The sequence below is a fragment of the Plecotus auritus genome (assembly GCF_963455305.1).
Source record: "Plecotus auritus genome assembly, chromosome: 2".
NCBI lineage: Eukaryota > Metazoa > Chordata > Mammalia > Chiroptera > Vespertilionidae > Plecotus > Plecotus auritus.
Genome location: NC_137771.1, coordinates 70,089,111 through 70,158,469, shown reverse-complemented (window position 1 = coordinate 70,158,469; position 69,359 = coordinate 70,089,111). Strand labels below are relative to the sequence as shown.

The 69,359-nt window shown below is 39.9% G+C and overlaps 1 protein-coding gene and 2 pseudogenes across 3 annotated transcripts in view; 2 read left to right on the top strand and 1 right to left on the bottom strand.

Moving 5' to 3' along the window:
- The first annotated feature begins 13,879 nt into the window (after window positions 1-13,879).
- On the top strand, window positions 13,880-27,414 carry LOC308242869 (guanylate-binding protein 6-like; annotated as a pseudogene). Its single transcript has 10 exons — window positions 13,880-14,084; window positions 14,748-14,875; window positions 17,563-17,672; window positions 17,878-18,073; window positions 21,873-22,140; window positions 23,486-23,759; window positions 24,473-24,685; window positions 25,622-25,724; window positions 26,042-26,235; window positions 27,187-27,414. The product of its transcript is annotated as a guanylate-binding protein 6-like (transcript).
- LOC308242873 (ATP synthase subunit epsilon, mitochondrial-like) lies at window positions 15,924-16,079 on the bottom strand (annotated as a pseudogene). Its single transcript has one exon. The product of its transcript is annotated as an ATP synthase subunit epsilon, mitochondrial-like (transcript).
- A 22,847-nt stretch (window positions 27,415-50,261) lies between the features above and the next one.
- Window positions 50,262-69,359, top strand: part of LOC308242859 (guanylate-binding protein 6-like) — a 26,344-nt gene continuing 7,246 nt past the window's right edge. Inside the window, exons 1-5 of the mRNA XM_080657556.1 lie at window positions 50,262-50,492; window positions 57,456-57,659; window positions 58,609-58,736; window positions 60,975-61,084; window positions 61,296-61,492. Coding sequence (XP_080513682.1) covers window positions 57,470-57,659; window positions 58,609-58,736; window positions 60,975-61,084; window positions 61,296-61,492 — 625 coding nt within the window. The 5' untranslated portion in view covers window positions 50,262-50,492; window positions 57,456-57,469. The remainder of the gene's footprint in view (window positions 50,493-57,455; window positions 57,660-58,608; window positions 58,737-60,974; window positions 61,085-61,295; window positions 61,493-69,359) is intronic.

Genomic DNA, 69,359 nt, shown 5'->3' with positions numbered 1-69,359 from the left:
AACCCACAGCTAACATCATACTCAATGGGCAAAAACTAAAACCATTTCCCCTAAGAACAGGAACAAGACAGGGATGCCCACTCTCACCACTCCTGTTTGACATAGTACTGGAAGTATTAGCCACTGCAATTAGACTAGAAGAAGAAATAAAAGGCATCCAAATTGGAAAAGAAGAAGTAAAGCTGTCCTTATTTGCAGATGACATGGTATTGTACATAAAAAACCCGAAAGACTCCATCAAAAAACTAACAGACTTAATAAATGAATTCGGCAATGTAGCAGGATACAAAATTAACACCAAGAAATCTATGGCATTTCTATACACCAACAGTGAACTTACAGAAAGAGAGACTAAAAAAGCAATCCCATTTACCATCACACCAAAAAAATTAAGATACTTAGGAATAATCCTAACCAAGGAGGTAAAAGACCTATATGCGGAAAACTACAGGACACTGAAAAAAGAGATAGAGGAAGATGTAAACAGATGGAAGAACATACCATGTTCATGGATTGGTAGAATCAACATCATTAAAATGTCCATACTACCCAAAGCAATCTATAGATTCAATGCACTCCCCATTAAAATACCAACGGCGTATTTCACAGACCTAGAAAGAACTCTCCAAAAATTCATCTGGAATAAAAAAAGACCCCAAATAGCCACAGCAATCCTGAGAAAGAAGAATAAAGTAGGAGGGATCTCAATACCAGATTTCAAGCTGTATTACAAAGCCACTGTCCTGAAAACAGCCTGGTACTGGCACAAGAACAGACATATAGATCAATGGAACAGAATAGAGAATCCAGATATCGACCCAAACCAATATGCGCATTTAATATTTGACAAAGGAGGCATGAGCATACAATGGAGTCAAGACAGTCTCTTTAATAAATGGTGTTGGGAAAATTGGACAGATACATGCAAAAAAATGAAACTAGATCACCAACTTACACCATACACAAAAATAAACTCAAAATGGTTACAGGACTTAAATATAAGATGGGAAACCATAAAAATACTGGAGGAATCCACAGGCAGCAAAATCTCAGACATATGCCAAAAGAACTTTTTCACTGATACTGCCCCTAGGGCAATGGAAGCCAAAGAGAAAATAAACAAATGGGACTACATCAAAATAAAAAGCTTTTGCACAGCAAAAGAAACCATCAACAAAACAACAAGAAACCCCACTGTATGGGAGAACATATTTGCAAATGTTATCACTGATAAAGGTTTAATCTCCAACATCTACAGGCAGCTTATACAACTTAATAAAAGGAAGATAAATGATCCAATAAAAAAATGGGCAACGGACCTAAATAGAATCTTTTCGAAAGAAGACAGAAGGAAGGCCAAGAGACACATGAAAACATGCTCAAAGTCACTAATTATCCAAGAGTTGCAAATCAAAACGACAATGCGATACCATCTCACACCTGTCAGAATGGCTATCATCAACAAATCAACAAACGACAAGTGTTGGCGAGGATGCGGAGAAAAAGGAACCCTCGTGCCCTGCTGGTGGGAATGCAGACTGGTGCAGCCACTGTGGAGAACAGTGTGGAGTTTCCTCAAAAAACTGAAAATGGAACTCCCATTTGACCCAGTAATCCCACTCCTGGGAATATATCCTAAGAAACTAGAAACACCAATCAGAAAGGATGTATGCACCCCTATGTTCATAGCAGCACAATTTAGCATAGCTAAGATTTGGAAACAGCCTAGGTTCCCGACAGCAGATGACTGGATCATAAAACCATGGTACATCTACACAATGGAATACTATGCTGCCACAAAAAAGAAGGAATTACTACCATTTGTAGGCACCTGGATGGAATTAGAGAACATTATGCTAAGTGAAATAAGCCAGTCAATGAAAGAAAAATACCACATTATAGAGGTGTTCTCTCTTTTCCGCGTCCAGCACGGAAAAGGAACAGGTCCGATTCTGAGTGGAGGAGCTGGGGATTAAGAAATAAAAGAAAGAAAGAGACCAGATAGAAAGATAGAAACAAAACTGGGAGCCAGGTGGGACGCCATCCTCTCTGATGGAGAGGCAGGGACCCCGGAGCCCACGCAGCACATTTATTTTATACCCCCAGATACCAGGAAGTATCACCAAAACTTAGGATCAAAGGAGCTTATTTACATTCTTGAGTAGGTCCTAGTATTCCTGGTGCTTGCCTGGATTTACATATCAAAGCCCACTTCCCGGCACTTGGACAAAGGTAAAAGTCAGTACTGATAACGCCCCCCACCTTCTTGGGGAGGGCATAACCGAGACGTGGCTCTGCCAGTTGCCTCGGGCTCAGCTGACAACAATTTAAAGAAATGCCCATGTGCCTTCCCAGGCAGCCCTCTACATCTCACCCTTTTTTTGTTTTTAAGCTACTATAATAAAAGTAAAATTTAAACATTAAGAATAAAGATCTATTATTAAAACAATTACAAACAATGCCAATGCAAAAGCTAAACTACATACATGTTATCATTTGCAAAACTTGAACGTCAAGAGCAAAAGTCTGGCTATAAAATAATAACAAAACAATGCTAAAGCCAAACAACAATGAGAGAAATCAAAACTACAGACATGTTAACATTTTTTGCTATTAAATGAAAGAAAGTCTTGCTGCTGGTGTATATTCACTCAGAGTCCTCGGACTTTGGCTCCGCAAGGCTTTGCAGAAGACTGGCAGCTAACAGATGCTAGCATAGGCAGGAACATGGTTGAAGAAGTAGCTTCAACTTTTTGCTTTTCCACAATCTGTTGCGCTTTAGTCGTTAACTTCTTCAGATGACCCTCTATTGGCACCTCAGTCCCTTGCATAGCTTTCAGTTTTCTTCTTCTGCTTTGCTGTCATGGGGGCAGTACTTAGTCCTTTTGAGTGAAGGGACACAGGAGCTTGTCTGGGTCCATTGTGGTGACACACGTAACGCTCTGGCACCCAAATTGGATGTGCTGCTCCTTCTGGAAAGATATAAAACACAACCTCTTCCCCACATTATTACTGAATCTAATAAAACTCTTGTCTGGTTTGTGCTTCCTTCCACTTAGCTAACTCAGTGGAGGCTATTGTACAGGAGGCCCGATGGCTTTCGCTGATGGCTTTCGGCTGCTGTACAATCCTCTGCATCACAATTCAAAAATTTTAAAGTATAAAGAGCATGACTGAGTTTGTTTTGAGGTGACACATAACATCCGTCTCCCCCTTTTTGTTTTAGTAATTGCATTTTAAGAGTATGATTGGCTCTTTCCACTATTGAGTGATATTCATTTTGCCAGAATTGATTAGGTTTAAGTCCTGGGGGATTTACCCCTAAAGTTGACACAGAGGGGTGGATAACACACTGAAGCCATTGCTTCTAATAAAACATGGAAATTGTCATTCTCAAATAACATTTTGAAGGCTGAAAATTAAATGAAAAAGTTCCTCTGAATAGTGTGCCTTATAGTAGCTGTTTCAATAATTTTGCCATACTTACCACATAAGCACTATCACTATAGGTTGATGGGCTCCGTAGCAAAATCTGTTAAGGCATAAATAAGAGCTTGTATTTCTACTGAAATATAAGAGGTTTGAAGGACCTTTGCTCCCCTGCTGCAGTAGATCCAGCCTTTCCAGAACTGGATCCATCTGTAAAAAATGGTTAATGCCTGCGGTATAACATCTCTTTTAATGTGGCAGCTAATACCATTCCCTGTGTTAGAAATAAGGCAATCCCCCCAAGTCAGGGGTCCTGGTAGAACACAAAACATCAAACATTTTGACTTCTATGCAGAGGGTATGCACACATGGTCTGGAAGCGCCGCACACCGACTTTTCTTTGCCCTTGGTCCTGGGCAACCTGCAGCAATGTACAGCTGCTGACTACTAGCATGGCAAGGTGTCTTTATTTCTGGACTGTTTTTCCTCTGTTCTTGGGGGCCACTACTTATTCTGTGGCCTGAACAGTCCTATTAGGTCCTCTCTGGGATCTGTTGTTGCAGGAATCCATATGGACTTTTCTGGAAATATACAAACATATTCTCGACTTAAGGTTAATAAAGAAATCTTTTCTATAAATTTTACTTGGGATCCTTTTTATTTTTTTGCCCAAACGATTTTCCTTTGGCCTATTTTGATACCATGTATGTTTTTCATTGGTGTCTTGCTGTTAGCATTACAAATGAAAATGAAAATTTTTTGAAGTAAAAATTTTCTAGATGTAATTTACTTACAGAATATTTTTCCTTACATGCTATTTTTCCACTATCCCCCTTTTTTTTGATTAATGGAGGCTTTTGAAAAAATTTTTTATAAATCTTGGTTAATACTTTAGGAACAGCCTCTTGTACAATTAAATTTTCTTCAATACTGTCAATTTTAATACTTTAACAACAATTTTAGTTTACTCTGTAAAATTTAATGGAAAGGATTATATGCATCCTTGAGAAAGTCCTGAGCACTCCTAGATTTAGGTTAGATTTAGATATAGGGCAGTCACCATTAGCCACTTCTCTGTTGCTTGGGTCTCAATATGAGCTGGGTCTCTAGTATGTAGCTGGATCTCAATCTGAGCTGGGCTGTTACCTGGGTCCCGATCTGAGCTGGGCGTGGGAAGCACGAAGCAGCCATGGGGGCAGGAGACGTCCCTCAGAAGGGGCGAGGATTCAAGCCCCTGCAAGGCTGGGGGGGGTGGTGAGGGTCTGTGCCCCACCTCTGTTGATCCCCAAGTTCTCTCCTGATGGCCCCTCTGCGACTGTGCCTGTCTTAGGTTGTTCCTTCCTTGAGGAATCTTACCCGTCTCTGGCTAACCAGCCATCCTCCGGGGCCAAGCAGGGTGATGTGAGGTTCAGTTCTGTCTCCTTGGTTGTCTATGCCCCCGTGGCCTCCACGCCCAGCACCTGCCTTGGGATCCCCTCGCCTGCTGGCGGGGTCCCGGCACTGATCACATATCTTGGGGGAACCCAGGTTTCTTCTCCAGAGAGGGCCCAGCTCACGCCATTGGGCCTGAGACAGATCCATGGTACCAGCCATCAAGAGGCTTCAACCTCAGCATAAACAGAAAGTTCAGGCAACAGCTGTGGGAGGGTCCCTCTTGGCAAAAAGGCCAGTATAGAATGCTCAAGTGCCTTCCCAGGGAGGCCTTAATTCCTTTCTGGAAGGGATTAAATCCTTTCATGTCCTTTTAAATTGCTGCCTAACATGCAAAGAATTAGTTTGTAAGTTTACTCGGGACAATTGTACAACACGCTGTTGTAAAACATCAAAAATTATAATGACATTGTAGAATAATATCATGTAAGGATATACTTTGCTCTAGGTCATGGCAATTCAATTTCAAACTGGCTGGCAATTTCTTTTTGTATAGACAAGGTCTTACATTTCTGCACCTCTCAAATTTCTCCTTTTTTATTAAGCTGGAATTTTATTTTTTAAGAGTAGCCCCATTAGCTAATTTGCATATACAGAGGGATCATGGGAAGCCTTCAGTAACTTTCTTAGAATACTTAATCAAATTGCTTACAAAGACATTGGCTTATTCCAAAGGAAAGGGTTGGCCCCTATGGCTTCCAAGGAGACCAGCAAGCCATGTGGCCATCATGGCGGCTGTCTAATCTGTTCTTTTAAAAGACAGTCAAATTTATATTGCAGACAAACAAAAATCTCACTAGCTGTTTCTGGTCTTTATTAGAATTGTTTATAAAAATATTGGCTTTTCATTTAGCTGAAAACCTTGATTATAATTTAAAAAGCTAATTTATTTAAGTAATTAAAGTAGGTATCTTCATTTAAAAATAAAGCAAATTTATGTCTGATTCACAAGCCGAAAATGTTGCCCCGCCTCTAGCTTAATTAAGAATGCAGGCGGTTACCAGTCAGGCAGTAAATGGTGGCTTCTAATCTGTTCTTAAATTTTATTTGGATTTAATTACTTATAAAAACATTGGCTTCTTATGTAACTTAATTGATTATAATATAAAAGTTAATTTATAAGTTAACTTAAGTAGGTATCTTTAATTAAAAGCAAAGAAACTTATTCAGTAAAACTTATAGGTCTGATACTTATTGGTCTGATTCAAAAGCATAAACACTGTTCTACCCCAGCCCATTCAAAATGCAGGCTGCTTGGAACTTTTGTCTTTCTTGAAATTTTACTGCTGTTGAAAATTTTGGTTATATTAAGAAATATATTGATTTTGCCCTTCTTAGAGGCGAAAACCTTCATAACATTTAATATATATATATAAAATATATTACTTAATTTTTATTTGATAAAGCTTTCCATGTGATTTCAAGTATATTAGATCGGTTAAATTTAAAAATATTTCTTTGAAGAGAGAACAGACTTTTGAAAAACATTTCAGGGCCCATGAAATGTCCAAAAGTTACTCTCAAAACCTTGAAATATACTTGGAAAGATCAAATATATATATTTATATATATGTTTTAAAGATTATATACCTAAATTATCTTAAAGAATATCAATTAAATCTATACTGAATCACAGAATTAATCCTCTTTTTAAAATCAGATCAATAAGTAACATTTTTTGAATTCCTAATTATCAGAGAAAACAGTATTTTATTTTCTCAAAAACACGTTTTTATATTTTAGGCATTTAATTACCACATTTATATAATTTCTCCCAATTTAATTTCAACCTTGAAATTTTAGAGCTGGCAAATCAAATATTTAGTTCTTTATTTATAACCCTTTATACTTTTAAGAATATATTTCAAAATCCAATAATTAACTTTAAATGGACCATGTTTTTTCTGCCCGGAGCAATTGAGAAGCAAACTTGTAGGTAGGTATTCAAATGTAAAATGTCCTTTAAAGAATGGCTACTGGCGGAAAGCTGATTTCAAAGGAGCCACTTTTTATTTAAGAGTTTGCCACTGCAGGAAAAACTTTTAGGCTACCGAAACAGGTTTTTTGGCCTAGCCACTTGACCCTTCCAGGGAAGGGTGGCTAGCAAACGTGTAGCCATTTAAATGCAAATTATCATTCTTTAAAGATGGCTGCTGGCGGGAACTGGCCTACCTGTTCTTCTGGGGGAAGGGCGTCTACCCCTTCCTCCATTAACAAAGGGCGTTAGCTTTAAAACCTTTTCATGGCGAGAAAAGAGACCTTAAACTTTCAGAGCTTCAAATTTTAGGTAGCAAATTAAATACTTAGCATTTCTCAAATCAATAATACTTTTACATTTTTTTTTTAAGGATTCATTTCAAATAAAATATAAGGCATATTCAATTAATAGATTAACTTCTGTCCTCTAGACTTCATACTAGGCATACTCAGATCAACATTTCAGTATTATATTATTTCAATACATTTATATATAAGTTTCTATCATTTGATTTAGTAAACTTCCAAGTTCTTTTAAGTTTCCAACCGATAGGCCTGGCCCAGCAGCTAACTTTCAAAATGGTCACAGTTTTCCTGCTGGGGAAGTCAAGAAGCAAACCGGTAGCTATTCACATGTAAACTTGCTATCTACTTCCTGCTGGTTACATGCTTCTGGGCGGGAAATTTTAAAAGAGCTACTTTAGATTGCCTTGGGAAGCTAGTCCGTATTTTTTCTCGGTTCACATCCGCCATCTTTCTTAGGCTAAAAACAGTCTCAGGTTTTTATTCTGTACACAGTAAAAGGTTAAGCTCAGCTCAAAAACTCTATCTAAAATGTCCAAATACTGGACAGTTGGGCGCACTGTGTCTTTAAACTGGCCTTTCCCTTTACATGTGCATAGAAATCCCCGATGTATTTATGAATTTGTAGAAGCTTTAAGTCACTAGTTGGAAAAAAAATGGCGAAGATGAGGCCTTTTAAAATGGCCTTCTCGGGGAGTGGCATCCATATCGGATTGCCATGTGTCTCCCTTCCCCCACCTCCTTTCTTTCTTTGGGGGAAAATTCAGTGATGGTCTGGCGTCTACTGTTTTTATTTTATACATTTTTTTCAATTTTTATTTATTTTTATTTTTAAGGAAAGAAAAAGATTTTTTAAGATAAAGAATTATTGGCAGTTGCTGAGAAATTCCTTTAATCCTTTCTACTAATACAAGTAGTTTGAGCCTCTAACAAAATGAAAGGCCGTGGCCACATTCGGCTTAGACATTCTTAAACTCTCCTGTGCTGAATCAAGAATTAAAGTAGGAATAGGAATTTTCTCTGGACCTTCTGTTGAGTATTGGTCACGCAACTGCTTTCTGACCTTTTCCCATGGTTCATCAACAGAACTTAAGAAATCAAGAATCTGACTACACTTAACAGAGCATCTTTGAGCTTTGAGCATAGTTTTAACATTTGAGGATTACCCATATTTTACACCTAGCTAATTCATTTCAATTCACAACAATCCACTCCTCTTCTTACCTTATTCCTTTAATCTGTGGTGCGCACACTTCTAGGAGTGACCCCCTCGCTTCTTGCCTCCGTACTCAGTCCCTGTTCGGGCGCCAAATATAGAGGTGTTCTCTCTTTTCCGCGTCCAGCACGGAAAAGGAACAGGTCCGATTCTGAGTGGAGGAGCTGGGGATTAAGAAATAAAAGAAACAAAGAGACCAGATAGAAAGATAGAAACAAAACTGGGAGCCAGGTGGGACGCCATCCTCTCTGATGGAGAGGCAGGGACCCCGGAGCCCACGCAGCACATTTATTTTATACCCCCAGATACCAGGAAGTATCACCAAAACTTAGGATCAAAGGAGCTTATTTACATTCTTGAGTAGGTCCTAGTATTCCTGGTGCTTGCCTGGATTTACATATCAAAGCCCACTTCCCGGCACTTGGACAAAGGTAAAAGTCAGTACTGATAACGCCCCCCACCTTCTTGGGGAGGGCGTAACCGAGACGTGGCTCTGCCAGTTGCCTCGGGCTCAGCTGACAACAATTTAAAGAAATGCCCATGTGCCTTCCCAGGCAGCCCTCTACACCACATGATCTCACTCATTTGGGGATAATGAAAAACATTATAAACTGATGAACAAAAAGATAGATACAGAGGCAGTAAAACATCAAACAGACTGTCAAATTACAGCAGTAAGGTTAGGGAGAGGTGGGGGAAATAAGAGATCAACTGAAGGACTTATATGCATGTATATAAGAGTAACCAACGGATGCAAACATTGGGGGGTGAGGCATGTATGGGAGTGGGGTGTGGGGGCAATGGTAAGATATGTACACATATAATACCTTAATAAAAAAATATATAAAAAAATAAAAACTGTTTTTTTTCATGTGTTCAGATATGTACAACCATCACCACTCACGTTTAGACCATTTTTATCATCTTGAAAGTGAAACCTAGTACACTTTAGCTTTTATCTCCCTGCTTCCCCCACAGCCCTACCCCAACCCTAAGCAACCAACTTTACTCTCATGTCTATGAATTTGGCTGTTTTGGGCATTTCATATGAATGGAACACTAAAGTACATGATTTTTGTGATGGCTTCCTTCACTTAGCATAATACTTTCAAGGCTCATCCATTAAATGGATTTCCAACATGGCTCTGAGCATGCCTAGTAACCATCAATGTCTCCAACTGCCTGTGCAACATTGTCCATGATCCAGGTCCCAGTTGATTTTTCTACTTTATTCCTAGTGAGCCCGCTACACTGGCTACATTGGACTTGGCTGATATCTAGGACTTACCTCCTACTTTTGTATATTTGCTCATTCCCTTCCTTTGCCTTAAAATATCTTTCCTCCAATCACTCTTTTTTCAAAAGTGAGCCATTCTTTAAGACCCAACAGAAATAAGACTTTTCTGTAAAGCCATCTATAAACCTTCCTAACCCTTCCTAATATAAATAACTATTGCTTTTGTAGACACAAGCACCTTTTTTGTAACATCATTTTTTTTTAACACTGATCACTTCTTGTGAAATGCACCACCATATATTGCAGGAAAACAATAGCATTGCCCAAATTAAAAATCCCACATATAGACAAGTTATAAAGACTGATAAACTAGTATTGCACAATGTAATTACATTACAACTCTGAAAATAAGAAGTCTAGGATATAAATTCATATTAAAAGACAAGCATTCGCATGAGAACATGATTGGTAGTATTATATATCATATATTAAAGGAGGAAATTTCAATTTTCATATTTTTATGTTGCCATATTTTATTCAATGCAACAGCTTTGTTGGGACAAGTTTTTCATTTTAGTAATTTACTTATGATAAATCTATAAATATAAATCTAACATCTAGCTGCTGCTATTTTGTTTTTACTATGTTGTCAAAGAGCCAATTTCAACCAAACATATTGGTGAAAGTGGAATTAACATTTTAAGTCTTTGAAACCAACTTAGAATATTCTAGGCAGAGAAAAACAAGCAATGATAGTAACCCAATATTGTTCCAATAACACAACTCCTACACATATTCATCCAGAAGGCAACAGGTGTAACAAAAGATTACTTTCATTACACAGTTTTGGTCATGGCCTAATGCAGTGAAATCCCTTACAATCACATATATTTTCTTTCTGAATTATTATTCATATGAAAATGCAAATGTGGGGAATGCAACTCAATAGAAGATAAAAGCAGACAATATAGACAATATTTGTGGCACTTGTCAACTTTCAAAAACTTGTTGATGGCTAAGATTTCTTTGTTCATTTTGAATGGTCACTTTTGAGTTTGTATTTTTATATTATTTTATTTTAAGAAACACTCAAAATATAAACCCAGGACCCTTTTAATCCCCCACAGAGGCACCACACACACACACACACACACACACACACACACAGTAACTGAAAGAATATGCTACAAAATACTAACGATTATCTCTTGATTGGAAAAATAGGAGTCTTATGTGCACAGTTATTGATAATGAGGAAGGATAAATTAATAATTAGCTTTTTTAAAAGCCAGAAATGAAAAGGCAGTCTAAGCATAAAATTAAAACAAAAAAATACCCCTGAGGGACAGGCTGCAGACCTGTCAGCCTGCTGTTACTGGCTCACATTCAGCCCTGCAGCTCTGTGTTCATGAGAAGTCAGGAAAAACAAGCCCCTTGAGGAGGAGGTGTCAGCCTGGGATTTCCGAGCTGGGTGTGGGGGAAATGGCATCCACCCTGCATGCCTTAGGGGGAGGGGGAGAGGGGATGAAAACCCAACACTTAACTTTCCATAAAAGGATGTGTTCTTTCTATTTTGGTTCTTATTAACCCATCTCATAACTGCTTGCCTATAACATCCTGCTCAGTTTGCAGCTTCTAAAGAGAACTGTGAAGACCCTGGGGAGCCAGACTCCAGAGGACGGGAGAGGCGAGAATTTATCCGCTTTCTAAAGCTTAGGAGACAGGTAAGTTGGCTCAGAGACTTGGATTTCCACGCACATGTTCATTAAGTAACATCAACAATAACAATGCGTGCTCCAGCGCAGCACACCTGGCACTGGAGGTAAAGGCTCCCCACTGTCAGCCTTGGAGGCAGCTGGCCGATGGTGGGGGCAGAGGAGGGGTGGCCTGTGGGCTATAAGCTGGAGGCAGCTCAGCCCCTCTGTTTGGATGGAAGGCTGCTGCAGGGTGGCAGCGGGCACAGCTTGTTCCTGGGATGCCCTGCTCCCTCTTTGGCACCCTCCCAGGCTGCACAAAGAGCCCTGCCTGGGAGACGGAGGGGTGCATCCTACATCACCCGCTTGAAGGCGCTGAAGTCCTTTCTGTGACTGAGGAACCAAACCTGTCCTTTCCTAAGAAGCGCTGGTTGCAGTCACTTCCTCCATCTTCCCCTCCCCATCTCACACATTTCCCTGATGTCTGTGGGACACTGAAAAAACAGAGGGAAGATGATCCTTAACATACAATTTAAACATTAAAACATTCTTTATTGTATTAACTGTATTTAGTATTCCAAAGATTCTATAAAGTGGTATTTAGATGAAATACTTCATTCTCACATATTTTAATCAACTATTAAAAATATCTATAAGGTCTAAGCTGGGTTTTCATTCTGCAGTTTCCAAATGTTTAATCACTACCAAAAAATTACATCAATTATTGTTTTTAGGTTCAGTTGTTTTGCTGAGTTCTTTGTAAGAATGAAAAAAAAAAAAAAAACAATTCCTCAGCTATTTTTTTTTTAAAAAACTTCTGTAGACTAGCAACAGAAAAGTGGTAGGAGGAGAGGGAGCAAGGAGGAGTGAGAAGGACCTGGGAGCTTGTTCTGGGACACACTGACCTGAGGAGCTGTGGGACAGAAGTGCAAGTTCAACTTTCTTTTGCAAGCAACTTGGTCCTGAGCTTAAACCTCTTACTTTCTGATTCAGAATGGACTGAGGAATGGAGAGGTAGGGACACCTAGCCTGGACTGCAAGGTTCAGCTGCTGGCTTTAGCTTCCCCATTAGGAGCAGTGGTAGCTGTGAGGTGTCCATAACCAGGACAGCAGCAAGTGGAGCGGAAAAGAAGGGTGCATGGAGAGGTAAGAGATTAGGGAATGGAGTGGGGCCATGAGGCAGCTTCTCATGCATGAGCTCAATGTTCCTCATTATAATGTGCATTAGGATACACCTATGGCTTTTAATTCTGATTTCTCCATGAGATTCACCTCCTACACATTTTTTAATATTTTGTTTTTTAATTTAATTATTTTTTATCAAGAGCAGACTTGGCTCAGAGAGCTCTGGCTTGTCTTTGTTTATTGGGTGAAAAAAAAAAAAAAAAAAGGAAAGAAAGAAAGATGACCAGACACAGATGATCTGCATTATGATTGTGGCTTCATTTCCAGCTCCCAGTTATGCATCCTTAAAAGTTGGGTAAGGAGCATGCTGTCCCCTGGACAAGGCTATAATTCACTGCTCAGGCCGAAACTTGCTTAGGCCAACTCTCAGCTCAGCTTCATTCTTGATATGTTCTAAAAATTAGGACAGTCCAGCACAGCACTTCCTGGAATATAAGAAGTACTTTCTCCACCCTAACAAAGTCCTATGTCAGACATGTCCAGAAAATATGCACACCCCCTTGATATTTTCACATGGATATTTTTAACAGGACATGGAGAATGCAGAATTTGTGAGATCTTCTTGATATTCTTTATTGACAGTTTTATTAATATATGCCTTTTATTGATTTATAACATAAATCTATCTTTAAATTTTGATGCACACTTCATTTTGAAAAACAAAATAAATATCACATGACTCAGTTTCTCTAAACAGGGAATAACTGTTAAAATTTGTGGTCAAAAGGATTTTGAAGACTTCTAAAAAAGGAAAAAAATCAAAGGCTGTTTCTCTTCTGGAACCTCAAACTCCTTCAGTCCATTCAGTATCATAAATGGAGCCATAGATATTACATTTTATTGGTCCATCATATGTCAAACCAAATTGTCAGACTAAAACCTCAGATTGTGATGAATACTACTCATCACTAGTTCCATAGCTGTTCTCAACAACTAGGACCACGAGAGAGTGAGATGCATGAAACCTATGAATTCACAATTCTTGGCTCTGTCCCCAGGTTGTCCTAGTCCCAGGTCCTTCCTTAGCATCCACCTCACTATCCTGTTAGCCGCTGGTTAAGCCTTATGTTTGGGGAGAGGATGTTCACATGAGATGGCTTTGCTTCTCAGTGATGACCCTGGCATTGGGTAGAGCCACTTGACTGCATTATAATATGTAACTGCCCAGTGCAGCAATAACATTCAATCTGAGATCCTCACAGCATTGGGTACACTTTGGGACTTGCAGAGATTCACTGCAAGTGTAGAACCAAAAATAGATGAATTTTTCATTGCAGGGCTTGGCCTATGCTTACTGTGTCAGAAATAAAGTAAAACACGCACACTGTCTTAAGATGATGGGTGCTTTGCACAACTTTGCTTCAGAGAATAGAATTGTAAGCTTATTTCTACTGGGATGTTCTTCTAGGTTTGCAGGTTGCCATGGCATCTACACCCAACATGATGGCCCCCATTTGCCTGGTGGAAAACAACAATGAGCATCTGTCAGTGAATCAGGAAGCTCTAGAGATTCTTGGCCAGATTTCTCAGCCAGTGGTGGTCGTGGCCATTGTAGGACTGTATCGTACAGGCAAATCCTACTTGATGAATCGGCTTGCAGGACAGAATCACGGTAAGTGGTGTCTCAGGCAGAAGACAATTCTTTGACTCTAGGTATATCATAGTTTCTTAGTTTTCTTCACTAGTCACTTGAAGAAAGAGCTAAATTCCTTTCAATAAACCAACCTTCTAATTCGCACCACTAAATTATTACCTTAATGTATTCTATCACCATATACTATGTTTTACTCCTGTTAAGGAAAATCTATCCTACTAATGCATAGACTCCTTCTTTTACCTGAGTAAGCACTGGGGTGAAATTGTGCCTCCTCTCTCATAAAATGTTTTGCTTTCTCTGTCAAATAACCCCTCCCATACGCTCTGCCATGTTTTTATCACTTTGACTGGAAAACATATTATCTCAATTTTTTTCTCCCTTCTATCTACTTCTATTCACCTTTAGTGGACCATTCTTTTAAAGTGCCCTTATGATGGTCTTCAGTGACCTTTCTTATATCTGGTTCATTGTGAGCTCTTGCTGGGTATCATTCTCACAGTTAACATTCATCTCCTATTTGAAATAGATGACACACAAAGTAAAGCATTTTTTACAAAATAGAGAAAGCACCATCTTATATTCTGGGGTACTTCCATTCCAAAACATCTGACTGTGTAGCCCCTTGGCTGCTTAGATTATCTGTTGTCACTGTGGGTTGGGTCTCCCCTTCCTTTATAGGTTTCCCTCTGGGCTCTACGGTGCAGTCTCAAACCAAGGGCATCTGGATGTGGTGTGTACCTCACCCCTATAAGCCTGATTGCACTCTGGTCCTTCTAGACACCGAGGGCCTGGGCGATGTGGAAAAGGTAAGGCAGAGAGTCACAGATAAGTTGTTTTCATTCTGGATAGTCTCATAACGAACTCTCTAACTTAAATGCTTGATCTATTTGTGAAATCTAGAAATCCAACTATGTATCAGGCAAATGCTCGCTTGTTTGACTCTTATTTCTAGGTAAGGTGTCATGGTACATTGTGTAAATTTTTTTCTATTTCTAGGCACTCATGAATAATTTGATTCAATTTAGTAAACAATTGCTGAGCACCATATTCCCAGGACTCTAAGTTAGTACTGTAGATACTAGTGACCCATGTAAAAGCCCTGTCCTCAAAGAGTCTGCAGGCCTCTGGTGAAGTTCACCAAGCACTCACCAAGCATTCTGGAAGACCTGAGACACCTCTGAATGACATGGTTCTATAAAAGCATGTGTTTATCTTTCAACAAAATTTAAAATGAGTTTTTGATATTTTAGTTTTTTACTGAAGGGTAAAATGAATGATTTCTCCTTTTCTCCTTTTGTTTGAGACTTATTTGGAAATATTACCTACATTTTTACAACTTTCTATTTCTACTGAAAGATTTAGAAATTTTGTGTTTATTTTGTATATCAAACAGTCTTGCTGTCTAAATAACCTTTTGTTTGTCATAAGTACCACTTCTTATTATAATTATTTTTTTAAAAATTGGGCTTTGGAAGATAAATTAATGAATTAGCATTTCCCTCCAAGAATTCCCATGTATTTTCCACTTTTGCTCTAAGGAACAACTTTAGACAGTGTTTATAATAGAAAGAAAATTCTGTATTATGCCGTTATTTAGACCTGCTGTGTTTTATACAAACAAATTAACCCCTCCTTTAAGGTCCTTCATCTGGTTGCACTAGGCTCACTATCCAGCTTTAACTTCTTCCCCCACCCCCCCAAGGGAAGCAGGCTTCAGTTTATTGGCATTGTCAATCTATCAACAAGACAGGTGTTATTTTCCCTATGCAGTGAGATGGTTTTCAATCTGCCATAACCTGTGCCCACACATCTTCACCTTGAAAATGTAGCATTTCAAGCTTTAGTCAGGGTACATTATTCCTTCTTCACTTTCACAATTTAGACGCTGATGCCGAAGATCTTCTCGGCGCTTGCTTTGAATTCAGTTTTCAGTGCATCCCTCACTGTTTTTGCACTGATGTGGGAGTAGTGGATGTAGCTGAGTCCAGCCTGTCGTCAGTAGGCCACCATGATGCCGCGAGAGGGGGGATAGTTGGACTGAATCACGAGGACACCTCAATGTTGGCTCAGGGCTCAACCCAGCCCAACTTCAACTTCTTGACCTACCCTCTGTTCCAGTCAGATCAAACAACTCTCCTTTTATGAGAAGAGACCTCTGTATGCTGCCATGTCTACTTTTGCTTCTGTGGGTCTTCCCACCTGCAGGATACCTTCATTTATTCAAATTCACACTCTACCAAGTCTTTAATTTTCAGTCAAGATGCTGAGGAAGACTTCATGTTATGTAAACTATTCCAACTTTCATAGCTCTGGTCTTCCATAATGGACTTGTAAATTTTAATTTACTATTTTTTAAAAATTTATCTTTAATATTGAAAGTATTACAGATGTCTCCCTTCCTCTCTCCCATTGATGCTTTCTTCCCATTTCCATCCCCTCTGCAGGACTTCACTATACTATTGTCAGTGTGGATAAGTTGTGCATTCTGGCATACAAGTTCTTTAATTATCTCTTCCCTCGCTCCCTTAATTTACTATTATAGCTACAGGTTCCAATGTATATACATGTAATTATGATGTAAGCCTCCTGCAGTTATTATCCTTGTTATATTCATTGCTTTAGATGTTTGTTATGGCTTTGAAATAGTCACCTTGAAAGTAATATTTGTCATTTTAAGCTGCTTTTTAATTCTAACAACAGTGGAAATATTCAGTAGCTTCCCATAAACATTTCTTGAATATATCCCCAGTTATGTTAACTATGGAATATTTTATATAGTCTATGACCGACAAATATATGTAGAATAAATATGTGCTAACACTGTTCATTGAACCTAATAGCACACCAGGTGCTGCACTAAGTTATTTTATATGTTATTTTATTTCATCTGATTCAATAAAAAGAAAATTCTGTGATGACAGAATCCTTTTATATATGAAAGAATCACAGTCACAAGTAATGTTATTGTAATTGCTAAAGCTCATAGGCATATACTAGTGACCTGTCGTGCGAAATTGCCTGAGACCCGGGACCCCTTCTCTCTTTCACTCCTGGGCCATGGAACCACCCTGAGTCCTGGAGTGCTGCCCCGATACCCCACCTCTGGGCCCCGCTCAGCGTCCGCTGGGCCTCACCCTTGTGGCACATGCGGTGGACTCTGGAAACCCTGGCAGAAGCCATGCACAGCAGATGCCAAGACCCCTGTGCCCCTGTGGGGCCACAGGAACCCCGGTGGAAGCCGTGCAAAGCGGCCGCCAGCCCCGCCCCTGCTGCCTCACCCCCACTATGCGTGCTGCCATCTTGTGATGGTGGTACAGTGTGAGGGTCAATTTGCATATCACCTCTTTATTATATAGGATATGCTGGTCTTCAAACTTACTTATTTGCATGGTGAGTACATTACCTGAAATAAAAGGAAGGACTGTTAGACTTAGTGTCTGAATGAATTTCTATAGGATAAACCCCTGAATGTCTTGCCCTACTGTACTTCCAGGGCGACCCTAAGAATGACTCGTGGATCTTTGCCCTGGCCGTGCTTCTGTGTAGCAGCTTCATCTACAGCAGCCTGGGCACCATCAACCACCAGGCCCTGGAGCAGCTGCAGTATCCTTCCAGGAACTCAACCTCCATGTGTCATGGAGGCTATGGGAATGGAGATCCAGTCAGTTTCTCCTTCCCTCTTACTTAGTTGCCTTTGGTAGACCAAAAGGAACCAGAGTGAAAGAGAGTGTTAACAATACTCTTTCTTTTAATGAGAGAAATGTGGGAATTGTGGGTAGAAAGTTTATTTTCCTTAGCCAGGTCCTAGGTACGTGACAGAGCTGACAGAACTCATCAGGGCAAAGTCCTCCCCCACACCAGATGGAGTAGAAGATTCAGCAGAGTTTGTGAGTTTCTTTCCAGACTTATCTGGACCGTACGGGATTTCACCCTGGAGCTGAAGTTAAATGGCCACCCTATCACAGCAGATGAGTACCTGGAGAATGCCTTGAAGCTGATTCCAGGTAACAGAGCATGGCTGGGCGGTGGATGGTGCAATACAGGGTGGGAGGTACTAAACATCATGTCTGGAGTTGCATTTGTACTTGAGACTAGAAGTCTGCAGAAATGGTGCCTGGGAATGGCTTGAAAAGCTCTATGGACTGGAGTTTAAGTTCACATAAGAAAAGTAGGGCCTAAAGTAGAGTAAAACTATTCATAACCCATTTGTTCTTTACACATTGTAACTGAGAACCCAACTGTAACTTTAAAACAGCAGTGCTAAAACCTTCTAAAGAGCAGACACTTACGTTTATTATTTTAGCTCCTGCTTTTCTGTGTTGAGGAAAACAGCTGATCAAATACTTGTTTGGCATAAAATTACAATGAAAAGCCTATCTAATGAAAAAATATTTTTCATGTAATTAGACATGATTCTTCTGAAAGGGATATCTAACTTTCTAATGTCTTTATACATATGTTATCTGTAAATATTACTTTATGTTCTAATAAACTGAAAGAAGAATATTTTGTCTTTTCAATCTAATCATTTGGGATATTTTTGATAATTATCATAATATAATTTTAATTTCTATATCAGATTTTTATTTTTAAAACAATTTTATTTTTCAAGTAAAGTTTACACTCAATATCATTTTGTATTATTTTCTGGTGTATATCATAGTGGTTAGGTATCACATACTTTACAAAGTGATTGCCCCTATATTTCAAGTACCACCTGGCATTATGCATAATTATTACAATATTATTAAATATATTCCCTATGCTGTATTTTACATTGCCCTGACTATTTTGTAACTACCAACTTGTATTTGTACTTCAACTTTTTCACCCAGCGGTCCAACACCACTCCCCCCACCACACCCCCAACAGCTATTGTTTTTTTCTCTGTATCTGTTAGTCTGTTTCAATTTTGTTCTTTAGAATCCACATATAAGTTAAATCAAATGATATTTGTCTTTCTCTGTCTAACTTATTTCACTGAGAATAGTATTCTCTAGATTCATCCATGCTGTCTCAAATGGTATGATTTCATTCTTTTTTTATGACCAAGTAGTATTCCATTGTGTATATGTACCACCTCTTGTTTATCTACTTGTCTATTGTTGAGCACTTGGGTTAATTCCATATCTTGGATATCCTATATAATATCCTATATAATAAAGATGTAATATGCAAATTGACCATCACTCCAACACACACGATGGCCGCCTCCATGTGGTCAAAGATGGGTACCCCCATGTGGACACAAGATGGCTGCTACAAGATGGTCAGCAGGGGAAGGCAGTTGAGGGCGATCAGGCCATCAGGGAAGGGCAGTTGGGAGGGACCAGGCCTGCAAGGGAGGGCAGTTGGGGGTGACTGGGCTGGCAGAGGAGGGCAGTTGGGATCGACCAGTCCTGCAGGAGAGGACAGTAGGGGAGGACCAGGCCTGCAGGGGAGGGCAGTTAGGGGTGACTGGGCTGGCAGAGGAGGGCAGTTGGGATCGACCAGTCCTGCAGGAGAGGACAGTAGGGGAGGACCAGGCCTGCAGGTGAGGGCAGTTGAGGGGGACCAGGCCTGCAAGGGAGGGCAGTTGGGGCGATCAGGCCTGAAGGGAGGGCAGTTGGAGGTGACCAGGCCAGCAGGGGAGGGCAGTTAGGGACAATCAGGCTAGCAAGGGAGCAGTTAGGTGTCAATCAGGCTGGCAGGGGAGTGGTTAGGGGGTGATCAGGCTGGCAGGCAGAAGTGGTTAGGGGCAATAAAGCAGGCAAGAAGGCGAGTGGTTGGGAGCCAGCAGTCCTGGATTGTGAGAGGGATGACCTTGAGGGGTCCCAGATTGGAGAGGGTGCAGGCTGGGCTGAGGGACACACAACCCCCATGCACGAATTTTGTGCACCGGGCCACTAGTCATAAATAATGCTGTGTTGAATATAGGAGTCATATAGTCTTTTGAATTAGTGTTTTGGACTTCTTTGGATACATAACCTGAAGTGAAGTCACTGGGTCATAAGGCAGTTCTATTTTCAATTTTTTTGAGAAGCCTCCATATTCTTTCCCATAGTAGCTGTACTAATCTGCATTCCCATCAACAGTGCACAATGGTTCCCTTTTTCCCACATCCTCACCAACCCTTATTGCTTGTTGATTTATTAATGAGAGCCATTCAGACAGTCATGAGGTGATATCTCATTGTGGTTTTAACTTGCATTTCTCTGATAATTAGCAATGTTGAACATCTTTTCATATGTGTATTGGCCTTCATGTCTGAGATTTTACTATGTTTTATTCTAGTAGTTTTATGGTTTTGAGTCTTACATTTAAGTCTTTAATCTATTTTGAGCTTACTCTTGTATATGGTGTAAGAAGGTGGTGTAGTTTCACTTCTTTTGCACATATTTGTCCAATTTCCCAACACCATACACCGACTAGGCTGCCTTTACCCCATTGTATGTTGTTTTGCCTCCTTTGTCATCTATTAATTGATCATATTTACATGGGTTTATTTCTGGGAACTCTGTTGTGTTCAATTGATCCATATGTCTGTTTTTATTCCAGCACTATGCTGCTTAGATTACCACAGTATTGTATTATAGTTTGGTATCAGGTAGCATAATACTTCCAACTTTGTTCTTTCTCAGTATTTCTGTGGCTATTCGGGGTCTTTTATGCTTTCATATAAGTTTTTGGATTATTTTTTGTGGTGTTGTGAAAACACTTTTGGTATTTTGACAGGGATTGTGTTGACTCCATAGATTCCTTTGGGCATTATTTTAATTATGTTAATTCTATCTGTATCATAGTTTCTTTCCCCCCAATTTCTATGTATTTACCCTTGCTATAATTTCAAAATAATAAAAATATTTGAATGGGTTACATTTACATGGGCATGAAGGTATCTGATGAACCCTTGAAAGAAATACCACTTCTGATTTATACACTCTTGATTTCATGTTTCTATTTATGGTTTCTCAAAACAATGAGAAATGGGCTACACAGAGCAGCAAAGCTATCAAATAAAATATAGTTGTTTACCTTAAAGAGTTTTGAGATTAATGGTGATATCTTAAAATTACGTTTTAGCTACATTTACTCTTCACTCTTCAGAGGTTTTTATTTATTTATTTTTAAAATATATTTTATTGATTTTTTACAGAGAGGGAGAGGGATAGTTAGAAACATCAATGAGAGAAACATCGATCAGCTGCTTCCTGCACACCCGCTACTGGAGATGTGCCCACAACCAAGGTACATGCCCTTGACCAGAATTGAACCTGGGACCCTTTAGTCCACAGGCCGACACTCTATCCACTGAGCCAAACTGGTTAGGGCGAGGTTTTTAAAAGCTAATACTGTACACATTATTTTTGCATCTGAACAGTTTACCTTAAATAATCTGGTGTTATTTCTAACATTGCTTCATTCAGTTTTATTTGAACTTTTCATTTTGATCCACAGCTTCATTTCCCCATGGGATCAAGTAGATCATAAACTTACATTTGACCTGTGTTTCTGTTGTTCTTTCAGTAGCTAATTTAGACAATATGGACAATACTCTACCATTTTTAGGTCCTATTACAGCAACAGGTTATTGTTATTGTTTTTTAACCAGGTTTGTTCTCTTCCAATTTTTTTCCCCAGAGTTGTATCATTGGTAAACTTGATGTTAAAGAAGCATTTGGATATCTATGCTAAAGGAGCTGTAAACACAAGTTATACAGATAGAATAGGGCAAAGATACAAAAATTCCTGTCATAAAAATCTTTAGGTCCCTTCAGACTGTTCCTACAGTAATACCTGTTTTTATTTGTTTTAATCTTTCAGGCCTGAATCCCAAAGCTCAAATATCTAATCTCCCTAGAGAGTGCATCCAGCATTTCTTTCCAAAACGAAAGTGTTTTGTCTTTGACCGGCCAATAAATGACAAAGAACTCCTAGCCAATATTGAGAAGGTTGCAGACAACCAACTGGATCCTAACTTCAAGGAACAAACACAGAATTTCTGTTCTTACATCCTCACCCAGGTGAGGACCAAGACCCTCAGGGAGTCAATCACGGTCACTGGGAAACTTGAGTCTCCATTTCACATTTTGTGGGGCCTCATATTTGTTGAATATATTATAGGATGTGTTCTCTAGGATTTGTGTTTGATTCTACATAGAATTATGGGTCTACAGCTATTCATACTCCACGAAGACACATGTATACTTATCACACTTTTGGGTGTTTATAAATTCCTCTTCAAAATTACAACCATTGACAGCAAAATCTGTAGCATCCATACATATAAAAAGTGTTCTACTAATAATGAATCATTAACTGGGTATAAAAACAGAATACACTACTTCCTAAATTGAAGTTCTTTATAATGATTTGCAAGGAGAATACAAAAGATATTTTGGGAGTTTAGAGCAACTTACTAATGACTATTAGCCCATAAAGCTCTGAAAATTTACTGGCGCTGCATAATTAGGAAAAAAATAGAATCACATTTACCTTACCTCATCTGTCTACCTATGTAAATAATTTGCTTCTAAGATTTTTAATGGGAAATTATGTTTTCCAGATACCCTTTAGTATGTTTGATAAAGGAACATATTGAATTATGTTAGCCTTGTGGTCTAAAGAAACATAAAAATTAAGACTCAATGGAACAGTAGTGTTACTGGAGGAAATATGTTCTTCTGTGGTGTTGTGTGAAAGGAATTGCAGGGACCCTCCTGTAGGAGGAGTTTTAAGCAATAATGGCAAGATTTATTAAAGTGAAAGCAAAGTACACCCTCAGGGAGACAGAGAGCGGTCAGGCTAGAGGGCAGCTCCTGCCCTGAGGTATTTGTTAAGCTTCCCCATATATTTTTGGGTTTGGGAAAGAGCAGGCTGTCTTTAAAACTATCCAGTCTCTTTCCTGTATTCTTCAGGGCTTGTGCCCTTCCCCTATGCAATCTTTCCTGCAGATTTTCCCAGTTTTGCGCTCTCCCCCATTTATGGTCCGAATTTTGGATCCTATTGCACATGCTTCATAGTTCTGCTTGGTCATTTGGCTCCTATTGTGCAGGTACTTGGTAAAGAAATTCCCTCTGCGCCATTTTCTCCCATCCTGGTTAATTGGGTGGACTCCCCAGCGTGACTGTAAGGCTGTTTTTTTCCTACTTAATCAGGCTTTATCAGATGTCTGATTCCATTTGCTCTCTGGTCTCCTGTTAATATCTAGCTAACTGCATAGTCCAACAATAATAGAAGGAAGTAGTGTGTTTGTGTGTATGTGTATGTGTGTGTGTGTGTGTGTGTGTGTGTGCGCGCGCACGCGCATGCATGAGTGTTTCTGTGTGAGAGACAAAAAGACAGAGAGATTTAGAAATGTAGAGTCTGAATCATAGATCCCGTTGAGTGATAAATTGATATTTATCCCTTAAATTTCCTGGCTTACTAGGGCTAAGGACTCTGGTGGTGACTTATGTGGATGCCATCAACAGCGGAGCAGTGCCTTGTTTGGAGAATGCGGTTACAACTCTGGCCCAGCTTGAGAACTCAGGGGCTGTGCAGAAGGCAGCGGACCACTACAGCGAGCAGATGGCCCAGAGAGTGAGCTTCCCCACAGACACGCTGAAGGAGCTGTTGGACCAGCATGCAGCCTGTGAGAAGGAAGCCATTGCAATCTTCATGGAGCACTCCTTCAAGGATGACAACCAAGTGTTCCTGAAGAATCTTGTGGTAATATGTCTTAGTATTTATTTATACTTTGTGACTCTTCCCTTGAAAAATGAAGCCTAGAAGAGCTTTTTCTGACCCTAGTCTTCTTCTCTTACTCATGGATTTCGAGGGATACAGTTTAAAAACATTGCATACAGTTTAAAAACATTGCATTTTCGTTGCTCCCTCATCAAACTACCAAACCTCAAATTTTTTTATCCAAAAATTTCTAGGATCTCTGATGCATAATTAGCATAGACATCTTTCTGAACTGAATACTTGTATTGAATTCAAACCTGCCCTGAACACCCAAAAGTCATTCCTTGGCTAGTCACTCTCTTGAGGACACTCTCTCATTCCCATGAACCAAATTTTTCTTAACAGACCCTCATACCAGGCTGTTTTCAACTCCTATGGCTCCTTGTTGTATCATTGTGTCATTGAAGATGGAATTAACAAAAGTTACAGCTGCAGGCAGCCATAGAGCTAAGGTAATTCAACACCAACATTTTTGATGAAGGATCTGAGACCCAAGGTGGTTAGAAGCTTTTTCCTGCCTCACATGGAATTTTCAGGGTTGTGAGTAAAGGAAACATAGTAATTCCTGTTTTATTCCATGTCCTTCTCCAACAGAATGCTTTCTCATGAGGACCACAGCCAGACTACCAGATTCTTTGGATTTTTTCTTCTTTGTTCCTTTCTCCTGGTGACACCCCTCTATACTTCCCTTTCAGGAAATCATAAAGGATAAGCAGGATGGGTTCTTGCTGCAGAATGAAGATGCATCTGTTAAATACTGTCAGGAAAAACTTGAGCAGCTTTCCATGTCCCTAATGGAAGATATTTCAGCAGGCATTTTCTCTGTTCCTGGTGGTCACAAGCTCTACATGGAAACAAAGGAAAGGATTGAACGGGACTACTGGCAAGTGCCCAGGAAAGGAGTGAAGGTGAGGAATAAGGGGAGCATAGGGATCCTACAGATTAAAGTCAAGAGGGTCTCCTGGAAGTCAGAGAGCACAGCACCAGTTGTGGGTAATATCAGAACGTGGGGATATCAAGACTGTTTTAGCATTTAAGGTTATTTCATCTTTTTCTCCTGAAAAGAGTCATAATATCCATTATCGGAAATAAATATGGATTTCTGAAATCCATGAAAGAGAGAAGAGAAATAATCATTTTTCCATCCAACAAAATGACATTCAGTGTGTCAAAGGCAAACAATTTACAAGTTAAAATAAGAGTCTTTGTATTCAAGGCTGACAAAAGAGAAAAGGAAGTCAAACACGTACACAATTGCATATAGCGTTAAAATAATTATGAACCTGAGATAGTTGGCTACATAGGTGATAGTAACAAGTAATATTAAAATAATAATGATAATAATGCAATTAATATTTATTGAATTCTTATTGTTAAGACATAATATTGAGTTCTTTCCCGAGAATTTTAATTTTATCCTTCACGTTGCATTAAGAGGCATCTATACATTTTGTGAACATTTCACACATCTGAACTGAGAGGCAGAGATGGGTTAAAATGGCTTGCTTAAAGGTACAGCCAGCAAGTGGCAGAGGAGAACAGCAACACTAATTGGAGACATTTCTCCCTGGAAGGCAAATATACAAAAGCACCAGAGACAGTGGTTTTGCAGCACTGAACATGGTTCTCACTGTATGGAACACAGAGTGAAGAGAAGAAAGTAACACTGGGAGAGAGACTGTAGGGGGTATGAAGAGCCCCTGTTGCTCTAAGGAGCTTGGAAACTGTGTGGAGACATGATGCAGTTTTAATCAGGAAGGAAAAATTACATGGACATACTTCATTTTACAGCACTATTCTTCCCAGTGAAAATCAAAGTTCATTGTTCCTTCTTGTCTCCTCAGGCAAATGAGGTTCTCCAGAGGTTCCTGCAATCTCAGGCAGCAATAGAGAATTCCATCCTGCAGGCAGACAAAGCGCTCACAGATGGGGAAAAGGCCATGGCAGGTAAGGGGCAGGGCTGGGCTCACAATGGGTGGTAGGTACCTGCAGTGTCCTTTGACAGTTGTGAGAACAAAACCTCCTGAAACAAGGAGCTTTCTGTCCTTCTGTGGGACATACTCTCTAACTCTGAAAACACCAGGGCACCTCAGCCAGCCAGGGCCTTTCCCATCACACTCTGAAATGTGCTCTTGATGGTGTGACAAGGGAGCAATTCAGATTCTTCCACCTCCCCTTCCAGTTTGGTTTGTTCTCAGAGCTCAGGAGGGTAGAGATTAGTCCTCACTTAATTTTCCTCCCTCTCTCAAACCTCCCTGGGGCAGTGGAGCGGGCCAAGAAGGAGGCAGCTGAGAAGGAACAGGAGCTGATGAGACAGAAACTTCAGGAGCAGCAGCAGCAGATGGAGGCACAGAAGAGGAGTCTTGAGGAAAATATATTGCAACTGAAGGAGAAGCTGGAGAGGGAAAGAGAGAATATACTAAGAGAGCAGAATATGATGTTGGAGCATAAATTGAAGGTAAGTCCTGCCGTGGCCTCAGTAGTGCTCCGTGGTCATTGTCCTGGTACGTAGGGTGGGATGGAGAAGGTTACAGCAAGACCATCGAGGCAACACCAATGCCATTTACTACTTGTGATTTGCTAAAACCTTGAATCTTCCCCTTGTTCCCTTTCTTTGTAAAAAATATCTTTGAAATCTATTCTGTGCATACACTCTGGAGTGGTCAGGACAAGCATCTCATCTCTGAATACTTAGACAATATAAATTGGTTCTGAGGTGTGATTTTGGGTTATTTTAAAATGACTTATTTTGTCTGAATAAACAGCTATTTGAAACATGTATTTATTATGACCACCAACTGGTTTGCTTTACCAAGATCATTGCCTATTATCAGGAACCCTGCTACCACCCAAAGACTCTAAGGTAGATCTATGCTGAAAATAAGCTATCATAAATGTCCAGATTAAAAATACAGGGATATGACAGCTTCAAACTTGCTGCACTGTTCCCAGGTATGGCGAATCTAACCAAGTTATCATATGGCAAAGGAAGAATTCCTGATTGGCTAGCTATACGAGTTTATAATAAGTTTCTAGTGCAATGTATAATTTCCCATTATTTCTACATTTGGTTGGCCATACTATTCCAAGTGGAACTGAGAATTGGTACCAGCAAGCCAAGGTTACTTCTCAACTGATATTGTGATTGGCACACATTACATTTGTCCTCAGGCAGGCTTAGCATCCTAGCAAAACCCTATGGATATGTGAATATTTGTATGACTGTAAACTATGCTTTCTTTCAATGTTTAGGTCCAAGATAGGATCATTTCTTACTGCAAAATTATTCTTGATTGTGTAAGATAGAATAATTTAAGAGTGAAAGGAAAGAGTTATTAAATAGAAAATGAAATTCTTGAAAAACGTGGGAATTTAAGAAGTTTTACTTCCCTTCTCACTTCTTTTTAAGATTCAAGAAGATCTGCTTAGAGATGGATTTAGAAAGAAATCTGAAGAGATGAATGCAGAGATCAATCATTTGAAAAATACGATTGATACTACTCAAAATGATAATACTCCCTGGATTGCAAGAACCATAGATAGAATTGGCACTGAGCTCTCTTCGATATTGTGTGCTCCTGGTAAACTTATTGGTAATATTGTGAGAGGCCTTGGCTCACTGTTTAAAAAGAAATAATTCTCCTTTGAAAGAAATGATAGAATGTGGATATATGCTATGGCTTATTTTTAGTGTGTATTCTTTTCAATTTCATTCATCCAAGTCTTAAACAAAAAAAGGTGCCTACTAAAGAATATCAATGCCTAGTCCTCATTAGATAGAATGAATGCTCCTATGCTTTGATATAGCAGATTTACTTTATGAAATAAGCATGTTTAAATAAATATACTTACAAACAACTCATTGACTTATCACTTTAAATGACAAAATATTGGAAACTACAAAAATATTCATTTATATAAATTGTTAATATAATTAAACATGTGCACATGCTGGAATATTATGCAGCCAGTAAATAGAGAATTTAGTTCTATTTTTATAAATATACAACAATGTTGAAAATACATTGTAAAGTGAAAAAAGGAGGTACACAAGAAGTATATAATGTGTTTACTGGAAAAAAATGTAATTACTGCATGCATTCATATATATGTTTACACACTGAATAATTATGGGAATCCTCAAAGAAGTATTATCAGTTTCAACTTGGGAGAAGTGGGTAGGATCAAGGTAAACAACCCACATGCTTTTCATTATATACTCTTTCTTTCTTTTTTTTTTTTTTAAATATATTTTATTGATTTTTTACAGAGAGGAAGAGAGAGGGATAGAGAGTTAGAAACATCGATGAGAGAGAGACATCGATCAGCTGCCTCCTGCACACCCCCTACTGGGGATGTGCCCGCAACCCAAGTACATACCCTTGGCCAGAATCGAACCTGGGACCCTTCAGTCCGCAGGCCGACGCTCTATCCACTGAGCCAAACCGGTTAGGGCTATATACTCTTTCTTTTGCATCCTGTAAAAAAATCCTACATAATAAAGAGGTAATATGCAAATTGACCATCACACCATCACACAAGATGGCCACCTCCATGTGGTCACAAGATGGCCACCACAAGATGGCCGGTAGGGGAAGACAGTTGTGGGGATTAGGCCAGCAGGGGAGGGCAGTTAGGGGCAAACGGCCTACAGAGAAGGGCATTTGGGAGTGACCAGGCCTGCAGGGGCAGGCAGTTGGGGGCAACCAGGCCTGCAGGTAAGGGCAATTGTGGGCGACTGGGCCCACAGGGGAGGGCAGTTGGGGCGACCAGGCCAGCAGGGGAGGGCAGTTGGGGCAGATCGGGCTGGCAGTAAGCAGTTAGGTGTCGTTAGGGCTGGCAGGGGAGTGGTTAGGGGGTGATCAGGGTGGCAGGCAGAAGTGGTTAGGGGCAATCAGGCAGTCAGGCAGGAGAGAGGTTGGGAGCCAGCAGTCCTGGATTATGAGAGGGATGTCTGACTGTCAGTTTAAGCCCAAACCGGCAGGGATCGGGCCTAAACCGGCATTGGACATCCCTCAATGGGTCCCAGATTCGAGAGGGTGCAGGCTGAGCTGAGGGACACCCCCACCCCAGTGCATGAATTTCGTGCACCGGGCCTCTATTCATAAATAAATAAATAAATAAATAAATAAATAAATAACAAAGAAAATGTAATGTGTAGCACTAATAATGACAATAATAACAAGAAAATGTAAAAATGGCTATTAGATAATGAAAGTTCTCACTCCTTCTAGAAATGACACCAGCCTGCAAAATTAGGGGTTTCATCTTAAGTCAAAGTATAGAAGTATAAAATTTGCATCCTCATCTGGTCTCCTTATAGGCCTGGTTCTCAATCCATTGTATTTGCTTCAAAACTAAGACATACACTTGCCTGTCTCACTTGGAAATCTCAGCTAGAGTAACTTCTAGTTCCTGTCCTGAATTATACTTCTAAGGTGTTAGAAGCAAATTACCAAACATAAGAACATGCACTGGTGAGAGAGATCCTGTCATCCTTAAAAGTGCAGTGGTAGCCTCTATGCTCTAATCAAGGGCCAAAGAGACATGTGCCACTTCAGAACTGGATGGCCTGCTGGTGTTGGGGATGATAAACCCTGTCACATGGAGGCCAGGTTTTGGCACGTAAATGCCATCAGTATCATGGTTTGCCTTAGCTCAGGCTGCTATATAAAGTTACCGTATATTGAGTGTCTTAGAAAGCAAATATTTCTTTCTTCTAGTTCTGGAGGCTGCTAGTTCCAGATCAGTGTGCCAGCATTGGGAGTTCTTGGTCTGAATTCTCTTCTTGATTTGCAGAGGGCTGCTTTCTTGTGTCTTCACATGGTGGAAAGGGTTGGGAGGAGCTCTCATGATCTTTATAATTAGGGTAGTCAAACAAGAGTGCAAGAGAGAGAGTGTAAGTTAGTGAAATATAATTATCAACCTAGATGTATGTGGGAAAAAATAACTTTCAAAAATAGGTACAAAATTTATATTTGGGAGAGAGTTTTTCTTGAAAAAGTCTGAAAATGTTCTAAATATTTTACTTTAGGCCAGTGGTCGGCAAACTCATTAGTCAACAGAGCCAAATATCAACAGTACAACGATTGAAATTTCTTTTGAGAGCCAAATTTTTTAAACTTAAACCATATAGGTAGGTACATTGTTATTAACTTAATTAGGGTACTCCTAAGCTGGCCTTTGCTAAAAACTCAAGGGGCCAAAGAGCCGCATGTGGCTCGTGAGCCGCAGTTTGCTGACCACTGCTTTAGGCAAAAATAAAGATAGCCTAAATATAATGTCTGCACTATAAAAGTGAATGTGATCCAAAACTGTAATAGATATGTGAAACAATAAATATTGACTGTGTAAAAAATCATAATAATGTACTCTGGGATTAGAAAAGAGCAGATAAAATCAACATAAAATAATTCACAAAGAGTCTAGACATAGATGAAGTATTATAAGGTCCTTGTATTATTTTCAGGACACAAATGCAAGTAATTTTGGGTTTCATGATTTAAATCTAAATATTGCCATTTATAATGTAACTAGAGGACCTGTGCATGAAAATTCATGCACTGAAGTGGAGTCCCTCAGCCCAGCCTGTCCCTCACAGTCCAAGAGCCTTCAAGGGTGGGAGGTGACCCGGTGATCAGGGGAAGGCGATGCCCCATCACCCCTCTGCTGCTGCCACTGCTGGCAGTGCAAGTCTTGGCTGGCCCTGGTTACCTGAGCCTTGGGCAGCCCTGGATAGCCGCCATCTGAGGCGTGCCTGCACCTCGGGCCAGCCCTGGGCAGCTGGGGAGCTGAGGGGACTGAGTGTCTCAGGAAGCAGGACTGAGGCAGAATGGGCACCACCATCTTGTGGCTGTGGCCACTGCCGTCTTTAAGGGTGTGGTAGTCAATTAGCATATTCCATCCTTATTGGCTGTGGGTGCCGCCATCTTTGAGGGCGGGACAGTCAATTAGCATATTCCCTCATTGGCTGTGGGCGCCACCATCTTTGCAATGGTGTGAGGTCAATTACCATATTCCCTCTTTATTAGATAGGATCAGTTAAAGATCAGAGAAAGTTTTCAATTTCTATACTAGGAGACTTAAAAATGATTTTCATACATCTCAGTAAGTAAAAAAAAAAAAAAAAACAGGTAAAATTTCAAGTAAAGTTAGAAAATATTTTGAAAACATAATGATCAACTTAGCCTAATGTATGAATGTAGAACCCTACACCCAACAATAGTAGAATATGCTTTTCTGTAAAGCACACTAAGAAACATCACATGAATTTTACCTGTCCAAACCATAAAGCAGGATTAGTAGTCTTATGTCAGATTCTCTAAAAGCAGAGCCTTGGTGATGGGTTTGTGTTCATGTGATTTATTGAGGTCGTGCTTTCAACAGAAGGGGTCTAAGGGAGGCAGGAGAGGGCAAGAAAATAGAAACGAATAGAGTCTATGATTGCAGGCAAAAAATGGCTTCAAGCTGATCCACTGGGATCTCTGTAGCACTAATAGTATGAGAGTTTGTCCCTCCTTGAAGCAAAGTGCTAGACATTTGTACTCCATCAGGCATTGGGTGGGGTTATCTATCTTGAGCAAAGAAGCTACCATGGTGCTAAGGGAAATTTTCCAAAGGAAAGAATAGCTGTGGGCTTTTTAGCAACAAACAGCCACAGCAATAGAAGGATGGATGCAGAGCCTTGTAAGATGATCAAACTGAGGCACTAATAGCAAACAGCACCCGTATAAAGATTAATATTTGCATATCTACCCTGTGCCAAGGTCTATGTATGACACACTTACCACCACTGATGGGGTCCCCTGTCATCCAGTCAGCCAATTACTTAGATCTAGAATCCCTTAGCACAAACTTATTTTTCAGACCTCTGTGGGTACAATCTACTGCTGGTTGAATTCCCTAGAAAGCAAGTTCTGTGACTGAAATTTGTAAGTAAAATTTTTACTAGGGAACACTACTGTGTTGAGCACTTATGAAAAGATGTGAAAGGAAATGGGACTGGGAAGGAAGGGAAGTTTAGCTAGAGTCTTAACTTCAATGGTGAACTCTGATCTTCAGTAGGTTTCTTTCCCCAGTTTTTAAAAGATCAGTCATGGAATGGTGAACACCCTAAGAAGAGTCAAGACTTTGGGCAAGGTGACTATTTAGTGTAGGGAGTGTCTATAGCAGCCGTGGGCAAACTACGGCCTGCGGGCAGGATTCGGCCCGTTCGGCTGTTCTATCCGGCCCGCGGATCCAAAAGAGCGGAGGGTTCTCTTGCTCTCCCCTCCACTCCTTTACTTTAAATTTATATTAGTTTACACAAACACTCCATCCATGCTTTTGTTCCAGCCCTCCGGTCCAGTTTAAGAACCCATTGTGGCCCTCGAGTCAAAAAATTTGCCCACCCCTGGTCTATAGTGTCAAGCCTCTGACTGACCTGTGGGAAGTCCACAAATAAATCCCAGCTTGGAGGGCAGAGCCCTCTTAGTATAGTTAAATTTAAACTTATAGTCCTTCCTAGTTCGTTCCTAGGTAGCTAATGGGCTGTGGGAGGTGCAACAAGTGTTGCCAAAACAAGCTGAAACTCATAAGAACATTGTAACCATGTTCACCACTTCCTTGTTTTGCTTTGACTGTAAAATAAAGCCTTGGCTTGCAGGCTGGATCTTTTCTATGCCCTCATCCAGGCATGGGAGATCCACCAAGCCCCAGCTGTATTCTCTTGTCTATCTTATTTAATCCTTCACTGCCCCTGCTCAGGTCCACCCTTGGCTGTGAGGGCATGGCACCTGTGGCACCCATCGTGGGGCCTGAGTAAGGAGAAACTGCAATTGAAAGGTGAAAGGGCGCTACAGTGAAGCACGTGCAGAAAGCAAAAAGTAAGTTAAGGAGTGCAGTTTAGTCATAGCTAGGTGTAAAACATGGGAAATTCAGGATCTCAGGAAAGAGATCTCTAAAACAATGCAAATTCTTACATATTTTAAGGTGTCAAAAGGTACTCTCTTAAATCAGGGTCAAGGAAAACGAGTACCCTTGTCATCTTTAACTATGTGAGTTCTTGTTCGAACTGCATTATTCCCACTTTGTATTGAGGATCAAAAGTCTGTAAAATTACCATATGACACCTTGGGACAGGCAGATTTTAGCAAAAATAACTTTAGACACCAGTCAATACTATGGTTTGCAGAATATGATAAGATCTGTGAACAACAGGCTGAGATCTAGGTTACATTCTGGCTGTAAGTCCCAGGAAATATAAAAAACATCTGAAAGATCCATGAAAATAACTCTGATTTATTAAGTCTTTTCTATGTGTTATGGGCACTTGTCTGTTGATTGTTGTTTTATCTGTCTTCATTGTTTGGTTTAATTTGTTTATTGTTAGTCTATTAATCATGCCTTTAATTTAATTTTAAAGAAACAGTAGATGGCCAGACCATTACTAAATTTCCCCAGAGCAAACAGAATGTGGGACTGGGGAGAGAAGAGATATGAGTGGTACACATGGCTGATAACAGGTTCTAAGAAAATTCCCTAGACAGAAGGAAGTAACTAAAAAAGGCCCCAGCCCATTAATTTATAGGTCTTTTGGTGATCCTGTAAGATGGACGCCCACTCTTGGGAGTGTTATTAAAAGTCTCATTTTTGCTATGTTTTTATTTCCCAGTCCATTATTTGAAATTTGGATAGATGAGACATTTCTCACAATTTAGGGATGTGTCTGGGATTTCTGTACCCATGAAGAGAAAAAGGCTAGCTTAAGAGAAGGCATGCCCTGCCCAATTTTGGATGGCTCTTGGACTGAGCCCTATCTCTTCATGGATGCTATAGAATAAATCCAAGACTGTTTTTCTTTAAAAGTTGGCCAAAATTACACAAAGAAAATATACAGTCTGGGTTTAGGCAACAAAATTAGTGTTTCCATAATAATGGGTAGTTCTTGAAAAATAATAGACCACATTCAAAGGTTGCCTCACAGATACCGGGGCACTCCTGTTTTTGTAAAGGAAAATAAAATAATACTTTAACATTAAAGCCACTGAAAGTCAGTAAGTTATCTCTGTTACAGAATTTGCCAAAGAAAATGCCTTGGATAATAATAATTGGCTTTAAAATCTCAAAGTTGTTAAGGCAAAATATACATAACTAAAATGAAAGAATTTGTAATAAAGCTTTTTCAGTAATAATTATAAATGTATTAACAATAAAAGTCCAGTTATTCAAGAGGAGACTGGCTGAACTCTCTTTTGGAGGAAAGGGCTAGTCTCAGGGAAGCTGCAGCAGCAACCTTAGATGTTATCTCTAAGGAAAAATGTGGCAGTTTTATATTCAAGTGGCTATGGGCCTGCTCCCCCTCCCCCTGCCTTTTCGCCATGCCTATACATAATTTTCCAAAGTCCTTGGTAACTTAAAGACTTTAGAACATTACTAAATTAAATAATAAAAATTATTAAATATCTAGGTATTTTAAAATAACAAAATACTGAAATATCAATATGAGTTTGCCTCGTATGAAACATCTAGAGTACAGAATTGAATCTATTCATTAAATATGCCTTGTATTTTATTTGAAACTAGAGGCCTGGTGCATGAAATTTGTGCACGAGGGAGGGGGGTGTCCTTCAGCCCAGCCTGCACCCTCTCCAAACTGGGACATCCCTCTCACAATCCAGGAATGCTGGCTCCCTACCGCTCACCTGCCTGCCTGCCTGATTGCCCCTAACCACTTCTGCCTGCCAGCCTGTTCACCCCCTAACCACTCCCCTGCCAGCCTGATTGATGCTTAATGGCCCGATTGCCCCTAACTGCCCTACCCTGCCGGCTGGGTCACCCCAACTGCCTCCCCTGCAGGCCTGGTCCCCCCCAACTGCCCTCCCCTGCAGGCCTGGTCCCACTGAACTGTCCTCACCTGCAGGCCTGGTCCCCCCAAACTGTCCTCCCCTGCAGGCCTGGTCCCCCCCAACTGCCCTCCTCTGCCGGCCTGCTCATCCCTAACTGCCTTCCCCTGCAGGCCTGGTTCCCCCAAATTGCCCTCCCTTGCAGGCCTAGTCCCTCCCAACTGCCCTCCCCTGCTGGCCTGAGTGCCCACAACTGCCCTCCCCTGCCGGCCATCTTGGGCAGCCATCTTGTGTCCACATGGGCACGGCCATCTTGTGTGTTGGAGTGACAGTCAATTTGCATATTACTCTTTTATTAGATAGGATACTAGAGGCCTAGTGCACAAAATTTGTGCACTTTGCGGGGGGGGGGGGTCCTTTAACCTGGCCTGTGCCCTCTCACAGTCCAGGAGCCCTGGGGGGATGTCCAACTGACGTCTTAGTGGGCCTATGCTGTCAGTCAGACATCCTTAGCATTGCCACAGAGGTGGGAGAGGCTCCCACCACTGCCACTGTGCTCGCCAGCTGTGAGCCTAGCTTCTGGCTGAGTGACGCTCCCCCTGTGAGAGTGCACTGACCAAGGGGGCAGTTCCTGTGTTAAGTGTCTGCCTCATGGTGGTCAGCACGCATCATAGTGACCAGTCATTCCACCATTCTGTCATTTGCATATTAGCCTTTTATTATGTAGGATACACTGTAGATGAGGCAACCTAGAACCATAAGAAATGCAAAAAATTCACTGTTAACTCATTCTCGCATTGCCCCCCTTAAAATCAAATTGCCCCCCCGCCCCGCCCCATGAGGCGTGCTCTGCACCTTGGGAACCAGGGGCTTGACACTTTTCCTCTCTGAGCTTCATTTCTGAATACATATGCATATACCATGGGAATTGTAATCTCTTCTCCTCCTACCTCACTGGGTTGTCATGAGGAGGTTCTGAGCTAATAAACCTAGAAATGTTTCATCAAGTAAATGATGTCTAAACCAGAAGGGATTGTTATTTTTAAGCCCATAGGTATCCTTTCAGGTAGCAGGTGCTGATTAGGGGAGGATGGCCTGATTGTTTCCTGAGACTGTAGCTATGGAAGCTTTGCAGAGGGTTCCCGAAGGCCTCGGAGGGGCGGCTTTGGCCAGCATCCCTGTAGCAGTGGTTGTCCCTGGAGGTGCTGGAAGGGGGCAGGGCATAAGGGGGGAACTAGGGGGGCAGCAAGGCTGAAGGAGAAGTAACTGTCGAACCTTCCCACTTTGCGCCATTCTTTAAATTTTCCTTGGCTGTTTCACATCTGTACCTGCTCAGGGCAGGGCTCCAATCTCCTGGAGCAAGGTGGGGGCTGGGTCAGGGCAGAGCCAGGTTGGCTAGGAGGGAGGGTTTAGCCGCCCCAAAGAGGTTCAGTGTGCTTCCTCTGCGGAGACGAAGCTGCTGTTGTTGGGGGGAAGGGCCTGACCCTGGGGTGCCACTCAGGCCTGCCTCCACCCAGGTCTGGAGTTGTAGGGAGGAGAGGCATGCCTGGCCCCAGTGGAGGGGGCCCGGCAGTGGCAGGCTGCGGGACCCAGTGGGGGGCTGATGGGTGGTCACCAGTGTGCTATTGTTGTGGGTGCCCCTGGTGGGGGTGGAAGAGATTGGGAGTTGGAGGTGCGGGCTACAGCTACCCCCAAGGCTGGGTCTTCTCCCCATCCGGTCAGCCTCCCCATCCCCCCAGGGGTGCAGGGGCTAGGGTAGGGTGTTTGTCCATCCCCCCAGGGGTGTGGGGGCTGGGGTAGGGTGTCCATGCAGGGCGATAGGAAGAACTCTCCATGGCCGCTTCCTCTTCCTTCTTTGCTCTCCAGGCTCCTGTCAGGCAATCTCCTCAGATCCTCCAGGAACTTGGCTCTGGCTGCCCATCTCCTTCTGCTCCCGCATCAATATGCAAATTGGTCATTACGGAGACACTGCCATGGACAAATTAGCATATTACCTCTTTATATGTATAGATATCCTTAAAAATATAAATATAAATATATTACTAATCTGAGAATGCTAAGTATTTAACTTGCCAGCTAAAATTTAAGGCTTCTAAGAGTTTAAAGTTCAAATTAATTTGGGAGAAATTATATGGCTGTGATAACAAAATGCATAAAGTATAGAAATTCATCTTTAAGAAAAATAATTCTTGTATTTTCTCTGGAGAAATTAGTAGTCAAAATATATTGTAGTCCTTATGTGTATTACATGTTGTAAAATTTCAACCAAGGATATATTTTATTGGCATAATTAAAAAAGGATTAATTCTATGGTCTTAACCAAATTTTTAATATTAAAGCCAGTTTAAATTTAATTGATATCTTTGAAAAATAATTACAAAAAGTATATAATATAATCTTTGGGTTATGTATATCTGGTAGTCTTTCCAAGTTAAATGTCAAGACTTTAACCGAGAGATAGCTTTGGGGCATTTCAAGGGCTCTGGAATTATTCAAGGATTTATTCTCTCTTCTTAAAAGAAATATTTTAAAACTAAATTAGGCTGATCTGATATACTCAAAATCTCATTGGAAGCTTTATCAAATAAAAATTAATAACTGTGTTCTATTTAAATACATATATTTTAAATGTTATAAAGGTTTCAACCTCTAAGCTTGGCAGGACAAGGTTGCTGAATACTTCGTTAGCTTTTCACAATATAATCAAAGTCTTATATAAACTCTAAAGTAAAATTTGCATACATATGCACATAAGCACTAGACAAAAAGAATACTGTTTAAAAGTAAATTTAAGCTTAAAAAGGAGAAATTTTAAAATCTCTTCCACTACTATTTACAAAGTAAATTAAGAAGTTATTATTTGGGCATTAAATCTCACCATTAATGAGATACCACAAAGAAAAAGAAAGTTAATTTACTTGAGATGTATGCATTGCAGTATTGGCCAGCATGTTTCTCTCCTACTAGTTTTTCTGAAAAGCAACCAAGTTGGTTCAGTTTAAAAGAAAGTAAAAGTTTTTAAGAGAAACTCCCTAAATGTGGCTTAGAGATTACTCTGGGAAAAAATACAGTGCGGAATGCTCTTCAAATACCTAGGAAGGGTACTTAAAAATCAATGTATTAGACCTCAAAAGGTAGAAATACCAAAGGATTGCCTCAAGACCTTAAATGACTTTTAGAAATTATTAGAGGACATTAATTAGTTAAGACCTTATCTAAAAATCCTACGGGAGAAATGACAAATTTATTCAATATACTTAGGAATCCTAAGAAAGTTCTTATAAAGTGTATGCAAAGACCTACAGAGTAATTTTTCTAATTTTGTGGCTGTCATGTAATAGCAGTTTGCAACCATTTAAAAAATATAAATGCCAAGCAGTTTGGGGCAATGCAGAAAAAGAAGAAAATGAAGGCTACTCAAGGTGCTGAGGTGCCAACATGAGGTCAGCTGAAGAAGTTAACAATGAAGCCCAGCAGATGGTAGAAAAGCAAGAAGTGGAAGCTACTCCCTCAACCATGTTTCTAGCTATGCTAGCATTTTTTAGCTACCAGTCTTCTGTAAAGTTTTGCTCAGACAAGTCTGAGGACTCTGAGTAAATATACACGAGCACCAAAAGAAACTTTCATTTTGTAGCTGTAAATGTTAACATGACTGTAGTTTGATTTCTCTCCTATTGCTGTGTTGCATTGGCATTGTTTTGTTATTATTTTAATAGCCAGAGTTTTGTTCTTGACATTCAAGTTTTAAAATGTTAATATGTTTGTAGTTTGGTTTTTTGCATTGGCATTGCTTTGTTATTCTTTTAGTAACCAGAGTTTTGTTCTTGATGTTTAAGTCTTACTTTTATTATAGTAGCTTAAAAACAAAACACTGGGGAGATGTAGGGAGCAGATATAGGGTCAAGCCTCAGATTGACCCATGGCAGGGCCACAAACAAGTCCCATCTTGGAGGGCAGAGCCCTCTTAGCATATTTAAGTTTACCCTTATAGCCCGCCCTAGTTCCTTCCTAGGTAGATAATGGGCTGTGGGAGGTGCAACAAGTGCTGCCAAAACAAGGTGAAACTCACAAGAACATTGTAACCATGTTCATCACTTCCTTGTTTTGCTTTGGCTATAAAATAAAGCCTTGGCTTGCAGGCTGGATCTTTTCTGTGTCCTCATTCAGGCACAGCAGATCCACCGGACCCCAGCTGTATTCTCTTGTCTGTCTTCTTTAATCCTTCACCACCCCTGCTCAGGTCCACCCTTGGCTATGCTGGCATGGCACAATTTAGAAGAGAGCTGAAAATTGAGGTATATGTGTTTGTAGGAGAGGATGTAGTTCAGAAAAAAGGAATCTAGGAAGGTAAGGGGATATGGGAGATTTGAAAAATGGTGAGGACAATGGATATATACTTCATTGAGGTTCAAGAGTGTTCATGTAGGGTTGTAGAAGAAGGGCTCACAATACAAAAAAGAAACTGATGGGCAAAGAATTGAATTTGTAATGGCAAGTTTCATATGTGGAAATGTTATTGTTAATTCCAAAATTTGACCCTGTGTTGTAGTTAGGGTTCTACAAACAAACAAATAAACAAACAAAACAAACAAACAAACAAACAAAAACCCAGAACCAAAAGGATGTGTGTACATATAGAAAGAAATTTATTGAAGGGAACTGGCTCAAATAATTATGGAGGTTATCAAGTCCAAAACCTGCAAGGTGGGCCAGCAAGCCCAGGAGAGCTGATGTTCCATTTCTAGTCTGAAGGCCAGGAAGAGCCAAAATTGCATATGAAGTTCAAAATCTACTGGAGATTTTAGTATGCAGGTACCTATTATTTACAAATAAATGCAACCTTGAAACTCCCAACCAGATAAAAATATGAAACATTACTTGAATCCCAATAATTTTTCTACTTCTGCTTACCCACGATTAACTACTACTCTGATTTCTATCACCAAGCAAAGTTTAGTCTGTCTTAACTTCATGTAACTCAACTTCATGAGTTCTTTGGTTAATGTTTTGTTTGTGACAGTCATCCCTGTTGCACGCAAAAGTTCATTCTCTTCATTGCTCCACAAAACATTTCTCAGCCCCAGCACGCTTGACATTTTGGGCTGCAAATTTTTTTTTGTGTGGAGCTATCTTGGACATTGTAGGATGTTTAACAGGCAGCCCTGGCCTCTAAACACAAGATGCCACAGCATCTGTACTTGTAAACAACCCAGTTGTGACAACCAAATATTTTTCCAGTCATTACTAAATGTCAGCTGGGGCCAAATCACCACATTTAGGAGCTATTGATCTGGAATCATTAAAACTGTCTCTATTCTGTCACATCCCAATCTCCTAATAGGTATTTCAGAGTCTAAACAGATGTAAGGGCTGAGAAAAGCATGGAAGAAGGGGTCACTTAACAATGCCTGAGGAAGATGTCTTCTTTATCTCAAAACAGTTTAACCTGCCTGACTCTCTGTGGAAAAGTTAAAAGCAGCATGATCCAAACCACTGACTCACTTACACTTTATCAGGTCTCAGTTGTTGTAGCTTTATTAATGAGTAAGGAAGTATGTACTACTTTGTTAAAAATTTTAATGGTTTTTTATTTTGTTGTTAATTCTCTCCTGAGGTTATTTATTTTTTTCTATTGATTTTTTAGGGAGAGTGGAAGAGAAAGGGAAAGACAAAAAGAAACATTGATGTGAGAGAAACACATTGATTGGTTGTCTCCTGCAGGAGTCCTGACCAGGACTTGGGCCAGGGAGGAGCCTGAAAACCAGAAAGTGGCCTTTATCAGAATGGAATCTGGTAGTCCAATGTTCTATCCACTGACCCAAACTGCCAAGGGCAATTTTTTATTTTTATTTAGAATGATAGTAAGTAAATAATTTAATTCAGAGTAAATTCCAAATCCTCAATGTTAACACAAAGCAAATTTTAGCACAACCTAAAAAGTTCCTTGGTTTTGCATAATACATTTCTTACTTAGAGATAGTGTCTTTGTTTGAATGACAGAACAATCAAAAGCAAACCTAACACATATGGTGATGGCGATGATAATGATAATGATAATGATAATTGTGATAACAAGGATGATAGAAACAAATATAGTATTAAGAAGAGCTCACCTTCATCACTTCATGTTATCTGTATTGTTCATGAATTTTGATATATTTGCAAGGTTACAATGCAGAAAAAAACTCAAATATAATCTTGGATGACATCAAATGGGTACTTTTAAACATGACTGCATCAATCACTCAATGCATATGTACTGACCACTGACCATGGATGAGCATTGGGGAGGCATTGAGGATTCTATGATATGCACAGCAGACATGGTCCCTGTGCTCATGCATTATTTTTATTTCAGAAGGAAGACATTAAAACAAGTTATACAAATAAATACAATATTCGAATGCCTAATAGAATTTGTAAAGGAATCATACAGAGCACTATGAGTAAGTGTAGAAAGGAGACTGAATTTGGACTACTAATTCAGTAATCCTCCCTTGGAAAAATAAGGTTAAGATAAATTTTTGGTTAAACACAATTGGGAAAAATGTGAGGGAAGAGAGTTTCAGACAGAGGAGAGTTTGTGTACAAAAGTCCTATTTGGTGAAGTGTTGGGTGTGTTTGGTATCTGAAGCTGAGATAACATATGATGAGGAGAGGGGCAGGCAGGACTCAGAATATGTAGGATCTTGCAGCCATGGTATGAAGAATGCAAGCTTTTAATGCTTTAGGACTCTGTGTAGAAAAAAGTGACAGGACAATTTGTTTTAATAAACTCATTGTGACTACTGTGTAAATATGAATTAGGACTGCCAAAACTGATTATTCCTGGCCATGCAATTGGACCTAAAAATAGGCCAACTGGCAGCTTCTTAAAATCACCAGCCTGTTTGTTAAAGATTTATAATGCTGAAAACAAATAAAGAAATAATACATACATACATACATACATGCATGCATGCATGCATACATGCATACATAGATAAATAATAACAAAGTGCCATACATTTGCTCTGAAAATGACAATGAAAGTTGTTGGAACTCTTAAATAATGATTTTTTCTTTCTTCCTTCCAATTTTACTGCTTTATTGTCATTCTCCCTCCCCCAGCTTTAGTAAAATATAATTGACATATATATATATATATACCAGTATATGGTGAACAGTAATTAGGTTTTAAAATGAGGTAATCTAAAGGTTTCCCAGCCAGAAAAAGCAATCTTGTAAGTCAATTAAGGCCACTGAAAATGGCATTTCCTGGAAACGTAATTCAGATGAAACTGAAAGCAGGGAAGAGCGACTTTCATCACAGTTCATTTCCAAAAAATCAGCTGCCTTTCTGTAGGAACAATCCTTGAGCCTGGTTTTGACAATCTAAATCCATTGCCGAGTATACAGAAGATGTCAGCGGAAATTCACAGATCTACTCCCAGGACCAAACTTGAATTACAACTAAAATTAAAAAAAAAAAAAAAAAAGCCTCACCCAAATAATCAACAGAAGACTACCTGGAGAGAAATCTGATAATCAAGGACAGAAAGTGGAGACCACATAGAGACTGGTAGGAAAGTGGAGGCCTGAAAGAGCTGGCCAGGCTCCCACAGACAGCATCTGGAGTTCCAGAGAGTTGTCTCAGCTATAAGGGTTTGCCGCTGAGAACTCTGGGGTCAAATCCCCAAGCTGGGTCCCCCAGCAGAGAGCACCAATATAGAGAAGGTGCCCACATAACATCTGGCTGTGAAAAACAGCAGAGTTGCTCTCTGCCAAGGAAAGTTGGCTGGAAATGCAGTCAACCTCTTAAAGGGCCAATACACAACATCTTGAGTGCTCTGGCAGAGGGAGGGCAAGTGGACTGGAACTGTAAGAACATAAATCAGGGTTAGAGTTCAGAAGGCAGACATCCCAGTTTCATGTGTTGAGCCATTCCCTCATGCTATAGAGGTCATCTTTCTCAGGTAAACTTTTACTATCCTACCATTTTTGTTTAGGTGGAAAACAGTTGACCCACCCTATTGGAAAATCCCTTGCTCCACCTTGTGGTTTTTGGGAGCATTAAAAGACTGTGAATAATAATTAACATCCAGGTAGAAGCAGTTGTTCCTTCCTGTTGGAAAAACTATCACCCAAACTGTGGATGATTGCTTGAGGCTACTTCAGATGAATCCAATCATTCTGTAGGTTGAGGTGGTTCTCTAGAGCAGTGGTTCTCAACCTTTTTAATGCCGTGACCCTTTAATACAGTTCCTCATGTTGTGGTGACCCCCAACCATAAAATTATTTTCATTGCTTCTTCATAACTGTAATTTTGCTACTGTTATGAATCGTAATGTAAATACCGTGTTTCCCCGAAAATAAAACATCCTCCGAAAATAAGACCTACTTACAGGTTTCCTTCTGAGTGAAATATAAGGCATCCCCTGAAAATAAGGCCCCCAGGCTCTGTCTCAGAATGAAAATTAATTTACCGTAAACTGGTCGCTAGGGCCGCCCTGACTGGCATCTAGCAACGAGTGACGTTACGCGGAGTCCTGATGTCACTGCTGTGTGGAGGCGGAGCAGAGGTCGGAGTGAGCGGTGAGCACGGGGCGGGAGAGATGAGGAGACTTTCACAGATGCGTATAGAAGAACAGGAGGATTAGAGCGGACGGGATGCGGCGAAGGTGGTGAGTGCTGGTCTGTCTCTGGTGACACTACCTGATGTTCGTAGCCGCCTTCATGATGACTGAAGGTTCTCAGTCAGTGGCAGACCCTGCTCCAGCCCAGATCCAGGCCCCAGCAAGCCCAGTGACAGTCCCCAGGCAGGCCCCAGGGGGTAAATGTCTGATAAAGGGGTAGGGGGGATGTCTGGTGAAGGTGTTCAGTGGCACAGGGGTCGGGGGAGGGGGATCACTTAAAATGACACAGGAAGATCAGAGGGGGCAATCAAAATGACACAGGAGGATCAAAAGGGGTTACTAAAATGGTAATCCCCCCTCTGATTCTCCTGTGCCATTTTGATTCCCCCCTCTGATCCCCCCTGTGTCATTTTGAGTGATCCCCCTCCCTCCACCTTGATACCCCAATTCCTTTTTTTTTTACCCCTAGAAATGAGCGCAAAAAGAAAAAGCTACTCCGTGGAATATAAGAAAGGAATCGTGGGAGACGCTTGGGGCCAAAATCTTACTGCTTTCTGCAAAGAGAAGATGTTGAGTATCCGATTGGTCCAAAAATGGCAAGCAGAGTATGCTAACCTCATTGAACAAGTGGACAAGGGAAATGCTAAAAAGCGCAAGGGTGGATCAGGTCGGCAACCGTTATTTTCTGAGCTGGAAGACCTGATCTATGAATGGGTTGTTGACAGGAGAGCAAAGGCTTTGGTTGTGAATAGGGCTCAGATTCAAGAATTTGCCCTTGCAATGGCACCACAGTTTGACATAGCCCCCGAAGACTTCAAAGCATCACAACACTGGCTGGATAATTTCCTTCAGCGAAGTGAACTGTCTTTAAGAAGATCTACAACATTGTTTAGGTTGGAAAATACTCAAGTTATTAATCGAGCACTTGCATTCAAGTCCTTTGTTGATGATGCTGACTTCTCTAAATACAATCTTTCCAACACGATTGCTATGGATGAAACTGCAGTGTTTATGGGCCAATCATCTCAAACAACAATTGAACAGCGGGGTGCCTCCTTAGTGTACATCCCCTCCACTGCTTACGAAAGTGCACGTGTTTCCTGTATTTTGGCAATTCGTCTGGATGGCACTAAAATCCCACCTTTAATCATTTCTAAGGGCAAGAAGGAAAAGATTGAATGTGTTTTGGGCATTTTTATTCTTGAAACTGAAAAAGCCTGGGCCACACAAGCAGCTATAAGGAAGTGGGTCGATTTAATGCTGCCGCTTGTTATGTGAGGGAGCCAAAGAGGTCTGCTAGTCTGGGATGCAGCCAGCACTCACCACGGTAAAGACATGAAGACATTTCTTCACGAAAGAAAAATAGATCAGATAATGATTCCCGCAGGAATGATGGCCTACCTCCAGACTCTTGATATTGCAATAAACAAGCCATTCAAAGACAATTTGCGCATGGAAATTAATGACTACATTGAAAATAGAATGGAGAGAAATCAGCGTGGAAACTTTGTGAAACCTAAACTGCAAGAAGTTGTGACTTGGGTGAAGAATTCATGGGAGAAAATCACTGACAGTTGCATTGCAAATGCACTGCGAGCAGGCTACCTTGACAAGAAGTACTCATTTAAAGACAGTGCTATTGCTAAACATGAGAGATTTGGTCCACTGGTTCTGAAAGAAATGGAGTCACAAGAAATTCACCAGGAAATTCAGGAATTGGATTGTTATGATGATGTTCCAGAAGATGATGACATGATTGTCATTGAATAAATGAGTAAATTCTTGATACTGTAGGATTCACAGTTTGTCTGGTTTGTGTTGACAACTACCGTACTGTCGTACCATATACAGGTAATAAATTTCCTTTATTTTCATTTAACAATAAATGTGTACCATATTCTTCTTCATGGAAAAATAAGACATCCCCTGAAAATAAGACCTAGCATGTCTTTGGGGGCAAAAATTAATATAAGACACTGTCTTATTTTCAGGGAAACAGGGTATCTGTGTTTTCCGATGGTCTTAAGCTCTTAGCTGGTCGCCTAAGACCATCGGAAAACACAGATATTTACATTATGATTCATAACAGTAGCAAAATTACAGTTATGAAGAAGCAATGAAAATAATTTTATGGTTGGGGGTCACCACAACATGAGGAATTATATTAAAGGGTCATAGCATTAAAAAGGTTGAGAACCACTGCTCTAGAGGCTTTGAGACTTTGCCTGATCTAATTAGTCAGAAACATCAGTTTGGGTCCTTGCCACAAACATCATCCTAGACTGTTCAGCCAATGACCCCAAGCACCTGTAGCTGACATCTACAGGACCAACTCCGTCAGGGAAAGAAGTACAGCTCAGAACAGGGTCAATCAATGTGTGAGATTCAAGGCAGACTCAGCCTCTGGGCTAAGGAGTCCATGAGAATGTGACAACTGGCACAATGATATTGGGATTGAACCTCATTGGCAGCAAGTCAAAGGGGACAACCATGCTACACATGGGACATCAACAATAAAGTCCCAATTACAACAGGACAACCCAAACCACACACACAAGGGCATTACTAGAGCATCCAGCTCAGATGACCAAAAAGACCACACCACTGAACCCCTCAAAACACCTACATAAGGCCATCCTACAAAGACTGGAAGGCTTAGCAGTTCTATCTTATACATGGAAACAAATACACAGAGAGCTAAAATGGGGAGACAAAGAAACAATCCCCAAATGAGAGAAAAGAGGAATCTACAGAGAAAGAACTAAATGAGATAGAAGCAAGAAACGTATCAGACATAGAGTTCAAAACAATGGTTATCAAGATGCTTAAGAAACTTAGTGCAAATTACAACAGCATGAAAAGGGAATTAAAGGCCATTAATAAGAACCATACAGAAATCAAGAATGATATATCTGACATGAAGGACACACTGAAAGGGATTAAAAGTAGATTGAATGAAGCAGAGGACTGAATCAGTGATTTGGAAGACAAGGTAGAAATAAATACCCAATTAGAGCATCAAAAAGAAAAATGCATTAAAAAAACAGGAAGATACCTAAAGGGGCTTCTGGGATAACATGAAACATAACAACATCCGTATTATAGGAATAACAGATGGGGAAGAGATGAGCAAGGAACAGAGAACCTGTTTAAAGAAATAATGACAGAAAACTTCCCCAACCTAATGAAGGAAATTTTAACACAATTTCAGGAGGCACAGAGAGTACCAAACAAGATGAACTCAGAGACCCACACCTAGACACATCATAATTAGAATGGCAAATGTTAAAGACAAAGAAAGAATCTTAAGGACAACAAGACACACAGAGATAAAATTACATACAAAGGAGTTCCCATTAGAATGGCAACTGACTTATCCAGAAAAAAAACCTCAGGCCAGAAGGAAATGGTATGAAGTACACTAAGTAATTGAAAGCAAGGGCCTAAATCCAAGACTACTGTATCCATTGAGGCTATCATTTAAAATTGAAGGCAAAGTAAAAAGCTTTTCAGACATAAAAAGATTAAAGGGGTACATTACCTCCAAATCAGCAATGCAAGATGGCATTCTATGCAAAGACCCACTACGTGGTTCCTGCAGATGGCACAGTTATCAACCATAGTATCCCAGGCCCAGAGAGCTGCTGCATCCCACTTTTTCACTTCAAAGCACTTCTTGCCCATGTGCTGTGGGTGCCACTCAGGGTGTCCACTCCCATCATTGTTGTCATGTTGAAAACACATGGTCTGTCCAAAGATACTTTTTCTTACAATTAATTTCCCACCATGGAAGCTTGGAAAAGACTCCAAATGTATTTTTCTTCAATGATAATAATAATAATGAATTAAAAATAAGTTAATAAGCACTAAATATGATAAATAATACTAAAATAACAACAATGATAAAATATTAACACGAAGGCTAAAAGAATTATCTAGAATTATATTCTTCAAAGTCTAGACTCATATTTTATTATTGTAGCCTCCTGCAACAAATAAGAAGAATAACAATAAAGAAAAAAGAGAGAGAACAGAAGGGCAGGCTCTTGGATCCAGTTGATAAGAAAGGACTCTCCCTGAGAGGGAAGATCATAGCATTATTGGCCTACCTCAAAACACAAGAAAACGGTAAAAATTATTTAAATCTACAACTTAAAGAGTTAGAATGAGAGCAACAAGAAAAGCCTAGAGTGAGCATAAAGCAGGAAATAATAAAGATCAGAGTGGAAATAAATGACATAGAGACAAAAAAAATACAAAAGATCAATGAAAACAAGAGCTGGTTCTTTGAAAGGATGAACAAGATTGATGAACCTCTAGCCAGACTCACCAAGAAGCAGAGAGGACCCAAATGAACAAAATCAGAAATGAAAGAGGCAAATTAACACCAGACCCCACATAAATACAAAGGATTGTAAAAAAAAATACCATGAACAACTCTATTCCAACAAAACTGGTCAACCTAGAAGAAATGGACATATTTCTAGAAAAATACAACCTTTCAAAACTCAATCAGGAAGCATCTAAAAATCTCAATAGGTCGATAACTAAGGGGGAAATTGAAGCAGTCATCAAAAAACTTCCAGCAAACAAAAGCTCTGGACCAGATGGCTTCACAGGAGAGTTTTACCAACCATTCAAGGAAGAACTAAAATCTATCCTCCTCAGACTATTTCAAACAATTCAAGAGGAACACTTCCAAGCTCATTCTATGAAGCCAGCATTACCCTCAAAACCAGATAAAGACACTACATAGAAAGAGAATTGCAGGCCAATATCTCTGATGAACATAGATGCTAAAATCCTTAACAAAATTCTAGCATATTGGATCCAGCATTACATTAGAAAGATCATACACCATAACCAAGTGGGATTTATTCCAGGGATGTAAGTCTGGTACAACATCCGAAAATCAATAAATGTGATACATCACATAAACAAATTGAGAGATAAAAATCACATAGTCCTATCAATTGATGCAAAAAAAAAAGCATTTGACAAAATCCAACACAATTTCTTGATAAAAACTCTCAACAAGGTGGGACTAGAAGGATCATACCTCAACATAATAAGAGCCTTATATGACAAACCTACAGCCAACATTATACTCAATGGGTGAAAACTAAAACCATTTCCCCTAAGAAAAGGAAGAAGGCAGGGATGTCCACTTTCACCACTCCTGTTTGACATAGTGATGAAATTGCTAGCCATAGTGATCAGAGAAGAAGAAGAAGAAGAAGAAGAAGAAGAAGAAGAAGAAGAAGAAGAAGAAGAAGAAGAAGAAGAAATAAATGATATCCAATTGGAAAAGAAGTAAAACTGTCATTATTACCAGATGACATGACATTGTACATAGAAAACCCTAAAGACTCCATCAAAAAACTAATAGACTTAAATGAATTTGGCAATGTAGCAGGATACAAAATTAACACTCAGAATTCTATGGCTTTTTTATACATCAATAATGAACTCACAGAAAGAGAAACTAAAAAAAAAAAAATCCCATTTACCATTGTACCAAAAAAATTAAGATACCTAGGAATAAACTTAATGAAAGAAACTGTACTCAGAAAACTGCAGGACATTGAAAAAGAGATAGAGGAAGACATAAACAAGTGGAAGAATATACCTTGTTCATGGATTAGTAGAATCAGCATCATTAAAATGTCCATACTACCCAAAGCAATCTATAGATTCAATGCACTCCCATTAAAATACTAACGGCATATTTCACAGATCTACAATAAACTCTCCAAAATTTCACATGGAATAAAAAAGATCCTGAATAGCCACAGCAATCCTGAGAAAGAAGAACAAAGTTGGAGGGATCACAATACCAGATATCAAGCTATATTACCAAGTCACGGTTCTCAAAACTGCCTGGTACTGGTATAAGAACAGACATATAGACCAATGGAACAGAACAGAGAAACCAGAAATTGACCAAAGCCATTATGCTCAATTAATATTTGACAAAGGAGGCAAAAGCATACAATGGAGTCAAGATAGTCTCTTCAATAAATGATGTTGGGAAAATTGGACAGATAGATGCAAAAAAATGAAACTAGACCACCAACTTACACCATACACAAAAATAAATTCAAAATGGATAAAAGACTTAAATGTAAGCCATGAAACCATAAAAATCTTAGAAGGATCTATAGGCAGCAAAATATCAACATATTGGTGAAAGTGGAATTAACGTTTTAATGTCTTTGAAACCAACTCAGAATATTCTAGGCAGTGAAAAATAGGCAATGAAACTAACCTAAAGTTGTTCTAATAACACAATTCCCACTTATATCCATCCAGAAGACAATAGGTGTAACAAAAAATACTTTGATTACACAGTTTTTTAAAATAGTTTAACAGAGTGGGATCCTTTATAATCACTTTTTTTTTTTCTGAATTATTATTCAGATGAAAATGCAAATATGGGAAATGAAACTTAATAGACAAAAAAAACAGAAAACAGATAATATCTGTGGCACTTGTCAACTTTTAAAAATTTGTTGATGGTTATGACTGGTTTGTTCATTTTGAATATTTAGTTTTGAGTTTGTATTTTTATATTATTTCACTGAAAGAAACACTCAAAATATAAACTCAGGACCCTTACAATCCCCCACAGAGCCACCACATAGAAAAACAACACACAGCAGTAAGTGGGAGAATGTGCTACTAAATACTAGGGTCTATCTCTTGATTGGGAAAATAGGAGTTTTATGCACACAGTTATTGATAATGAAGAAGGATAAATTAATAATAAGTTTTTAAAAAGCCAGAAATGAAAAGGCAGTCTTAGCATAAAATTACAACAACAACAATAAGAAAAACCTCATTGCCTTTCCAAAGTACCTCTGAGAGGCAGGCTGCAGACCTGTCAGCCTGCTGTTACTGGCTCACATTCAGCCCTGCGGCTCTGTGTTCATGTGGGGTCAGGAAACACAAGCCCCATGAGGAGGAGGGGCCAGCCTGGGATTTCCAAACTGGGTGTGGAAGAAATGTCATCCACCCTGCATGCCTTGTGGTGGTGGTGGTGGGGCGGGGGGCGAGGAGGGAGGGAGGGGATGAAAATCCAACACGTAACTTCCCTGAAAAGGATGTGTCCTTTCTATTTCGGTTCTTCTCAACCACACTGAAAACTGCTTCGCTGTAATATCCGGCTTGATTTTCAGCTTCTAAAGAGAACTTTGAGCACCCTGGGGAGCCAGACTCAGGAGGAGCAAGGCAGCGAGAGGCAAGAACTTATCCACTGTCTGCAGCTTAGGAGACAGGTAAGTTGGCTCAGAGACTTGGATTTCCACGCACATGTTCATTAAGTAACATCAACAATAACATCAGCCTTGGAGGCAGCTGGCCGATGGTGGGGGCAGAGGAGGGGTGGCCTGTGGGCTATAAGCTGGAGGCAGCTCAGCCCCTCTGTTTGGATGGAAGGCTGCTGCAGGGTGGCAGCGGGCACAGCTTGTTCCTGGGATGCCCTGCTCCCTCTTTGGCACCCTCCCAGGCTGCACAAAGAGCCCTGCCTGGGAGACGGAGGGGTGCATCCTACATCACCCGCTTGAAGGCGCTGAAGTCCTTTCTGTGACTGAGGAACCAAACCTGTCCTTTCCTAAGAAGCGCTGGTTGCAGTCACTTCCTCCATCTTCCCCTCCCCATCTCACACATTTCCCTGATGTCTGTGGGACATTGAAAAAACAGAGGGAAGATGATCCTTAACATACAATTTAAACATTAAAACATTTTTTATTGTGTTAACTGTATATAGCATTCCAAAGATTCTATAAAGTGGTATTTAGATGAAATATTTCATTCTCACATATTTTAATCAACTATTAAAAATATCTATAAGGTCTAAGCCGGGTTTTTATTCTGCAGTTTCCAAATGTTTAGACCCTACCAAAAAATTACATCAGTTATTGTTTTTTAGGTTCAGTTGTTTTGCTGAGTCTCCTGTAAGAATGAAAACAAAATTCCTCAGCTTTTTTTTTTTTTTTAAACTTCTGTAAACTAGTGACAGAAAAGTGGTAGGAGGAGTGGGAGCAAGGGGGAGTGAGAAGGACCTGGGAGCTTGTTCTGGGACACACTGACCTGAGGAGCTGTGGGACAGAAGTGGAAATTCAACTTTCTTTTGCCAGCAACTTGGTCCTGAGCTTAAACCTCTCACTTTCTGATTCAGAATGGACTGAGGACTGGAGAGGTAGGGACACCTGTAGCCTGGTAGCCTGGACTGCAGGGCTCAGCTGCTGGCTTTAGCTTCCCTGTTAGGGGCAGTGGTAGTTGTGAGGTGACAGCTTAGTAGGACTTCCCATAACCAGGACAGCAGCAAGTGGAGCAGAGAATGTGGGTGCATGGAGAGATGAGAGATTAGGGTCTTCTCCTGGCTGTTTAATGGGATGGGGCATGGAGGCAGCTTCTTCAGGCATGAGCTCAGTGTTCCTCATTGTAATGTGCACTAGGTTGGACTTATGGTCCTATTCTAATTCCACATTAGATTCACTGCTTACACAAAATTTTAAATTTAAATTTTTTTAATTTAATTTTTTTCTCAAGAGCAGACTTGGCTCAGAGAGCTCTGGGATGCCATTATTTATTGGATGAAAAAAGAGAAAGAGGGAGAAAGGAAGGAAGGAAGGAAGGAAGGAAGGAAGGAAGGAAGGAAGGAAGGAAGGAAGGAAGGAAAGAAGAAAGAAAGAAAGAAAGAAAGAAAGAAAGAAAGAAAAAAGAAAGAAAGAAAGAAAGAAAGAAAGAAAGAAAGAAAGAAAGAAAGAAAGAAAGAAAGAAAGGGGGCCAGACACAGATGGACTGCCTTATGATTGTGGCCTCACCCCCAGCTCCCAGTCACATCCATAAAAGTTGGGAAAGGACCATGCTGTCCCCTGACACTGCTATAATTCACTGCTCAGGCTCAAACTTGCTTAGGACACTGCCTGGCTCAGCTTCATTCTTGGTATGTTCTGAAAATTAGGAAGGACCAGCACAGCACTTCCTGGAATATAAGAAGTAATCTCTTGCCGAAACCAGTTTGGCTCAGTGGATAGAGGGTTGGCCTGCGAACTGAAGGGTCCCAGATTCGATTCTGGTCAAGGGCACGTACCTTGGTTGCAGGCACATCCCCAGTAGAAGGTGTGCAGGAGGCAGCTGATAGATGTTTCTCTCTCATCGATGTTTCTAACTCTCTATCCCTCTCCCTTCCTCTCTATAAAATATCAATAAAATATATTTTTTTTAAAAAAGAAGTAACTTCTCTGCCCTAACAAAGTCCTAGGTCAGACATGTCCAGGAATTATGCACACCCACTTGATATTTTCACACGGATAATTTTTATTTATTTGTCTTTTTTTCCTTTATTGATTAAGATATTACTATGTATCCTTATCCCCCAATTGCCACCTCCACACCCCCACTCATGCCCTCACTCACCTGTTGTCTGTGTCCATTGGTTAGGCTTATATGCATGCAATATAGTCCTTTGATTGATCTCTCCCTCTTACACCTGCTGTCCCCTACCTTCCCTCTGAGGTTTGATGGTCTGATCGATGCTTCTCTGTCTCTGGATCTATTTTTGTTCATCAGTTTATGTTGTTCATTATATTGCACAAATGAGTGAGATAATGTGATATTTATGTTTCTCTGACTGACTTATTTGGCCTAGCATAATGCTCTCCAGGTCCATCCATGCTGTTGCAAATGGTAGGAGTTCCTTCCTTTTTACAACAGCATAGTATTCCATTGTGTAGATGTACCACCGTTTTTTCCCTAAAGTTTTACATATGTCTCCTTTTTCCCCAATTGACCCCTTCCCCCATCCCTTCCAGCCCGGTCAAGCCCCCACCGCCCCAGTGTCTGAGTCCATTGGTTATGCTAATATACATGCATAATGTCCTCCAGTTTCATCCATGTTGTAAATGATAAAAGTTCCTTCTTTTTAATAGCGTCATAGTATTCCATTGTATAGATGTACCACAGTTTTTTAATCCACTCATCGGCTGATGGGCACTTAGGCTGTTTCCAAATCTTAGCTATTGTAAATTGTGCTGCTGTGAACATAGGGGTGCATATATCCTTTCTGCTTGGTATTTCTAGTTTCTTGGAATATATTCCTAGAAGTGGGATCACTGGATCAAATGGGAGTTCCATTTTTAGTTTTTTGAGGAAACTCCATACTATTCTCCACAGTGGCTGCACCAGTGTGCATTTCTACCAGCAGTACATGAGGGTTCCTTTTTCTCTGCATCCTTGCCAGCACTTGTCTTTTGTTGATTTGTTGATGATAGCCATTCTGACAGGTGTGAGATGGTACCTCATTGTCACTTTGAATTGCATCACTCAGATGATTAGTGACTTTGAGCATGTTTTCATATGTCTCTTGTTAATTTTGTATCCTGCTACATTGCTGAATTCATTGATTAAGTCTAATAATTTTTTGATGGAGTCTTTAGGTTTTTCTATGTACAGTATCATGTCATCTTCGAATAATGACAGTTTTACTTCTTCTTTTCCAATTTGGATGCCTTTTATTTCATCTTCTTCGCTGATTGCTATAGCTAGCACTTCCAGCACTATGTTGAAGAGGAGTGGTGAATGTGGGCATCCCCGTCTTTTCCGGTTCTTAGGAGAAATGGTTTTAATATTTGCCCATTGAGTATGATGTTGGCTGTAGGTTTGTCATATAAGGCTTTTATTAGGTTGAGGTATGATCCCTCTATTCCCTTTGCTGAGAGTTTTTATCAAGAAAGAGTGTTGGATTTTGTCAAATGCTTTTTCTGCATCAATTGATAGGACTATGTGATTTTTATTTCTCAATTTGTTTATGTGATATATCATTTTTATTGATTTTCAGATATTGTACCATCCTCTCGTCCCTGGGATAAATTCTACTTGGTCATAGTGTATGATATTTCTGATGTAAAGCTGGATCCGATTTGATAGAATTTTGTTGAGGATTTTGGCATCTATGTTCATGAGGGATATTGGCCTGTAATTCGCTTTCTTTGTGTTGTCTTTATCTGGTTTTGGTATTAGGGTAATGCTGGTTTCATAGAATGAGCTTGGAAGTGTTCCTTCCTCTTGAATTTTTTGGAATAGTCTGAGGAGGATAGGTTTTAGTTCTTCCTTGAATGTTTGGTAAAACTCTCCTGTGAAGCTGTCTGGTCCAGTGCTTTTGTTTGCTGGAAGGTTTTTGATGACTGCTTCAATTTACTTCATAATTATTGGCCTATTGAGATTTTTAGATTCTTCCTGATTGAGTTTTGGAAGGTTGCATTTTTCTAGGAATATGTCCATTTCCTCTAGGTTGTCTAGTTTTTTGGAATAGAGTTGTTCATAGTATTTTTTTGCAATCCTTGTATTTCTGTGGGGTCTGTTGTTATTTCTCCTCTTTCATTTCTGATTTTATTTGGTTTCTCTCTCTTTGCTTCTTGGTGAGCCTGGCTAGGGTTTCATCAATCTTGTTTATCCTTTCAAAGAACCAGCTCTTGTTTTCATTGATCATTTGTATTGTTATTTTGGTCTCTATGTCATTTATTTCTTCTCTGATCCTTCCTTCTGCTCACTCTGGGCTTTTCTTGTTGCTCTCTTTCTAATTGTTTAAGTTGTAGAGTTAGATAATTTATTACCAGTTTTACTTGTTTGTTTTTTTTGTTTTGTTTTGTTTTGAGGTAGGCCTGTAGAGCTATAACCTTCCCTCTCATGACTGCTTTCACTGTGTCCATAGATTTTGGGTTGTTGTGTTTCATTGTCATTTGTTACCAGGATGTTTTTCTTTATTTCTTCTTTGATCTCTCTGGTAACACAATCATTGTTTAATAGCATGCTATTCAGCCTCCAAGTGTTTGAAATTTTTTGATTGTTTTTATTGTAGTTTATTTCTAATATTATGCTATTGTGGTCTGAGAAGATGCTTGATATGATTTAAATCTTCTTAAATTTGGAGAGATTTTGCCTGTGACCCAATATGTGGTCTATCTTTGAAAATGTCCCATGTGCACTTGAGAAGAACTTATATCCCATGGCTTTGGGGTGAAATGTTCTGAAGATGTCAATTAATTCCATCTGATCTAGTGAGTAATTTAGGATTGATGTTTCTTTGCTGATTTTTTGTCTAGAGGACTTATCCAGTGATGTCAGTGGGGTATTAAGGTCTCCTGCTATGATTGTATTGTTGTTGATCTCTCCCTTGTTATCTTCCAGGAGTTTTTTCATGTATTTGGGTACTCCTGCATTGGGTGCATATATGTTTACTACAGTTTTATCCTCTTGTTGTATCGATCCATTTAGTATTATGAAGTGGCCTTCCCTATATCTTGTTATGATCTCACTTTGAGGTCTATTTTGTCAGGTATAAGTATTACTACCCCAACTTTTTCTCATTTACTTTTGCCTGAAAGATGTTTTTCCAACCCTTCGCTTTCAGTCGGTGTGAGTCCCTTGTTCTGAGGTGGGTCTCTAGTAGACAGAATATACAGTATATGGGTCATGTTTTCTTATTCATTAAGCCACTCAGTGTCTTTTGATTGGAGCATTTAGTCTGTTTACATCTAAAGTTATTATTGAAAGGTACTTGTTTGTAGCCATTTTTATTTTTTGTGCCTTTGTTCCTTCTTCCTTCTTTATTTCTTCTTTTTACACCAGGCCCTTTGGCATTTCTTGCATTGTTGGCTTGGTAGTAATAAACTCCCTTAGCATTTTTTTGTCTGTGAAGCTTCCTATTTCCCCTTCAATTTTGAATGATAGACTTTCTAGACAGAGTATTCTTATATTCAGTCCCCTGCTTTGCATCACTTTGTAAACTTCCATTCCTTTCTGGCCTGATATGTTTCTGTTGAGAAATCATTTGATAGTCTAATGCGGGATCCTTTGTAACTTTCTGTCTCTCTCTTGTAGCCTTTATGATTCTCTCTTTGTCCTGAACGTTTGCCATCATAATTACGTTGAATCTTGGTGTGGGCCTTTTTGGGTTCATCTTGTTTTGGACTCTCTGTGCTTGTGTGACCTTTTTCTTCCCTAAATCAGGGAAGTTTTCTGACATTATTATTTCTAATAGGTTTTCTAAACCTTATTCCTCTTCTTGTCGTTCTGCCACCCCTATTATTTGTATGTTGCTTTGTTTCATGTTGTCCCAAAGCTCTCTTAGGCTCTCCTCCTGGCCTTTAATTTTTCTTTCCAATTGTTTGGGTGTGTTTTGCTGCCCTATCTTCTAATTCGCTAATTCACTCCTCTGCTTCTCCTAGTCTACTATTGAAACTTTCCATAGTGGTTTTTTATGGTAGCTATATCACTCTTTATTTCATCTAGAGTCTTACATAAGTTGTTGATTTTTTTCAATCACAAAGATATTTTTAACAGGACATGGAGGATGCAAAAATTGGGATGAGTGCTTGTTATTCTTTACTGACAGTTTTATTAATATATACTTTTTATTGGCTTATAACATCAATCTATTTTTAAATTTTGATGCACACTTCATTTTGAAAAACAAAATATATATCACATGACTCAGTTTTTCTAAACAGGGAATGACTGTTAAACTTTATGGCCTAAAGGATTTTGAAAACTTCTAAGAAAGGAGAAAAATCAAAAGCTGTTTTTCTTCTGGAGCCCAAACTCCTTCAGTCCCTTCAGTATCATAAATGGAGCCATAGATATTACATTTTATTGGTCTGTCATATGTCAAACCAAATTGTCAGGCTAAAATCTCAGATTGTGATGAATACTAGTCATACTCATCACTAGTTCTATAGCTGTTCTCAACAACTAGGACCACGAGACAGAGAGATGCATGAAACCTGTGGCTTAAAATACCTTGACTTTGTCCCCAGGTTGCTCTGGTTCCAGGCAGGTCCTTCCTCAGTATCTGCTTCTCACTATCCTCTTAGCAGCTGGTTAAGCCTTATGTTTGGGGAGAGGATATTCACATGAGGTGATGGTTTTGCTTCTCAGTGGTGATCCTGGCATAGGGTAGAGCCACTCTACTGCATTATAAGATGTTGCTGCCCAACACCAGCAATAACATTCAATCTGAGTTCCTCACAGCATTGGGAACACTTTGGCCCTTGCAGAGATTCACTGAAAGTATCGAACCAAAAATAGATGAATTTTTCATTGCAGGTCCTGGCTTATGCTTACTATGACAGGAACAAAGTAGAACACACATATTGTCTTAAGATGGTGGGTGCTTTGCACAACTCTGTTTCAGAGAATAACATTGTCAGCTTATTTCTACTGGGATGTTCTTCTAGGTTTGCAGGTTGCCATGGCATCTACACCCAACATGATGGCCCCCATTTGCCTGGTGGAAAACAACAATGAGCATCTATCAGTGAATCAGGAAGCTCTAGAGATTCTTGACCAGGTTTCTCAGCAAGTGGTGGTCGTGGCCATTGTAGGACTGTATCGTACAGGCAAATCCTACTTGATGAATCGGCTTGCAGGACAGAATCACGGTGAGTGGTGTCTCAGGCAGAGGACAATTCTTTGACTCTAGCTGTCTCACAGTTTCTTAGTTTTCTTCACTAGTCACTTGAAGAAAGAGCTAAATTCCTTTCAATAAACCAACCTTCTAATTCTAATTCTTACTAATAAGTTACGACCTTAATTAATGTTATCTCAGGCCAGGGCCAATTTTGTTACTCTAACTAAATCACAGCTTATTAGTTTTCTTCCCTGATTACATGAAGAGAGAACTAAACTCCTCTCAATAAACCAAACTTAAAGTCTAATTATCATCACTAAATTATTAATTTAATATATTCTGTTGCCATATTTATAGTTTTACTTCTGTTAAGGAAAATCGCTCCTAGTAATGCATAGACTCTTTCTTTTACCTGTGCCAACACTGAGGTCTTGATATTGTGCCTCCTCTCTTGCTCATAATATGTTTTACTCTCTCTGTAGAATTTTTCTTTTCCTATGAATATATAAAGATAATTGCATATCTATCACCATGTTTAAAGATTCTTGTGAGTTCACATCCCATTGTTGTTAACAACCTCTCCCACACCATTTGCCATTTTTATTTTTATCTCTTTGATTGGAAAAATATTATCTGAATTTCTTTTTCTTTAGACGTCTCTCTTCTATCCACTTCTATTCAGCCTTTACTGGACCATTCTTTAAAATGCTCTTATTATGGTATTCAGTGACTTTTATTATGTCTGATTCATGGGTCCACTTCACTTACATTTTGAGCTCTTGCTGGGTATCATTTTCACAGTTAACATTTATCTCCTATTTGAAATAGATGACATGCAAAGTAAAGCATTCTTACAAAATAGAGAAAGCACCATCTTATATTCTGGGGTACTTCCATTCCAAAAAGTCTGATTTTATATTCCCTTGGCTGCTTAGATTGTCTATTGTCACTGTGGGTTGGGTCTCCCCCTTCTTTTATAGGTTTCCCTCTGGGCTCTACGGTGCAGTCTAAAACCAAGGGCATCTGGATGTGGTGTGTGCCTCACCCCAATAAGCCTGATTGCATTCTGGTCCTTCTAGACACTGAGGGCCTGGGTGATGTGGAAAAGGTGAGGCATAGAGTCACAGATAAAATGTTTTCAACTTGGATATTCTCATAATGAACTATTTAATTTAACTGCTTGATCTATTTTTGAAATCTAGAAATCCAACTATGTATCAGGCAAATGCTCGCTTGTTTGACTCTTATTTCTAGGTAAGGTGTCATGGTACATTGAGTAAATTTTTTCTATTTCTCGGCAATGCATGAATAATTTGATTCAATTGTTGAACACCATATTCCTGGGTCTCTAAGTTAGTACTGTAGATACTAGTGACTCATGTAAAAGCCCTGCCCTCAAAAAGTCTGCAGTCCTCTGGTGAAGTTCACCAAATACTCACCAAGCATTCTGGAAGACTTTGCGACACCTCTGAATGAGATGGTTCTATAAAAGCATGTGTTTGTCCTACAACATTTTAAGATGGGTCTTTGATATTTTAGTTTTCTACTGAAGGATGAAATGAAAGATTTCTCCTTTTCTGCTTTAGTTTGAGACTTATTTGGAAACTAGAGGCCTGGTGCACAAAATTCATGTACTGGGGTGGTGTCCCTCAGCCAAGCCTGCACCCTTTTGCAGTCTGGGACCCTTCGCTTCTTACATTGCCTGCTTGCCGCTGCTTCTTACTGCTCAGCTTGCTGCTCCTTAGCGCTGCTGCAGAGGCAAGAGAGGCTTCTGCCACTGCCGCTGAGCTCGCCAGCTGTGAGCCTGGCTTTTGGCTGAGCAGCGCTTCTCCTGTGGGAGCGCATTGTCCACCAGGGGGCAGCTCTTTCATTGAGCGTCAGCCCCCTGGTGGTCAGTGTGCATCATAGGGACCAGTCATTCTGGTCATTCAGCCGTAATGGTCGCTTAGGCTTTTATTATATAGATAGTACCTACATTTCTACAACTTTTTATTTCTACCCAAAGAAGCCTTAGAAATTTTGTGTTTATTTTTATGTATATATCAAACAGTCTTGCTGTCTGTATAACCTATTGTTTGTCATAAGTCCCACTTCTTATTGTAATTATTTTTTTAAATTGGGCTTTGGAATATAAATGGACAAATCAGCATTTCCCTCCAAATTTTTCTAGGTATTTTCCACTTTTGCTCTGGGGAAAAACTTCAGACAGTGTTTATAATAGAATGAAAATTCTGTATCGTGCCGTTATTTACATCTGCTGTATTTTATTCAAACAAATTAACCCCTCCTTTAAGATCCTTCATCTGTTTGCACTAGACCCACTATCCAGTTTTAACTTCTTGACCTACCCGCTGTTCCAGTCAGATCAAATAACTCTACTTTTATTGAAAAGACTTCTGTATGTGGCCATGTCTACTTTTGCTTCTGTGGGTCTCTCCATGTGCAGGATACCTTCACTTATTCAAATTCACACTCTGCTAAGTCTTTAATTTTCAATCAAGTTGCTTATGTTATGTAAAATTTTCCAACTTTCAGAGCTCTGGTCTTCCATGCTAGACTTGTAAATTTTAATTTAATACTTCTTAAAATTTATATTCATTATTGAAAGTATTACATATTTTTCCCTTCTCCCCCTCCTATTGACCATGTATTCCTCACACCTATCCCTTCTGCAGACGTTCAGCATACTATTTTCATTGTCCACGTTTTGTGCATATATGCATATAAGTTCTTCGGTTGATACTATCTCTCCCTCCTCCCTTAATTTACTATTAGAGCTATAGGTTCCAATGCTTATATACATTACTTTGATGTGGCATACTATAGATATTATCCTTGTTATATTATATTCCTTGCTGTAGATGTTCATCATGGCTTTGAAATACTCACCTTGAAAGTAATATTTGTCATTTTAAACTGATTTCTATTTTAACAACAGTGGAAATATTCGGTAGTTTCTCATAAACACTTCTTGGATATATCCCCAGTTATTTTAACTATGGAGTATTTTATATAGTCCATGACCAACAAATATATGTAGAATAAATATGTACTAACACCGTTCATTTAACATAATAGCACACCAGGTGCTGCACTAAATTACTTTATATGTTATTTATTTCATCCAATTCATTAAAAAGAAAACCCTGTTATGACAAAAATCACATTCACAAGTAATGTTTTTGTAATTGCTAAAGCTCATATGTATATTTATTCCCATCTTTAAATTTGCTTGTTTGCATTGTGAGTGCATTATCTGAAATAAAAGGAAGGACTGTTAGACTTAGTGTCTGAATGAATTTCTATAGGGTAAACCCCTGAATGTCTTGCCCTACTGTACTTCCAGGGCGACCCTAAGAATGACTCGTGGATCTTTGCCCTGGCCGTGCTTCTGTGTAGCAGCTTCGTCTACAACAGCCTGGGCACCATCAACCACCAGGCCCTGGAGCAGCTGCAGTATCCTTCCAGGAACCCAATTTCCATGTGTCATGGTGTCAATGGAAATGGAGATCCAGTCAGTTTCTCCTTTCCTCTCACTTAGTTGCTTTTGGTAGACCAAGGGAACCAGAGTAAAAGAGAGTGTTTGTAATACTATTTTTTGTTTTTTTGAATGAGAAAAATGTGGGAATTGTGGATAGAAAGTTTATTTTCCTTAGCCAGGTCCTAGGTACGTGACAGAGCTGACAGAACTCATCAGGGCAAAGTCCTCCCCCACACCAGATGGAGTAGAAGATTCAGCAGAGTTTGTGAGTTTCTTTCCAGACTTTATCTGGACCGTACGGGATTTCACCCTGGAGCTGAAGTTAAATGGTCACCCTATCACAGCAGATGAGTACCTGGAGAATGCCTTGAAGCTGATTCCAGGTAACATAGTGTGGATGGGCGGTGGATGGTCCAATACAGATGGGAAGTACTAAACATCATGTCTGGAGTTGCATTTGTACTTGAGACTAGAAGTCTGCAGAAATGGTGGCTGGGAATGGGTTGAAAAGCTCTATGGACTGGAGTTTAAGTTCACATAAGAAAAGTAGAGCCTAAAGTAGAGTAAAACTATTCATAATCAATTTGTTCTTTACACATTGTAACTGAGAACCCAACTGTAACTTTAAAACAGCAGTGCTAAAATCTTCTAAAAAGCAGGCACTTATGTTTATTATTTTAGCTTCTGCTTTTTCTGTTTTGAGGAAAACAGCTGATCAAATACTAGTTTGGCATAAAATTACAATGAAAAACCTACTAATGAAAAAATGTCTTTCATGTAACTAGACATAATTCTTCTAAAATGGGCATATAATTTTCTAATATCTTTATACATATCCTATCTAATAAAAGAGTAATGTGCAAATTGACCATCACTCCAACACACAAGATGGCTGCCCCCATGTGGTCAAAGATAGCTGCCCCCATGTGGACACAAGATGGCCGGCACAAGATGGCCACAGTGGAGGGCAGTTGGGAGGGACCAGGCCTGCAAGGGAGGGCAGTTGTGGGCGATCAAGCCTGCAGGGAAGGGCAGTTAGGGGTGACCAGGCCGGCAGAGGAGGGAAGTTGGGGGCGACTGGGCCTGCAGGGAAGGGCGGTTGGGGGCGACCCAGGCCTGCAGGGGAGGGCACTTCGGGGGAACCAGTTCAGCAGGGTAAGGCAGTTGGGGGGGGGGGGACCAGGACTGTAGGGAGTCCAGTTGAGGGGGGCAGGCCTGCAGGGAGAGCAGTTGGGGGGGACCAGGCCTGCAGGGAGGGCAGTTGGGGGGGGGACCAGGCTAGCAGGAGAGGGAAGTTAGAGGTGATCCGGCCAGTAGGCGAGGGCAGTTAGGGGCGATCAGGCCTGCAGGGGAGGCCAGTTATGGACAATTGGGCTGGCCAGTGAGCAGTTAGGCATCAATCAGGCTGGCAGAGGAGTAGTTAGGGGGTGATCAGGCTGCCAGGCAGAAGCGGTTAGGGGCAATCAGGCAGAGGCAGGCAAGTGGTTGGGAGCCAGCAGTCCCGGTGGGATTGGGCCTAAACAGGTGGTCAGACATCCCTCAAGGGGTCCCAGATTGGAGAGGGTGCAGGCTGGGCTGAGGGACACCCCCACCCCCATGCACGAATTTCGTGCACCAGGCCTCTAGTGAGTTTATAGTGTTCTTTATATTCCACAAATGAGTGAGATCATGTTATATTTATCTTTCACTGACTGGCTTATTTCGCTTAGCATAATGCTCTCCAGTTCCAACCATGCTGTTGCAAATGGTAAGATTCCTTCTTTTTTATAGCAGCATAGTATTCCATTGTGTAGATGTACCACAGTTTTTTGATCCACTCATCTGCTGATGGGCATATAGGCTGTTTCCAAATCTTAGCTATTGTGAATTGTGCTGCTATGAACATAGGGGTGCATGTATCCTTTTTGATTGGTGTTTCTGTTTTCTTGGGATATATTCCTAGAAGTGGGATTACTGGATCAAATGGAAGTTCCATTTAATTTTTTGAAGAAACGCCATACTGTTCTCCACAGTGGCTGCACCAGTCTGCATTCCCACCAGCAGTGAAGGAGGGTTCTTTTTCTCCACATCCTAGCCAGCACTTGTCGTTTGTTGATTTGTTGATGATAGCCATTCTGGTAGGTGTGAGATGGTACCGCATTGTTGTTTTGATTTGCATCTCTCTGATGATTAGTGACTTTGAGCATATTTTCATATGTGTCTTGACTTTCAGTATGTCCTCTTTCAAAAAGTACCTATTAGGTCCTTTGCCCATTTTTTGATTGGATTGTTTACCTTCCTTTTGTTAAGTTATATGAATTCCCTGTAAATGTTGGAGATTAAACTCTTAAATCAAAGATAACATCGGCAAATATGTTCTCCCATGCAGTGGGCTTTCTTGTTGTTTTGTTGATGGCTTCTTTTGCTGTACAGAAGCTTTTTATTTTGATGTAGTCCCATTTGTTTATTTTCTCATTAGTTTCCATTGCCCTAGGAGCTGTATCAATAAAGATATTGCTATGACAAATGTCTTTTACTTTAGTGCCTATGGATTCTTCTAAGATTTTTATGGTTTCCCATCTTATGTTTAAGTCCTTTATCCATTTTGAGTTTATTTTTGTGTATGGCTTACGTTGGAGGACTAGTTTAATTATTTTGCATGTATCTGTCCAATTTTCCCAACACCATTTATTGAAGAGACTATCTTGACTCCATTGTATGTTCTTGCCTCCTTTGTCAAATATTAATTGAGCATAGTGACTTGTGTCAATTTCTAGGTTCTCTGTTCTGTTCCACTGGTCTATATGTCTGTTCTTGTGCGAGTACCAGGCAATTTTGAAAACAGTGGCTTTGTAGAATAGCTTGATATCTGGTATTGAGATCCCTCCAACATTGTTCTTTCTCAAGATTGTTGCAGCTATTTGGGGTCTTTTTTTATTCAAGATGAATTTTTGGAGAGTCTGTACTAGGTCTTTGAAGTATGTAGTTGGTATTTTAATGAGGATTGCATTGAATTTATAGATTGCTTTGAGTAGTATGGTCATTTTAATGATGTTGATTCTACCAAATCCATGAACATGGTATATTCTTTCATTTGTTCATGTCTTCCTCTATCTCTTTCTTTAGTGTCCTAAAATTTTCTGAGTACAGGTCCTTTATCTCCTTGGTTAAATTTATTCCTGGGTATCTCAATTTTTTTGTTGCAATGGTAAATGTGATTGCTTTTTTAGTTTCTCTTGCTGTGAGTTCATTAGTTGTGTATAGGAAAGCCATATACTTCTTGGTGCTAATTTTGTATCCTGCTACATTGCTGAATTCATTTATTAAATCTAGTAGTTTTTTTTATGGAGTCTTTGAGGTTTTCTATGTACAATATCAATGTCATCTGTGAATAAGGACAGTTTTACTTCTTTTCCAATTTGGACGCTTTTTATTTCTTCTTTTTATCTGATAGCAATGGCTAGTACTTCCAGTACTATGTCAAACAGGAGTGGTTAGAGTGGGCATCCCTGTGTTGTTCCTGTTCTTAAGGAAAATGGTTTTAGTTTTTGCCATTGAGTATCATCCTTTTATTCCCACCTTGCTGACCATTTTTATCAAGAAAGGGTGTTGGATTTTGTCAAATGCTTTTTCTGCATCAATGGATATGATTATATGGTTTTTATCCCTCAGTTTTTTTTATGTGATGTATCACATTTATTGATTTGCAGATATTGTACCATCCTTGCATCCTCAGAATAAATCCCACTTGGTCATGGTGTATGATCTTTCTAATGTAATGCTGGATTTGATTTGCTAGAATTTTGTTAAGAATTTTGGCATCTATGTTCATGAGGGATATTGGCCCATAATTCTTTCTTTGTTTTTTTCTTTTTTGGTTATGGGATTAGGGTAATATTAGCTTCATAGAAAGAGCTTGGAAGTGTTCCTTCCTCTTGAATTGTTTGAATAGTCTGAGGAAGACAGGTTTTATTTCTTCTCTGAATGTTTGATAAAAGTCCCCTGTGAAGCTGGCTGGTCCAGGGCTTTTGACTGTTGGAAGTTTTTTTGATTACTGCTTTTATTTCCTCCATAGTTATCAGCCTATTCAGTGTTTTTTATTCCTCCTGGTTGAGTCTTGGGAGGTCGTATTTTTCTAGGAATATGTGCATTTCTTCTATTTTGACCATTTTGTTGGAATAGAGTTGTTCATAATATATTTTTTTGTAAACCTTTGTATTTCTATGGGGTCTGTTGTTATTTCGCCTCTTTCATGTCTGATTTTGTTTATTTGGGTCCTCTCTCTTTGCTTCTTGGTGAACCTGGCTAGAGCTTCATCAGTCTTGTTTGTCCTTTCAAAGAACCAGCTCTTAGTTTCATTGATCTTTTGTATTTTTTTTTGTCTCTATGTCATTTATTTCTGCTCTGATCTTTATTATTTCCTTCCTTCTGCTCACTCTGGGCTTTTCTTGTTACTCTCTTTCTAATTCTTCAAGTTGCAGAGTTAGATGGTTTGTTAACAGTATTTCGAGGTAGGCTTGAAATGCTATAAACTTCCCCCTCAGGATTGCTTTCAGTATGTCCCAAAGATTTTGGATTGTCATGTTTTCATTGTCTTTTGTTTCCAGGATGCTTTTTATTTCTTCTTTGATCTCTTTGGCAACTCACTCATTGTTTAGTAGTATGCTATTCAGCCTCCAAGTGTTTGAATTTTTGTGATTGTTTTTATTGTAGCTGATTTCTAATTTTATGCCATTCTGATCTGAGAAGATGCTTGATATGATTTCAGTCATTTTGGATTTGGAGAGGCTTTGCCTGTGTCCCAATATGTGGTCTATCTTTGGAAATGTCCCATGTGCGCTTGAGAAGAATGTATATTCTGTAGTTTTGGGGTGGAATGTTCTAAAGATGTCAATTAAGTTCATCTGATTTAGTGAGTCATTTAGGATTGCTGTTTCTTTGTTAATTTTTGTCTAGAGGATTTATCCAGTGATGTTAAATTCCCCTACTATGATTGTAATGCTATCAATCTCTCCCCTGATATCTCACAGAAGTTTTTTTTATGTATTTGGGTGCTCCTGCATTGGGTGCATATATAGTATATTTACTGGACTTATATCCTCTTGTTGTATTGATCTCTTTAGAATTATGAAGTGGCCTATTTTGTCTCTTGTTATGGCCTTCATTTTTGATGTCTATTTTGTCTGATATATGTATTGCTACCCCAGTATATTTTTCATTTCCATTTTCCTGATAGATATTTTTCCATCCCTTCACTTTCAGTCTGTGTGAGTCCCTTGTTCTGAGGTGGGTCTCCTGAAGACAGCATATATATGGGTCATGTTTTCTATTCTATTCAATCACTCCATGTCTTTTGATTGGAGCATTTAATCCATTTAAGTTTAATGTTATTATTGATTGGTACTTGTTTGTAGACATTTCTGTACTTTATGCCTGTGTGTTCATCCCTGTCTATTTTTTCTTTTCACAGCATTCCCTTTAGCATTTCTTGCATTGCTGGCTTGCTAGTGATAAACTCCTTAGCATTTTTTTTTTTGTCTGCTAAATTCCTGATTTCCCCTTCAATTTTGATTGATAGTCTTTCTGGATAGAGTATTCTTGGATTCAGTCCTTTGCTTTGCATCAATTTGTATACTTCATTCCATTCCCTTCTAGTTTGGTGTGTTTCTATTGAGAAATCATTTGATAATCTGATGGGGGATCCTTTGTAGGTAACTGTCTGTCTCTCTCTTGCAGCCTTTAAGATTCTCTCTTTGTTGTTAACGTTTGCCATTGTAATTATGACATGTCTTGGTGTGGGTCTTTTTGGATTCATCTTTCTTGGGAATCTCTGTATTTGTGTGACTTTTTTCTTCCCCATATCAGGGAAGTTTTCTGTCATTATTTCTTCAAATAGATTCTCTAGTCCTTGATCCTCTTCTTGTCCTTCGGGTACCCCTGTTATGCGTATGTTACTTCATTTTGTGTTGTCCCAAAGTTCTCTTATGCTCTTCTTCTGTTTTTTTAATTTTTTTCTCCAGTTGGAGTTCAGATTGGGCTTGTTTCTCTACCTTACCTTCTAACTCACTAATTCAGTCCTCTGATTCTTCTGGTTTACTGTTGAAACCTTCCATAACATTTTTGATTGTAGCTAAATCACTTTTGATTTCTTCCTGATTTTTGCATAGGTTGTTGATTTTCTCATCCATCCACTTTATGAACTGTATGACCATTACTCTGAATTCTTTTTCTGTCACATTGCATGTCTCTATTTCAGTTATTTCCTGTCTTGGCGATTCCTCTTTTTCTTTCCTCTGAGGATTATTTCCTTGTCTTTTCATTCTAACTATCATCAGAAGGTCCAAACGCTGAGTTGCGGGGGCCTGAGCTGTGTGCAGTGGGAACGTTGCACCACCAGAGTGTCACTGAAGAGCTCCAACAGTGAGACCTGTGGCTGCTGTGGGTCAGTGGGTGTCACATGTGTCAATAATCAGAGTCACTGGTGCTCATTGCAACCTCAAGTGTGCACCTAGAATTGGGATCCCGCATTTACCGCACGGAAAAAAATAAGTCCCTACAGTCATGCACCGAAAATCAGAGTCCCCTGGCACATGCCAGGAGTCAGGGTCACCTTATGCACATGCCTAGAATTGAGTATTGGAGTCTCTGTCGCTTGGTGTGACCTTGTGCCAAGAATCAGGGTCCCTGTGTGCATGTGTGCCAAGAATTGGAGTCACTGGAGCTCAGTTTGCGTGCACTGAGAATTAGGGATCCCATGTGCATGCAGTGAGAAACAGAGTCCCAGCATGTGGGTGCTGAGAGTCAAGTTACTTGTGTTCAGTGCTGCCTTTTCCTGTGCATTGGATAGGCACGACTGTGGTGTCTGGCAGTTGGCAGCTGTGGATTGGGAAGACTCAGTTTTTGCTGCTGGGACCTTGTGCCCTTGATTGGATTCACGAGCCTAGCGGCAGCTCACAGAGACACCCAGTGGTCATTTGCCAAGGCAGAGCACTCAGAGGGTCCCTGGCACTGAAGCTGTGTGACCTGCCGTGCTTGTGGGCAGGCAGCCAGGAAGGAGCGGGTTCCAATTTCTATTGCCAGGGCATGTTCCCTTGTTTGGATACAAGTGCACCCAGTGGGGGCTCACAGCAGCACTGACGAGCCACTTTTGAGGTGGTGGGCTCAGGAGGCCTGCACGCTGGAAAGGCATGACTGTGGTGTCTGGAGGTCGACAGCCAGGGAGAGGGACATCACACTTACTGCTGTGGGAGCCATGCACCCTTGGAGGTGGAAGTCCTAGGGATCTGCAGGTCGGCGGGCGAGGCAACAGGATTTTGACTGGAGTGGCTGCAGGGTCACGGGCAGTGTCCAAGGCCAGTCTGGGTGGTGGTGCTGATGAGTTCCTAGAAGGGGCTGCTCTCCCCTTCAAGATGGCAAGGGCTCTGTGCCCAAGCCCCACAGCCCAGGGAGTGCCGCTGGCAATGGTTGGTGCTCCCTGTCCAGGAGATCCCAGTCTGCTAGCCTCTGATATTCCTGCTGGATTTAATTGTCCCTCACTCACTGACACCTATTTTCAATTGTAGTTTACACTCAATATCATTTTGTATTATTTTCAAATATATAGCATAATAGTTAGATGACACATACTTTACAATGAGATTCCCCCTATATTTCAAGTACCCACCTGGTACCATGCATAGATATTACAATATTATTAACTATATTCTGTATGCTGTTTTTTACATTTCCATGAATATTTTCTAAATACCAACTTGTATTTGTTAATGCCTTCACTTTTTTCACCCCAACTCTCCTCATGCAGCCATCAATTTTTCTCTCTATATGTATTAGTCTGTATCAATTTTGTTTGTTTATTTTGTTTTTTAGAATCCACAAATAAGTGAAGTCATATGATATTTGTCTTTCTCTGTCTAACTTATTTCACTGAGCACAGTACTCTCTAGATTCATCCATGCTATTTCAAATGGTATGATTTCATTCTTTATTATGATTGAGTAGTATTCCATTGTGTATATTACTACCTACACTTTATCTACTTGTCTATTTTGGGGTACTTAGGTTACTTCCATATCTTGGCTATTGTAAATAATGCTGCAATGAATATAGGAGTCATATATTCTTTTTGAATTAGTGTTTTAGATTTCTTCAGATATATAACCAGAAGAGAAGTCACTGGGCCATAAGGTAGTTCTATTTTTAATTCTTTTGAGAAACCTCCATTCTCTTTTCCATAGTAGCTGCACAAATCTGCATTCCCACCAACAGTGCATA